The sequence below is a fragment of the Nuphar pumila genome, chromosome 8, assembly GCF_984573655.1.
Source record: "Nuphar pumila chromosome 8, dmNupPumi1.hap1.1, whole genome shotgun sequence".
Lineage (NCBI taxonomy): Eukaryota > Viridiplantae > Streptophyta > Magnoliopsida > Nymphaeales > Nymphaeaceae > Nuphar > Nuphar pumila.
In genome coordinates, this window is record NC_143256.1 from 27,916,144 (window position 1) to 27,988,232 (window position 72,089).

General features: G+C 35.5%; 1 protein-coding gene across 1 annotated transcript; it reads left to right on the forward strand.

Moving 5' to 3' along the window:
• Positions 1-39,542: 39,542 nt before the first annotated feature.
• On the forward strand, positions 39,543-42,076 carry LOC149829853 (polygalacturonase-like). The gene is made up of 4 exons (XM_090015313.1): positions 39,543-39,971; positions 40,577-40,866; positions 41,273-41,501; positions 41,810-42,076. Exons 1-4 carry the CDS (start codon positions 39,543-39,545, stop codon positions 42,029-42,031), a joined length of 1,170 nt encoding a protein of 389 aa, XP_089871439.1. The 3' UTR covers positions 42,032-42,076.
• The last annotated feature ends 30,013 nt before the right edge of the window (positions 42,077-72,089 follow it).

Below are 72,089 nucleotides of genomic sequence, written 5' to 3' on the forward strand. Positions count from 1 at the left end.
TTTTTGAAAATTCAAGTGGGGCCCACTCTGGGTGGCACCACATTTGACAGAGTCAATGTTAGTTTAGGATTAGTCAGTGTCCTAGCTAGGTTAGAAGACTCAAAAGTGATTTTAAAACTTCATTTTTGCTTTTTAATAGTTTTTAAAGCTTTTAAATTCGAGTTTTAAAAACCAAATGTGGGCCCGCCTAGTTGGTGCCACATTTGGAATTTCTTTTTATTAATTAAGTTAATTAAGTCAATTAGGATTAGATAGAGTCCCACCTAGGCTAGAATTCTCCAAAAAGTCATCCCCCCTCATGTGGTTTATCAAAAACAATTGAAAAGAGCCCCCAAAAAATCAAAACTCTTCCTAAACAAATCCAAAAAAAATCTATAAATAAGGGACCTAAAGGGAGTCATCCCATGCTTTTCTTTCTCATTTTTGCTCCCAATTTTCATGGCCTCTCTCTCCTCCCAACATCCTCTCCTTACTCCATTGTTGCAACAACCTCCAAGGTAGGTCTCATATATTTTATTTTATTATTTTCATTAAAATTTTATGCTTTTTCCTTAATTTTCACCATTGCCGCCCTTCCTTCATTGGATTCGACCATGGTTTTCATTCAAGAACCTCAAATTTGTTCAAGAAGATGATCTAACTTCGTTTTATTGTGATTTTGAGGATTCTAATCCATTAGAATCGTTTGGAACTCTATTTTTTATGTTTTTAACCAACGAAAGATGAGATTTGCCCATTAAATGGGCTAAACCCATCTTTTCAAAGGGTAAATCAAATCTAACCATGGATTCCCTAGATTTTTTCTATTTTCTTATCATATTAGTGTTTATTTAACATGTTCCAGCATCAATTCAAATTTCGTCATGCTGTTTACATTTTTTTTATGTTTAAATCATAATTTTTAGTGTTTTAATGAATATTCATGGGTTTCGATCGTGGAGCCGTAAATATCATGTTATTTCATGATAAAAAATTATTTGGAAAATTCTGATTTTTTTATGGTAGGTTTATGGACTTGTCAGAAACTCTTTGTAAAAAAATAAAATGGTTTTGTGTTCGAGAACCCTGTCAAAAAAAAAAAGCCGAATTGTGATTCCTGACCCTTGAAATCAGTATTGAGATTCATATGTAATTTGCAAATGCGATATTTCTATCATCCAAGATCCAATTTACAATCTGTAAATTGAAGTAGCTTCGTGTTAATGCCTATTATTTTTTGTAATTTTATTATATTTTTCTGCCACTGTCTGATATTTTTCCTCTGTCAGAAAGTAGGATCAACTTCTCAGAACTTGTTATATTTTATTTAATCCTTAAGTTGAATTGTGTTGATTGTATCTCCTTAACCAAAGATTTGATCAATGATCTGTAAAAAAAGAAACTCTTTATCTATATATTTTATTATCACTGTTAAAATGTTAGAATTTACTGATGTGATTTATTATTTTTCCCTGTATTTGAAATCTGAATTATCTATTTTGATAGATTTTATATTCGTTAAATTCAAGTACAGATTGCAGAAATGATATCTCCCTAACCAAAGATTATTTTTTAGATCTGTAAAAAGGAGAATCTTTGTTTTTTTGTCTAGTATTCCTCTGTAAAAGATTATGAATTTCCATGGTGATTTGACTCTTGATTCGGGTCTAACACTGAAATAGGTATGTGCCCATGGGTAAAAATAGCATATTTTAGGGTTTTATGCAATTTTCGTTTTAAAATTATGTCAAAATTTGATCTTTATATTTTCAATTTAATTTTAGGGTTATAAGAAGTTTAGGTATTGATTTTTATTGATTTAGATCTCATTTTATGCTTAAATTGAATATATTGCAAAATAGGGTGCTTCGAGGATCCCGAAACACTGACAAAATCATGATTTTTGTGATATTTCAAAAATTTTTCATAAAAGTTCATATTTTTAGGGTTTGTGCATGATTATAATAATATAAGAGTGCTTCACACTCGATTTTGTGGTTATTTGACTTTATTTGATTTCAAAATCCAAAGTTTTACCAAAATATTTTCTGAAAACCCTAATTTCAAGGCCATAGTCTTGTTTTCATGGCTATTTTTGTCAATTTTCCCTAAATTCCGAATTTCAAAGTTATTTATATATATTATTTCTTCAACTTTATTTCATATTTCATTATATTTATATTAGGAAAATCATGGAAAAGACTTATATCTAGATAAATCCAGTAGTTTTCAAATATTACTGGACAAATTTAGAAAAGCCAACATATCTTCACTAATAAGTTTTCTAGTTTTGCCGAGATATTTCAAGGCTGTATTTTCTTTTATTTAAATTTAATTAGTGATGTAAATTAAATTTGGAATAATAATGTGAATTTCTGCTTAGATTAGGATTTTGCATTGCATATAGTTTATTCTTTTAATAAATGTATATGTGTGATGAATGATGATTTATGCATCTTTAAACTCACCATGGTCTACACGAATGGCACGTGCACTAGCTTCTAGGGAGTTGGTAAACTCGATCGAGTTTGTATTCTTGGCCATAGTCAGAATACGAACGAAATCCAGATTTACATATTCTTTTAAGCCACAATCAACCTACACTCTTAGGCTATCTTTAAAATCATTGCATATTTCAAAGTTTTATAAATCTTTTCTCCTTTTAGAATCAAATGAGATATATTTAATCCATATCTGTGGTCATAGTCAGGGATATGAGGCAAATTTATTTCATCTAAGTTCTATAAGGCACATGAACCTTCTTTTTCAAGCAATTTTCTCAAAATTTCTTCAGAGAATATCTTTGATAAATTGCATCTATGCATCATCTAAGTTTAGATGGCATCATAAGCATATTTCATAGGGCCACACACCCATCTTTTGATGTATTTTCCAAATTCCATTTCCGAGAATCGATTTCTTTCAAATCTGCCCTAATTTTCCTCAAAATCGATTTTCTCAAAACTTTTGACTTTTCAAGGATGTTTCAAGTATTTCCCAATTCCAATTCATGAATTTTAAAGTTATATTTTCAATTTTCAAGTCCCGATATTCTCAATTTCAAAGTTCTAATTCAGAGAAATCAAGTTTTTCCAAAGTTATTTGAAATTCCTCAGAAATTGATTTTCTTAAAACACTTGGATTTCTTCATAAATCGATCTTCTTTTCTTCATAAATACTATCTCAACAAGGCTTACGATTTTCAAAGCATTACCTTTTACAGGAATTTTCTAAGTATTTCAAATCTCTGAAGCATGCATCATGTTTTCAATCTGCATTTTCTGAAATTCATAGCACATGCCTGATTCTTTGTGCATTTAGAAAATAGAACATCAATTTAGATAAGTTGAGTAAGGCAAAGCATTTGATTGATCCTTGGTTCAATTACCCCTGGTAAAGGTGCCAGGAATGGTTGAACCTTGTACCGATAGGCGAGTCCCATTCTTCGGAATTATCCCGCATTTTAAAATGGAGGCAAGTTATTTTCAAAAACTTTTTCAAATGTCAGTTTGACTTGCAAAAGTAAAATTTTGCAATGATAATAGGTATATCATTTAAATAATTGTATACTTGATTAGTTTAAATGTGCATTGTGTGAATTTCTAACTCATTGTTTTGTAGGTGATGTTTCGCCTACACATGACCCACCTACACCAGCTATGCATACACATCATGAGACAACGCCGGATGTAGGATCTTCTCAGTGTGACACACAACAACTAATTTAAATAGTGTATATCGATAGTCGACCGTAAGTATTTTATTGTCACTTGTCCAATACTTATCTTATAAATAGTGTATATCGACAGTCAATTTTAATGTGTATCAATTCATGTGCAGTGCGAGGTTTGAGTAGCAAGAAGTAATACGAGAAATTAGGAAGTCACTACTGCAGCATCTTATAGGACCGATAACTCAATGAAAAGAGTACCCGACGGAGGTGTTGGACAGATTAATGTCCTCATTCATGGTATGCAATTGTTTATCATAGCTAATGTATTTCATATTTATGTGTGTTAACTTTCTGAAAGTATTTGTAGGCTTCCCATCGCTTCGCGACTGCGAACGAGGAGAAAGACGCGAGGGTAGTGTGGCAGAAGTTGGCTACCAATCGATTTGCCGACATGCTGCATAATATGAAGACTGCAGCAAAAAACGCAGCTGGTGAGATAGATGATCCACTGCAGTGGAAAGGCCATGGGCCTTCTACTGTCAAGAGAGATTATTGGGAGGGCATATGCGACAAGTGGGCGAGCAATGAATTTTAAAACCGCTCAGCAAAGGCTGCACAAAATTGAGCGAAGATGCCCGATGCCCATCTACACACTGGTGGATCTAGGACTTTTGGGAGCTACCAGAAGAAAATGATAACTCATCAATATATATATATATATATATATGTATATATATATATATATATATATATATATATATATATATATATATATATATATTGTGAAATTTGTAAGTATTTATGCATACTTATTAATCGATTTTTTTACCATTTAACATTGCAGGAAGCAGAAAAAGAAGACATTGTGCCTTACAAGAATGTGTTTATTGAAACACATAAATGTAAGAGCATGGGAGATTTTGTATCAGACGGAGAGGAATAAATGATGAAGAAAAAACAAGAAGTATAATGCAGAGAGTGACAATGTTGAAATAATCTTACACAGACTACAGGAAATAAAAAAAAAATACCATAAACAACAATAAACCGAAAGAAATTTAAACAAATGAAATATAGAAATAGGAGAACAAAATGTTGGAATACGGTGATTCCCTTGATATTGCAAGTTTGTAAATCGATTTGCTATGTGAAAATCAAGGTTACAGAGAGTGCATCAATGGAGCTAAAAGTAAAGAAACCAAGAGACGAATCAAAAGAGCAAAGGGGAAGAGCGCTTACCAGATTGATTTATCTCAATTGAAGTAGGAGAGGCGCCTCCTGTATTATTGCTTGCAGGAACTCTGATCGATTCTTTCAGAAGAGGGAAGAGGTTGAGAAGGATCAGATAGGAGCCTGAGATTTCTTCAGTCATCGAGAGGGGAAGCACCAAAAGAGGAAGGGAACATGGGAAGAGGAAGGAAGACAGAGAAAGCATTGAAGTGGAGGGGTGAAAGTGGTCCGTGAAGAAGAGGGGTGCTGGGGTGAAGCGCAGTCAAGATCGGAGACCCCTATGCCTCCTGTTTTATAACAGGAGGCCGTTAGGCTTCTTTCAAAGGAGGTTCCTTTCGATTTTGAGATTTTCAAAAAGAGGGCTCCCCATGTTTTCGAAATTTTTCAGAAAAGGGGGTTTCTTTTATAATTTCTTTTCAAAAAAGGTGGTTAAAGGCTATTTTTTCGATTTTCTTTTTCTATTTTTTTGTATTTTCTACATTTTTTTGTATTTTTGAAATAAAAACTCTAAAAACTAAAGGATTGTAAACTAATTTTGCAAAATTTTAAGAATATTTACAAAAGAAGGGTTTTCTAAGAATTCGGGTTTGAATTTTAGAAATTTCTTTAGAAAATGGGTTTGGATCCGGGTTTTGAGGAAACATTTAAGTTTTGAACCTCGAATCGAGAAATACAGAGCAGTAGATCCAACTAGATATATCTGTCATGCTATAACAGAATTGTTATAGAATGAACACCATTTTATTCAACTCGAAATAAGGAAATATTCAAGTTTTGAACCTCGAATCGAGAAATACAGAGCAGTAGATCCAACTAGCAGGAAAAATCAACATTGAATGAGGCAAGGCACTATTTTATTCTGTCATGCTACTAAAAGAAGAAAGACAACAAAATATCGCTAAATCTGCTATAACAAAATTGTTATAGAATGAACACCAACCATGAGATAACACAAACGAGCAACCCTGCATATTAGCACATCTATTGATTAAAGAACTAATGAAGTGAAGCCTAGAACATGGTGATAGAAAAGAAAAAGTACTTCACCTATGAACTGATCTAATAATAGAAAGATTCTTAGTAAGCTATTATAAACATTGGATTAATAACAGGTTACATGAATTTAGATTACAAGAGAAACGAGAAAATAACATTTCCTCTTCTCAATCAGAATCACCAACTTCTGACTCTGAACTGGCCTCCTCTAGAGTTATCGCTTCTTCATACATTTCATTAGCACCAGGGGTATATATCAGCAGATTGATAACCAAATTTTCAGTGAATCGATGTGCCCATCCATGATGAATGAGGAGATGAACACGCATATTCAGATGAACATGTTGCTGAATATTGGTCTAATGCAAATGACACTGAAATCACAGTGAAAGATCCAAATCTTGGGAAAATGTTGAATCCATATGAGATATATAGGTTCAAAAATACAATGCATAATAATAAAAAAATAATAATAAAAGCAGATGAAATGGAATGAAAATTGGTGAAACAAAAACCCAAATACAAATTGAACCCGAAATATTGATCGAAGATCACATGCAACATTAGATTCAAGCATTGAACTACTAAAATGAAAACCAGAGAAGAAAATATGTTGTACAGGAAACACAGATGCAGAAACGGATTACAATATGCAAAAATATATAAAAAAAAAGAAAGAAATCAAATGAGATTAAAAAAGGAATTGTAAGGAAGATAAAACAGATGTCGGAATGTTAATATTCCATTGATGTTGCACAACATATGTAGATCGGTATTTGCTATAGGCAAACCGATGCTACAGTGGGTGCGTCAATGGGAAAAGAAAACATAAAAAGGGAAAACAACAATAAAAGGGAGAAAAGAGGGGGATCCTTACCGTGGTTATGCTGAAACTCTGGAGGTTGAAGGTGATAATGCTCCTTTGGTCGATCAATAGGGAAAACTAGGAAAAGAAAGGGAGAAATAGGGGAAAGAGGAAGAAGGAGATCAAGGGGGAGAAGAAGGATCAGAAGAGGCGAACATGGGGAGGTGAATGGCGGATGGGTTTCGGGGACCCTTGCACCTCCTGTTTTATAACAGGAGGCCGTTAGGCTTTTTACAAGGGAGGTCCCTCTTTTTCTTGAGTTTTTCCAGAAAGGTGGCTCCCTATATTTTCGAAATTTTCAAAAAGGGGGATCTTTTGCAAATTCTCTTCAAATAGGCTGATTAAAAGCCATTTTTTTCGATTTTCTTTTTCTATTTTTTATTTTTTTTGTTATTTTTCTTCATATTTTCTGTATTTGTTTGTGTTTTTGAAATAAAACTCTTAAATATATGAAAAAATAAAGGATTTCAAACTATTTTTGCAAATTTTAAAAAAATATTTACAAAAGAAGGGTTTTCTGAGAATTCAGGTTTAAACTTTGGAAATTTCTTCAGAAAACGGGTTTGGATACAGAATTTTGAGAAAGTATTAGAGTCTTGGATCTCAAGATGAGAAATATAGAGCAGTGGATCCAAATGGATACCAGATGGACTGTCTGAGTCATTTAGAAAATTATTTTAGTATTTTTATAATTTTGATTTAAAAATTGAATAACAGGGCTCATAATTGAATTTTGATACTAGATCCGGATCCGAAATTGAGTCAGATATAGCGAATAGACTTGATTCCAGTAAAATCCAAGAAATAACTGGAATTTAGATCGAGATTGACTCAATTATTCAGAAAATGAGGACCAGAGGCAAAAAGGGATTTTTTATAAAATTTTGGGGTGTTCACAAATTAGCGATGGAATTTATTGTCTCGATATCCGTCGCAACTTAGTACTGGATCAATGCCAGAACTATTCCATCTTTACCCCATCACCAAATAGCGATGACCTAGCAAGGGAATTTGTCTGTCGCTAATCCGTTGCTAATTTCTCCGTAAATCCCCAATTTGCACCCCTTTCTTTCTCTTTTTTGTTTTGTCTCTACCGCCCATCGCCCGCCGCATTTCTTCTCCCCTCCCGTCACTCTGCGGCCCGTCACCCCCCGGTCCGCCGCCTCTGGCTCGCCGCCTACTACCTCTCGGCCATCGCTCATCGCCCGACCCCCTTCGGCTCAGGTAACCCCATGACTCCCCTGTCTATTTCCTTTTTTCGTCGACAATTTCATTTTTCGGCAGGGAGGGGCTGAGACTTCGTGTCTCTCTCTCTTACGGGATGTGAGGGAGGGGCTCGGTTCCCTCCCTATGTTTTTTTTGCCAGGGAGGGGCCGAGCCCCCTCCCTGTCTTATGGGATGCACGGGAGGGGCTCGACCCCCTCCCTTTTTTTTTCCAGGGAGGGGCCGAGCCCTTTCCCTGTTTTGTTTTTTGCCAGGGAGGGGCTCGGCCCCCTCCCTATCTTACGGGATGGCCGGGAGGGGCTCGACCCCCTTCCCTTTTTTTTTCTGCCAAGGAGGGGCTGAGCCCTCTCCCTATTTTTTTTTTATTTGCCAGGGAGGGGTTGAGCCCCCTCCCTGTCTCCCTGTCTTACGGGATGCAAGGTAGGGGCTCGGCCCCCTCCCCTATTTTTTTTTCGCCATGGAGAGGTCGAGCCCCCTCCCTATTTTTTTTTTCGGCCCCTGTCTTATAGGACGAGAGGGAGGGGCCGAGCCCCCTCCCTTTTTTTTTGCCAGGTAAGGGGCGAGCCCCCTGCCTGTCTCCCTGTCTTACGGGATGAGAGGGATGGGTCGATCCCCCTCCCTTTCTTACGGGATGCGAGGGAGGGACTCCGACCCCTCCTTGTTTCCTTCTTCGCCAGGAAGGATCGAGCATCTTCCCTATATTGTTTTGTATATTTGTGCTTCGTAGGTACGTTGTTGAGCTAATTGCATGATGCTTAGTGCTAAGCATCATATGTGGCTAAAAATGCAATGCAAAAAGAAATAAGAAAAAAATGCAAAGGCAAAAGCAATTCAAATCGGGTAAATACTCGTGGTGAGTAAGTGATGCAAGCGCATCACATGTTATTTAATTTATTGGAGGCAACATTTTTCTGTTCACACACTCACTTAGTTGTGGATATCTAGGACTGCTTTGATGGAGTTTGGAGATCATGCTGAGCATGATTTTAATGTATGAGAATAGAAGTATTCTTATTTTTGGAGTATGGATTTCATGCTCGGCATGGTAGTAGTTAGCGGGATATTGGAGTGTGTTTGCTGCAGGTACATGTTTGACATATGTTTTGATATGAATGATTCATATGTATTGCAATGTTTGATGTTTCTGTATCCATGCTTGCATGAAGTTATTTTGCATTAGATTATGCCTTCCATATGAAATTGTATCATGAAAACATGCTTCAAATGAATGTATCATTTTATAAAATGTGATTTCATATTTCTAAATATCTTCATGATGTGTATAAATTTGATGTGATGGTGTTACACAAAAATTTATGCATTAATTAAAACAAAAAATTGCTCACAAACAATCACCAAACAAGAATTAACAGATAAATTAGATATTTTTTTCATCATAGCTTTATTAAGATTCTCTTTTAACTGGTGATGATAATATCTGTAACATTATAGAACAAAATGGCTACAAACCGTGAATGGATGTACCGTAGGATAGTTGATAATGAGGTGTCGCATGAATATATGGATGGTGTTGACAGTTTTATTGAATTTACAATGACAAGTGTCAATACAATAGATCCCACCGCTCGGATTAGATGCCCCTGCACGATGTGTAAGAACAATCGATTTGTAGAACCTCCTGGCATTAGACATCACCTATACAGAAAGAGTTTTGTTAGTGGTTATCAAAATTGGATGCTTCATGGTGAAGGATTTTGGAATAATTTTGCTGCACGGGTGGATGTGGTGCACGATAATCCATATGTGGATTTGATATTTGATGTCGCATGACCAGAAATAGGTTCTGCTATGGGACATAGTGATGCACTAACTGGGGTAGAGGAAGAAGCAACAAATGATGCAGCTAGTAGATTTTATGACTTACTTAGAGATGCTGATGAGCCACTATGGAATGGTTGCGAGAGTTACACTATCTTGTTTGCAGTTCTTCAACTACTAAATTTGAAGTCATAGCATAATTTGAGTTAATCATGTTTTGACCGTTTATGCTCTATTGTGAATAGTATGTTGCCCAAAGATGAGAAATTGCCACAAAATCTTTACCGTGCGAAGGTTATAGTCAATGCACTAGGTATGGGGTATCAAAAGATAGATGCTTATCCAAATCACTTAATGTTGTATTTCAAAGATCAAGAAAATAGCAGATCATGTCCATCATGTGGACATCCTCGATTCAAGCCAAAGACAAGGGAAAATGGTAGTATAAGATCAAAAGAAGTGTCATATATCACTCCGCTACTTCCCTCTCAACCCTAGATTGCAACGACTGTATATGTCTTTGGAAACAACTAAACAAATGATATGGCATGCAAATAAAGTTCGACATGATGAAGACAAGATCACACATCTTGTTGACGCAAAAGCTTGGAGGCACTTTGATCGTATTCATCAGAACTTCACAATGAAAGTAAAAAATGTTAGGCTAGGTTTATGTACAGATGGATTTATTCCATTTGGGGGTAGATCAACCCCATACTCGTGTTGGCCAATATTTGTCACCCCATACAACCTTCCTCCAAGCTTGTGTATGAAGCATCAAAATCTTTTCTTGTCTCTATTGATCCCTGACCTGACTTCTCCGGGCCAAAATCTTGATGTATATTTAAGGCCATTGATTGATGAACTGAAAATACTATGGGATGACGGTGTTCTCACATACAATGCCTATAAAAAAAACTTTAATATGAAGGTTGTTGTTCTACGAACAATCAGTGACTTTCCTGCATATGGTATGTTATCTGGTTAAAGCACACATAGAAGGTTGGCATGTCCGTACTGCATGGATGATACAAAATCTTTTAGATTGACGCATGGAAAGAAGCTGTGCTGGTTTGATTATCACCGTCATTTTCTACCCAGTGATCATCCGTTCCGACGACAAAGGAATGTGTTTCGAGCAGGTATAATTGAAATGAAAGGTTCACCCACAAGGTTGTCTGGCATAGAGATTTTAAGAAGGTTGCGATACTTTCTATGTGGACTGACTGATGCCATAATGTGTTCAATACGGTAACGAATGTGAAAGGAAAAATGAAGGATAATTCGAAGGCCTGTATGGATTTAAAAGTAATATGTTAAAGATCAAAATTGGAACTCAAAGAGTACAATGGCAAAGTGCTGAAATCAAAAGCACGGTATGTGACCAAATCAAGTAAAGCTGGTATGTCAATGGTTGAGACAGTTGAGATTTTCAGATGGATACGTTTCTAACATTGCTCGGGCTGTGAAGATAAACGAGAAACAGTTATATGGGTTGAAGAGCCATGATTGTCATGTCATTATGCAACGGTTGATACCCCTAGCTTTTCATGATATGTTAGACAAACCTATATGGGGGTATTGTCCGAGTTGAGTAGATTTTTTAGAACATTGTGCGTATCAGAAGTCGTAGTATCTTAGGTAAAGAATCTCGAGAATTCTGTCGTCACTACTATTTGTCAGCTAGAGAAGCTTTTTCCACCAGTATTTTTCGATGTTATGGAACATGTGATCATACATTTGCCATATGAACTTAGGGTTGGTGGACCTGTGCAATATCGGTGGATGTACCCATTTGAAAGATATATGTTTTTTTATATTTTTCTTTTAAATGTTATTGAGAAATTTATTGTAATCCGAGATGTATATTGTTGACAGATGCATGTTTGACCTCAAAAAAAGGTTCGGAATAAAGCAAGAGTAGAGGGCTCTATTTGTGAGGCATACACTTTAGAAGAAATTTCAAATTTCTCATCTATGTACTTTGAACCTCACATTCTAACACGTTACACATGACCACCTTGTAATGATGATAGAGAGCAATTTACTGTAACTGACAAATTATCTATATTTCAATCACTTGGGCATGCATTTGGCAGTTGTCGGTCAAGACTCTTGGAAGATCGAGAGCAAGACACAACACAAATCTATATCCTTTTTAATTGCTCAGCAATTGACCCATACATCGAGTAAGTATACTTAATATGTAACACTAAGTTCTATACGTGCATATATGGTTCGATAATATAAGTATTTGTTAAGTGCAGACGATTTGATCTGGAGTTGCGAAGAAAACTTCTACATCTCATTGATGCAGAAGTACAGAAAGAATGTGAAAATAAGTTTATGGCATGGTTCAAAGAGTTAGAAAGAACGATGGTATATATTCTTTCTATGTAAACAACAATAAGATACTTAATTGGTCACATTTATTGTTTATGCTTGTAGGTCCGCCATGGTGATGTTAAAGATCAACGAATATGTGATTTACAAAATGGTCTGACAAAAGTTGTGCAATGTTACAATGGGTATATCGTAAATGGTTATCGATTCCATACAAAAGACTACGGTGTCAACAAGTCAATGATGAATAGTGGCGTATGTGTCAAGGGTAGCAGCTATAGTGAAAATGAACATGACTACTATGGTGTTATAGAAGAAATAATAGAGTTGACTTACTTAGGCACAAATAATAGTTTAACTTTATTCAAGTGTCTTTGGTTTAATCCCATAACAACAAGAGTCGACAAAGCCTCAGGCATTGTGGAGGTGAATCATAAATCAAGGTTTGGAATATATGAACCATTCATATTAGTCTTGCAAGCTCAACAAGTTTACTATACTTCATATCCGAGTACAAGGAAGTCAGATAGAAATGAATGGTGGGCAGTTTGTAAGGCGAAGTCTAAACCATACCCCGAGTATGATCAGTTACAGGAAGACAAGATTGCTGAATAGGGTGATTATTATCAATCAGATGATATGTATGACTTCTCTTATGGTCACGATGTCGCACATGGTATGCATGTTATATCTCTATTGTCCGATGGCACATGCATGAAAGAATGTAATCCAAATGATATACCAAGTGGATGGGCGCTCAATGAAGAAGAAGAAGAAGACAAAGAGGAGAAGTAGGGAGAAAAAAAATATGAAAGTCAAACAAGTGGTGAGGAAGCATTCTCGAGTTAGCAAAATACATCTTGTAACACATATCTGTATTTGATCTGAATGATTAGAATGATTTAAATGTATTGAAATGTATTGCAATGATTTGAAGGTATTGTAATGTTTGAATGTATTGCATAAACTTATTTTTGATTTGATTATGTATCATTGATAGGTATAGAGTTATGATTTGAATGTATTGTAACGTGTTAGAATTATTTGAATGTATTGCAATATTTGAATGTCTTGCATGAAGTTTTTTTCGATTTGATTATGTATTCATGAAGATATAGAGTTGTGTAATTGATCCAATTGTATTGCAAGTTAAGGATAAGTTATTCATGATTAGTAAGTGATTTCATATCTTATGTTTTAATGTATTGCAATATTTAATGTGAATGATTTGAATGTATTGAAATGTATTGCAATGATTTGAAGGTATTGCAATGTTTGAATGTATTGCATGACATTTTTTATTTGTTAGAATATGGTTCGTGGAGGTCACAGTTGTCGAATACTCAGTGGTAGCCAATCTCAGCCTTCATCTTCATGGGCTGCTTCGATAGGTATTGTAAACACCCCAAATTTTTACCCTTATTCAGTGTTTGCATTTTATGTGTCATTGCATATCACTGCATGTATTTGGCATATCATTGCATTGCATTGCATAACATTGCATCTCATCATCGAGATCCAACACTCTTGTTTTCAAAATATTGAATCCAGATTCGAGTTTTAAAACTTTTCTTTCAAAATCAATTTTAAATACCTAGGTTTTAAATCAACATTTTGTCATTTACCAACCCCCAGGATCTTATATTTCAAAATATTTTTCTCAGAAAACAATTTTGATTTGTTTTGAACTCAATCTCAATTGATTTCAATTCTCAAATGAGACCCATCTAGGTGGTGCCGCTTCTGGATTCCTTTATTTATCAAAATTTCTCAAAAATCTCAGAGTCCTAGTTGGATCAGGACTCTGTCTTTTCATCTTTATAAATCTTTTCAAAAATCCATTTTGATTTTAAGCCAGATGTAGTCATACCCCTTGCCCATTTTTGTCATTTTGGCCAAAATCTCAGAATCTCAGTCCCATCAGGACTCTTTTTCTGAGTCCCAGTCGGATCTGAACTCTACCTTTTCCACCTGTTTTTGAGAAAACCTTTCAAAATCCTTCATTTTGGCCAAAATTCTAGAGTCCCAGTCGAATTAGGACTCTTTCTCAGAGTCCTAAGCAAATTAAGACTATCCCGATTTTATTCTTTACTTCTGTGCTTCACTTGTTTTCAAAACTTTCTTATCTGATTTTCAAAATCTCCCGTTTTAGCCAAAATTCTAGAGTTCTAACTGGATCAGGACTCTTTTTCTAGAGTTTCAGTCTGATTATGACTCTATCTTTTATCGCTATTCTTCCTGTTTTTAACCAAATCTTTCAAATTCTTTCAAAGAGAAGTCAAAAACTCAGAGTTTTAGTTGAATCAGGACTCTATTCGAAGAGTCCCAGTTGGATCAGGACTCTGACCCTAATTTCAATTTTGAGAGAATCCTTCCAAAATCTCTTCATTTATCTTTCCAAATTTCAAAATTGTTGCAAAGTTTCAAAATTCTAGGATTTTATACTAGAGTAGTGACCAAATTAGGACTCTATCGTGAGTTCATTTTCTCACTTTATTTTCACTGGTTTTCAAAAGTTCCTTTTAAAGTCTCATCATTTGTTTTCTAGAAAACCAAAATTTCTTAGAATCCTAGTGGAATTAGGACTCTTCTTCAGAGTCCTAGTCGGATCAGGACTTTGAACCAGACTTCAATTTTATCTTATTTTTACCTGTTTTTCAAGATCCTTTCATTTGTTTTCTGAGAAAATCCAAAATTTTAAGAGTCCTAGTCAAATTAGGACTCTGTCCTCAGAGTTCCAGTTGGATTAGAACTCTGTTCTGATTTCACTGCTTATTGCCATTTTCATTGGTTTTCACAAATTCTTTCATATGCTTTTTAGAAAAGACCCAAAAACTAGAGTTTCAGTCCGATCAGGACTCTGTCTCAGAGCCTCAATCTGATCAGGACTCTATTCTGAATCTTGTTTTACCTCTATTTTTATCTTCTTAACTTGTTTTCAAAAGAATTAGGTCATTTTCCAGAGTACCGGTTGATTCAAGACTCTATTTCAGAGTTTCAGTTGAGTTAGGACTCTAACCCTGACTGCATTTTCCAACTTATTTTTACCAGTTCTGATAAAATCTTTCAAAAACTTCTTCATTTGGCTTTCAAAAACCTAAAATCTCAGAGTCCTAATTGGTTCAAGACTCCGGTTCAGAGTTTTAGTTCACTTTGAACTCTATTTTCAAAACCTTTGAATTCCATCTGTTGATTTTAACTCCTTTTCAAAGCAATTTTTAGTCTTTATTTAGACTTTTTCAAAACTTTGATGCAGAGCCCACTCAATTGGCGCCATACCTAGAGGAGTTTTGTCTCAGTCAGAACTCTGTGTTATATGAAAACTTTCAATTCCAAGTTTTACTTTTGAATTTCTTTTGAAAAACCTCTCATTTTCAAGTTTTAAAATTGTTTTTGAAAATTCAAATGGGGCCCACTCTGGGTGGCGCCACATTTGATAGAGTCGGGGTTAGTTTAGGATTAGTCAGTGTCCTAGCTAGGTTAGAAGAGTCAAAAGTGATTTTAAAACTTCATCTTTGCTTTTTAACAGTTTTTAAAGCTTTTAAATTCAAGTTTTAAAAACCAAATGTGGGCTCGCCTAGGTGGCGCCACATTTGGAATTTCTTTTTATTAATTAAGTTAATTAAGTCAATTAGGGTTAGATAGAGTACCACCTAGGCTAGAATTCTTCAAAAAATCATCCCCCTCATGTGGTTTATCAAAAACAATTAAAAAGAGCCCAAAAAAATCAAAACTCTTCCTAAACAAATCCAAAAAAAAATCTATAAATAGGAGACCTAAAGGGGGTCATCCCATGCTTTTCTCTCTCTTTTTCGCTCCCAATTTTTGTGGCCTCTCTCTCCTCCTAACATCCTCTCCTTCCTCCATTGTTGCAACAACCGCCAAGATAGGTCTTCTATATTTTATTTTATTATTTTCATTAAAATTTTATGTTTTTTCCTTAGTTTTCACCATTGCCGCCCTTCCTTCGTTGGATTCAACCATGGTTTTCATTCAAGAACCTTAAAATTGGTTCAAGAAGATGATCTAACTCTGTTTTATTATGATTTACAAGATTCTAATCCATTAGAATCATTTGGAACTCTATTTTTTATGTTTTTAACCAACGAAAGATGAGATTTGCCCGTTAAATGGGCTAAATCCATCTTTTTAAAGGGTAAATCAAATCTAACCATGGATTCTTTGAATTTTTTCTATTTTCTTATCATATTAGTGTTTATTTAACATGTTCCAACATCAATTCAAATTTCGTTATGCTGTTTACATATTTTTTTTTATTTTTTTATGTTTAAATCATAGTTTTTAGTGTTTTAATGGATATTCATGTGTTTCGATCATGGAGCCGTAAATATCATGTTATTTCATGATAAAATATTGTTTGGAAAATTTTGATTTTTTTATGGTAGGTTCATGGATTTGTCAGTAACTCTCTGTAAAAGAATCAGATGGTTTTGGATTAGGGAACTTTGTCAAAAAAATAAAAAGCCGAATCGTGATTCCTCACCCTTGAAATCAGTATTGAGATTCATGTGTAACTTGTAGATGCGATATTTCTGTCATCCGAGATCTGATTCACAATCCATAAATGAAGTAGCTTTGTGTTAATGCCTAGTATTTTCTATAATTATATTATATTTTTCTGCCATTGTCTGATATTTTTCCTGTGTCAGAAAGTAGGATCAACTTCTCAAAACTCGTTATGTTTCATTTAACCCTTAAGTTGAATTGTGTTGATCGTATCTCCCTAACCAGAGATTTGATCAATGATCCGTAAAAAAAGAAACTCTTTATCCGTCTATCTTCTATTCACTGCTAAAGTTTTAGAATTTTATGATGTGGTTTGTTATTTTTTTGAAACGGGAAGTATCTATTTTGATAGATTTTATATTCGTTAAATTTGAGTACAGATTGCCGGAATGATATCTTCCTAACTGAAGATGATTTTTCCAATATGTAAAAAGGAGAATCTCTGTTTTTCTGTCTAGTATTCCTTTGTAAAATTTAATGAATTTTCATGGTGATTTGCCCTTGATTCAGGTCTAACACTGAACAGGTATGTGCCCGCGGGTAAAAATAACATATTTTATGGTTTTATGTAATTTTTATATTAAAATTATGTCAAAATTTGATTTTTATATTTTCAATTTAATTTTAGGGTTATAATAAGTGCATGTATCAATTTTATTTGATTTTGGATCTCATTTGATGTTTAAATTGAATATATTGCAAAACAGTGCCCGCAAGATCTCGAAACACTCACAAAATCATGATTTTTGTGATATTTCCAATTTTTTTCATAAAAGTTCATATTTTGAGGGTTTGTGCATGTTTCTAATAATATAAGAGTGCTTCACACTCGATTTTGTGGTTATTTAACTTTATTTGATTTCAAAATCCAAAGTTTTACCAAAATATTTTATGAAAACCCTGATTTCAATGACATAGTCTTGTTTTCAGGGCTATTTTTGTCAATTTTCCCTAAATTCCGAATTTCAAAGTTATTTATCTTTATTATTTATTTAATTTTATTTTATATTTCATTATGTTTATATCAGAAAAATCATGGAAAAGACTTATATCTAGATAAATACAATAATTTCCAGATATGATTGGATAAATCTAGAAAAGCCAACATATCTTCACTAACAAGTTTTCTAATTTTGTAAGAATATTTCAAGGCTGTATTTTCCTTTATTTAAATTCAATTAGTGATGTAAATTAAATTTGGAATAAGAATTTCAATTTCTGCTTAGATTAGGGTTCTGCATTACATATAGTTTATTCTTTTAATAAATGTATATGTGTGATGAATGATGATTCATGCATCTTTAAACTCACCTTGGTCTACACAAATGGCACATGCACTAGCTTCTAGGGAGTTGGTAAACTTGATTGAGTTTGTATTCATGGCCATAGTCAGAATACAAACGAAATCCAAATTTACCATCTTCTTTTAAGCTACAATCAGCCTACACTCTTAGGCTATCTTTAAAATCATTGCATAATTCAAAGTTTTATAAACCTTTTCTCCTTTTAGAATCAAATGAGATATATTTAATCCATATCTGTGGCCATAGTCAGTGATATAAGGCAAATTTATTTCATCTAAGTTCTATAAGGCACATGAACCTTCTTTTTCAAGCAATTTCCTCAAAATTTCTTCAGAGAATATCTTTGATAAATTGCATTTATGCACCATCTAAGTTTAGATGGCATCATACACATACTTCATAGGGCCACATTCTCATCTTTTGATGTATTTTCCAAATTCCATTTCAGAGAATCGATTTCTCTCAAATCTGCCCTAATTTTTCTCAAAATCGATTTTCTCAAAACCTTTGACTTTTGAAGGATGTTTCAAGTATTTCCCAATTCCAATTCATGAATTTTCAAGTCATATTTTCAATTTCTAAGTTTCGATATTCTCAATTTCAAAGTTCTAATTTAGAGAAATCAAGTTTTTCCAAAGTTTTTTGAAATTCCTCAGAAATTGATTTTCTTAAAACACTTGGATTTCTTCAGAAATTGATCTTCTTTTCTTCAGAAATACTATCTAAACAAGGCTCACAATTTTCAAAGCATTACCTTTTACAAGAATTTTCCAAGTATTTCAAATCTCTAAAGCATGCATCATGTTTTCAATATGCATTTTCTGAAATTCATAGCACATGCCTGATTTTTTGTGTATTTAGAAAATAGAACATCGATTTAGATAAGTTGAGTAAAGCAAAGCATTTGATTGATCCTTGGTTCAATTACCCCTGGTAAAGGTGCCAGGAACAGTTGAACCTCGTAGCGACAGGCGAGTCCCATTATTCAAAATTATTCCGCATTTTAAAATAAAGGCGAGTTATTTTCAAAAGTCAATTTGACTTGCAAAAGTAAAATTTTGCAATGATAACAGGTTTGGCGACCGTGATGGGACCTGTCTTCGCCTGATCAATCTAATGCTCTGCTTTACTCAAATTATCAAAATTGTGTTCTACAAATGTCAGCTTTTATTTTCTGATACCTTGTGAACCTAGGAGCCTATAATCAAACCGAGCTGACATGAATTTTATATAGACTTAGGCATGGTTTGGTAGGACTGATTGAGGAGGCATTATCCATGCTCACTTAGACTTAGGTCAAATACAATCCTCCTCAATCTAGGATCTGATTGAAAACATTGTTTGCTTCTTTAATTTTTTTAAAAAACTCTATTTCTTTAGGTCTTAGAGCTCTCTATTTTCTTGCATGTGCTCATATTTCTAAAACAACCCCACCTATCTTTACCCGGTATTCACGTTGCTGGGCTTTCTTTCAAAATCATAGTTCGAGACAAAGCCTCACAACTGGGCCACCTATTTGTGTCGATCCCCCCTACCACGTACCAAGGGCCATAGTCCAAAGTATATCGGCAGGCGCTCAAGGATGTTGGAAAACACAATCCTAGAACCAGAGAAATTAAATTTTTATGCCACGTACATCGAACCTCGGCTCGAGTATATCGGCATAGCATGGTTGGACACAGATGATCTGAGCCTAGAGTCAGGATTAGGGTCCGAATGCTATTTCAAAATTGATGCATTTAGAGTTAGCTTCTTAGGGAGTGTTGTATGTGCATAATTATTTGCGCAAGATGTGATTGAATGCATTCTCCTTTATTTCTCATTTCCCTTTTATTTGTCTTTTACATCATTTTTTCAAATCTCATTTATTTTTTCAACAGTTTTATCAAAACCTTAAATGATTTTCAAAAAAAAAATCTAATGTTTTTCCTCAAAAAGTCCAGGCAATTTCCCTTTTCTTACCTTTCCTCTGGATCTCGAATTTCCAGCCTTATTTTGATCCTGCCTGCAATTTTTCAAAAAAAAAAATCATATATTTTTCTCCTATTTTCCCTGGATTTCCAATCCTTTTGTCTACCTACAAAATTCTTCACCTTATTTTCCTCATACATTCCTTGATTACTGCAGTGGAAAATGTTTATCCACCTTTCCCTTTTCCCTCTTTCCAAGCCTTTTTTGGGATTGTTTTTGCCAAGAGGTATTTTTTTCCGTCAAAAATGGCATTTTCCTTCATGGTTGATGGCCTCCCCTAGGTAACAAGGCATGCCCTAGTTGTTTGTTCCCTCTCATAGAATAACAGCGCAATCATTGCAATTCGAATCCCTAGTGATGGGATATTTTATTTAAATTGTCAACCTAATTTCAAATTCTTCATCCATTGTTTTCCATCTATTCTCAAAGTCATTGCCTTCAAGAATTTTTCCATCACTATGATAATCCTTTTGTCCTACAGAGAATTTTGGCGTTGTGGAATGGTTCAGACCAAATCAGGGAAGAAGACAACGTCACCTCAATACCCTAGCGGTGGCAGCGAGCAAGAAATGGATTTGCCAGAAAACAAAATCAACAAGCCAGTGATGATGTGGATCCATAAATGTACTCATTATTTCAGAAAATGATGTGTAAGATGATGACAGAGCAAGCAGAGGCCAATTCCGGCAAGATTCCCACCAAGAAGAAGATTAAGGGCCGTGTTATGAAAAAGCACCCAAAAATTTCAAAGAAAAGAATTCAGTAGGAGGATATTTCAGAAGAAACCGAGTCAAAGGGCGATGAAGAGTGTGAAGCTCAGCAAACTTTTCAGAAGATGACTCAGGGGCAGAGGTCAACCAATCAGTACAAGGATCAATCTGTTAATGACCTTGACCAGTCACAACTCAGAGACGTGCTCAAAATGGTCAAAGATCTGCAAGCCCGCGATAAAAGCAAGAAGGTCTTCACAAGTGAAGATTTATATGATGGTTTACACAGGGATGACAACCTAGAGGATCTCCCCCATAAATTTGTCAAATTTGATGGGATTGGCAATCCCAAGGCCCACCTGACTATGTTTTTTGTGGAATGCAATAGATTAAAGAAACGCAATCATGCTTTGTTTAGATGTTTTTCTCGCAGTTTGGAGGGCACCGCCGCCGAATGGTATTCAGAGCACATCAATCCCATCGAGTTGAGGGAAATTGACAAGGTGGTTAATATATTTATTGAGCGATTTTTGTTCAACACAGAGGTGCTACCAACCCTGAATCACCTCTATAATATGAAGCAGAAGGACACTGAAAAGGCTAGAGTCTTTATCCACAGATGGAGATCCACTTGCAATCAAATGAAGGATCCGACATCGGAAGGGCATGCATTGTCGGTCATCCTGAATAATTTCTCCCAACCTTTGAGAGGCCTGATCTCTACTTCCCCGGCACGATCTTTCATCGAATTGATAGAACGAGCTGAATGACTCGAAACAAGGATAGAGAATGGAGTATATGAGAGCCTCATACTCTCAAAGAGCAACTCTGATACCAAGAAGACGTCATGTGTTACCTTCTCTGTAAATACCAGCGGCAACAACAATGGCAAAAGCAAAAGGGGTGGCAGAAAGAACCACATCGGCGGATCAGGGAACCTAAATCCCAGCAGAGACGACCACACAGGTCAAAAGGACATAATCAGTAAGTAGAATGACAATTCTCCCTCGAATGTCCAACTAGAATTAAAGTCCCAAGGGAGACCAAAGCATGACGGTTGGGGATATGATCGCGAGTTTACTCCTTTAGAACAACCACTTGAGCAAGTTCTTGAGTATATGATAACCAAGGGGATAGTTAAGCTTCCTAAGATGGCAGATCCCCCTGTGACCATGGGAAGGTTTAAAGATCAGTTCTGCAAGTTTCATCGGATGATGGGGCACAACACTGAGCATTATTTAATCTTCAAGAACATCGTTCAAGATTACATTGAGAAGAATCTCCTTGTTCAGGATGAAGAAGATACTAGTCAGTCGTCCTGACCTAGCTTTTCCTCAATCATTCAAGAAGCTTACAACACCAGTGCTTTCCCATTTCTCATCTTGCTTTTGTTATTTTAAAAGGATGATGTAATCCCGTTTATCTTTTCTTGATTTGTCATTTTTCCTTCAATGCAATCAATAAAATTATCAATTTTCTTCATAAGCTTGATGTCACCTTTTGTTTTCATTCTCTGCAAAATGTCCTTTCATGAGGAGTGACCCTCTTCAGAGTCCCTCCTGAATCAATCGAAAGTCAGTTATTTTGTCACCTTTAAAGAACATTCTCCAAACATCAATTATCTTTCTTTTATCCAAAACTTGTTTCCCTTATTACACTGGGGCATTATTTTGAAAATTGTCTTCAAAACGTCCTGTATGCAGGCAGGATTACACAAATCTCTCATTTTGCACACATGTGCACCCATTTACATCATTTTGCATTCATTTGTATTTGCATGCATTCATTTGCATTCATATGCATCAAATTCACTTTCCCTTCAAGTTAAGGGATAAACCTGAACCTCCCATTTAGGATAAGGGATAATCCTGAGACCATTCATAGAAGTAACACAGTTCTCTATAATGGTTTAATCTCATGCTTAATGCCAAATTTCTACAAATAGACCTTCGGGTCGGCCAATCTTGTCAAACCCTTCGGGTTACAATCCTACTAATATCAATCATTTTCCAGCCTTCGGGTCACAGCTTCATCAATATCAATCATTTTCAACCATCAAATTCAATCTTTCAACCAAAATTCTGCTTTCGAGCTGGTCGGTCAACCAAAATCTTGCTTCTGAGCTGGTCGGTCAACCAAAATCCTGCTTTCGAGCTGGTCGGTCAAACAAAATCCTACTTTTGAGCTGGTCGGTCAACAATTCCTACTTTCGAACTGGTGTCAACAAATTCTGCTTTCGAGCTGGTTGGTCAACACAAATCCTTCTTTCGAGCTGGTAGGTCAAAACAAAAATCCTGCTTTCGAGCTGGTAAGTCAAGATAAAAATCCTGTTTTCGAGCTGGTCCATCAAAACAAAAACCAGTCTACCCACTGATCAAACTTCAAGGTCTAGACTCTAGCCATGGATTTATCAATCCGTCGTCAAGTAATTTCTATCACCACAGGATTTCAAGAACATTTTGCCAATTTATCATCAAAATGCTTGTTGATTTCAAAACCTTCATTGGATAAAATCTTTACCTCATAATACCTTCAGCATTACTTCTGAAAGAGCGAAGCTTTTGCGAAGAAGGATTCAAAATTCAAAATCTTTCTCTTGGCCAACCAAAAGGATGAAGAATAAATCCTCGATATGGCCAGCAAAGAAAATTCAATGTTGTCACAAAGCCATAAGTGATTGATATTGATCGCAGTCAATGACACATTTTTAAAGGCCATTCTTGTAAAGACGAAGCGGTCAAAATATCCTGGGTAAGAAAGAAAAATCCGCTCAATTTCAGATCTCCTCAGTCATTTAAGCTGCAATCAAATATTTGCAAAAGGGATCTCTCAATCATCGTCAAGTTGAAGATTGGTGGATGAGTTAGACCCCCGAGGCTAAAGAAGATTTGGATCATCTCCAAGATAAAGGAGTTTGTGACGGATTCTTCCATGAAAGTTCAGATCACCTCCAAGTTGAAGGCGGATGCGACGAACCTCCTAACAAACCCTAAAAGATATTTGATTTCTGCTATCATCAAAAGACTTTCAACCAATGAGACAATATCGTCCATATAATTCTTGAAACAAATAAGGATCGAAACATCTCCAAGTTGAAGGAGTTTGTGACGTACCCTTCTAAAAAAGAAGAAAAGTCAGGACATCTCCAAAATGAAGGATGATGCAATAAACCTCTCCCCAAAAACCCAAGAGAGCTCCAATTCTGTCTCAAAAATAGTGCAAAAAGATCATCATGAGAAAAGAATCCCAGGATATCAAATTGCCAAATCTGCCAAGAATCTTCTTTAATTTTGTGAAATTCTTTTATCAATATACTTTCACTAATTGCTTTCATAATATCAAGAATACTTTCTTTTTGTTCATATCAGGAAAATTGATAACTTCCTTGAAAGAAAGACAATTGCAAGCAATTTTAATTCGAATCTTGATTCTACGGAGTTAAGCCCGATTGAAGGTAATACTTCAGGTAGAAAAGAAGGAATATTTTCACACCAATGTGCATCATTTTCAATTATTTTGAATCAACAACAATTTTCAACATTTTGATAATATTTTTTAGCTATCCTGACATGAAGTGAGAGCTTGATGTCTGCTTTGATACATCCTAACACCATTTGCCATCCCTCTTTAGGACTTAATAACGGGAGTTTTCAATTTTCCTTCCCTTCTTTTGTATAATTTGAGTGCTTGGGCTCTTAGATTCACACACTTCCCTGTGTTTCCACTGTCCCATCATAGACAATTCCTGTTCGGGGTAAGGGTTAAACCTGAATCATTTATGCAAAATGTCATCTGTCTTAAAAGCCATTCAGTCTCAACAATGAGACGCCCAAGATCAATCCCTTTTCAAGCTTTAGGGAACCCCCTTTCTTCCTTTTGCAAACCCCTCTTGGATTTATTATACAAAATTCGAAGGTCCCATCATGGTTTCTTCATTTGAGGATTCTGTTTGTTGTCCCTTTCAGGTTAAGGGTTAAGCCTAAACCACTTTTTTCTATGAGGTATCATTCTCTTTCTAGTTAAAGGTCAAGTCTTAACCTCGTTCTTCCATGAGGTATCATCCCTTTCAGGTTAAGGGTTAAGCCTGAACCTCATTTTTCCATGAGGTAACGTCCCCTATCAGGTTAAGGGTCAAGCCTGAACCTCGTTCTTCCATGAGGTATCATCCCTTTCAGGTTAACGGTCAAGCCTGAACCTCGTTCTTCCATGAGATATCATCCCTTTCAGGTTAAGGGTTAAGCCTAAACCTCGTTCTTCTATGAGGTATCGTCCCTTTCAGGTTAAGGGTTAAGCCTGAACCTCATTTTTCTATGAGGTATTGTCCTCTTTCAGGTTAAGGGTTAAGCCATAACCTCATTTTTTTATGAGGTATTGTCCCCTTTCAGATTAAAGGTTAAGCCTGAACCTTGTTTTTTCATGAGGTATCGTCCCTTTCAGGTTAAGGGTCAAGCCTGAGCCTCATTTTTCCATAAGGTATCGTCCCTTTCAAATTAAGGGTTAAGTATGAACCTCGCTTATCGAGGTATCATCCCTTTCAGGTTAAGGGTTAAGCCTGAACCTCATTTTTCCATGAGGTATTGTCTCCTTTCAGGTTAAGGGTTAAGCCTGAACCTCATTTTTCCATGAGGTATCATCCCTTTCAGGTTAAAGGTTAAGCCTGAGACTCATTTTTATATGAGGTATCATCCCTTTCAGGTTAAGGGTTGATCCTGAATCTCGATCTTCGATGAGGTATTTTTCGTCCCATCCAGGTTAAGAGCAAAACCTGAGCCTCGTCTAGATAAGGTGAATCTTCTTCTTTACTCTTCTTTCCATATCTACCACTATCATTCGAGCCTATTCTTTCATACCCGGTCAAATTTTTCTAATTGAGGCATTTTTATAGTCCAAATTTGGTGTATTTTTCTTTGCCACTAAGCTCGACTTTCAATCGACTTAGTAGCAAAGAGGGGCATCTGTAAACACCCTAAATTTTTACCCTTATTCAGTGTTTGCATTTTATGTATCATTGCATATCACTGCATGCATTTGGCATATCATTGCATTGCATTGCATAGCATTGCATGTCATTGCATCTCATCATCGAGATCCAACACTCTTGTTTTCAAAATATTGAATCCAGATTCGAGTTTTAAAACTTTTCTTTCAAAATCAATTTTAAATACCTGGGTTTTAAATCAACATTTTGTCATTTACCAACCCCCAGGATCTTATATTTCAAAATATTTTTCTCAGAAAACAATCTGGATTCGTTTTGAACTCAATCTCAATTGATTTCAATTCTCAGATGAGACCCATCTAGGTGGTGCCGCTTCTAGATTCCTTCATTTATCAAAATTTCTCAAAAATCTCAAAGTCCTAGTTGGATCAGGACTCTGTCTTTTTATCTTTTTAAATCTTTTCAAAACTCCATTTTGATTTTAAGTCATATGTAGTCATACCCCTTTTTTGTCATTTTTGGCCAAAATCTCAGAATCTCAGTCCAATCAGGACTCTTTTTCTAGAATCCTAGTTAGATCAGGACTCTTTTTCAGAGTCCCAGTCGGATCTGAACTCTACCTTTTCCACCTGTTTTTGAGAAAACCTTTCAAAATCCTTCATTTTGGCCAAAATTCTAGAGTCCCAGTTGAATTAGGACTCTTTCTCAGAGTCCTAAGCAAATCAGGATTCTATCTCGATTTCATTCTTTACTCCTATGCTTCACTTGTTTTCAAAACCTTCTCATCTGATTTTCAAAATCTACCATTTTAGCCAAAATTCTAGAGTTCTAACTGAATCAGGACTCTTTTTCTAGAGTTTCAGTCGGATTAGGACTCTATCTTTTATTGCTATTATGCCTGTTTTTAACCAAATCTTTCAAAGAGAAGTAAAAAACTCAGAGTTTTAGTTGAATCAGGACTCTATTAGAAGAGTCCCAGTTGGATCAGAACTCTGACCCTAATTTCAATTTTGAGAGAATCCTTTCAAAATCTCTTTATTTATCTTTTTTATTTTCAAAATTGTTGCAGAGTTTCAAAATTCTGGGATTTTATCCTAGAGTACTGATCGAATCAGGGCTCTATCTTGAGTTCATTTTCTCACTTTATTTTCACTGGTTTTCAAAAGTTCCTTTTAATGTCTCATCATTTGTTTTCTAGAAAACTAAAATTTCTCAGAATCCTAGTCGAATTAGGACTCTTCCTCAGAGTCCTAGTCGGATTAGGATTATGAACCAGACTTCAATTTTATCTTATTTTCACCTGTTTTTCAAGATCCTCTCATTTGGTTTCTCAGAAAATCCAAAATTTTAAGACTCCTAGTCGAATTAAGACTCTGTCCCCAGAGTTCCAGTTGGATCAGAACTCTGTTCTGATTCCACTGCTTATTGCCATTTTCATTGGTTTTCACAAATTCTTTCATCTGTTTTTTAGAAAAGACCCAAAAACTGGAGCTTCAGTCCGATCAGGACTCTGTCTCAGAGTCCCAATCTGATCAGGACTCTATTCTGAATGTTGTTTTACCTCCATTTTTATGTTCTTAGCTTGTTTTCAAAAGAATTAGGTCATTTTGCAGAGTCCCGGTTGATTCAGGACTCTATTTCAGAGTTTCAGTTGAGTTAGGACTCTAGCCCTGACTGCATTTTCCAACTTATTTTTACTAGTTCTGATAAAATCTTTCAAAAACTTCTTCATTTAACTTTCAATAATCTAAAATCTCAGAGTCCTAATTGGTTAAGGACTCTGGTCCAGAGTTTCAGTTCGCTTAGAACTCTATCTTCAAAACCTTTGAATTTTATCTGTTGATTTTAACTCCTTTTCAAAGCCATTTTCAGACTTTATTTCGACTTTTTCAAAACTTTGATACGGGGTCCACTCAGTTGGCACCATACCTAGAGGAGTTCTGACTCAGTCAGAACTCTGTGTTATTTCAAAACTTTCAATTCCAAGTTTTACTTTTAAATCTCTTTTGAAAAACCTCTCATTTTCAAGTTTTAAAATCGTTTTTGAAAATTCAAGTGGGGCCCACTCTGGGTGGCGCCACATTTGACAGAGTCAATGTTAGTTTAGGATTAGTCAGTGTCCTATCTAGGTTAGAAGAGTCAAAAGTGATTTTAAAACTTCATTTTTGCTTTTTAATAGTTTTTAAAGCTTTTAAATTCGAGTTTTAAAAACCCAATGTGGGCCCGCCTAGGTGGTGCCATATTTGGAATTTCTTTTTATTAATTAAGTTAATTAAGTCAATTAGGATTAGATAGAGTCCCACCTAGGCTAGAATTCTCCAAAAAATCATCCCCCCCCATGTGGTTTATCAAAAACAATTAAAAAGAGCCCCCAAAAAATCAAAACTCTTCCTAAACAAATCCAAAAAAAAATCTATAAATAAGGGACCTAAAGGGAGTCATCCCATGCTTTTCTTTCTTATTTTTGCTCCCAATTTTCATGTCCTGTCTCTCCTCCCAACATCCTCTCCTTCCTCCATTGTTGCAACAACCTCCAAGGTAGGTCTCCTATATTTTATTTTATTATTTTCATTAAAATTTTATGCTTTTTCCTTAATTTTGACCATTGCCGCCCTTCCTTCGTTGGATTCGACCATGGTTTTCATTCAAGAACCTCAAAATTGTTTCAAGAAGATGATCTAACTCCGTTTTATTGTGATTTCGAGGATTCTAATCCATTAGAATAGTTTGGAACTCTATTTTTTATGTTTTTAACCAACGAAAGATGAGATTTGCCCATTAAATGGGCTAAACCCATCTTTTCAAAGGGTAAATCAAATCTAACCATGGATTCCCTAGATTTTTTCTATTTTCTTATCATATTAGTGTTTATTTAACATGTTCCAGCATCAATTCAAATTTTGTCATGCTGTTTACATTTTTTTTATGTTTAAATCACAATTTTTAGTGTTTTAATGAATATTCATGGGTTTCGATCGTGGAGCCGTAAATATCATGTTATTTCATGATAAAATATTATTTGGAAAATTCTTATTTTTTTATGGTAGGTTTATGGACTTGTCAAAAACTCTTGTAAAAAAATAAAATGGTTTTGGGGTCGAGAACCCTGTCAAAAAAAAAAAAGCCGAATTGTGATTCCTGACCCTTGAAATCGTTATTGAGATTCATATGTAACTTGCAAATGCGATATTTCTGTCATCCAAGATCCGATTTACAATCCGTAAATTGAAGTAGCTTTGTGTTAATGCCTATTATTTTTTGTAATTTTATTATATTTTTCTGCAACTATCTGATATTTTTCCTCTGTCAGAAAGTAAGATCAACTTCTCAGAACTTGTTATATTTTATTTAAGCCTTAAGTTGAATTGTGTTGATTGTATCTCCTTAACCAAAGATTTGATCAATGATCTGTAAAATGGGAAACTTTTTATCTATATATTTTATTATCACTGTTAAAATGTTAGAATTTTCTGATGTGATTTATTATTTTTCCCTGTATTTGAAATCCGAATTATCTATTTTGATAGATTTTATATTCGTTAAATTCAAGTACAGATTGCAGAAATGATATCTCCCTAACCAAAGATTATTTTTTAGATCTGTAAAAAGGAGAATCTTTGTTTTTTTGTCTAGTATTCCTCTGTAAAAGTTTATGAATTTCCATGGTGATTTGACTCTTGATTCAGGTCTAACACTGAAATAGGTATGTGCCCATGGGTAAAAATAGCATATTTTAGGGTTTTATGCAATTTTCGTATTAAAATTATGTCAAAATTTGATATTTCTATTTTCAATTTAATTTTAGGGTTATAAAAAGTGTAGGTATCAATTTTTATTGATTTTAGATCTCATTTTATGCTTAAATTGAATATATTGCAAAATAGGGTGCCCCGAGGATCCCGAAGCACTGACAAAAATCATGATTTTTGTGATATTTCCAATTTTTTTCGTAAAAGTTCATATTTTTAAGGTTTGTGCATGTTTATAATAATATAAGAGCGCTTCACACTCGATTTTGTGGTTATTTGACTTTATTTGATTTCAAAATCCAAAGTTTTACCAAAATATTTTCTAAAAACCCTAATTTCAAGGCCATAGTCTTGTTTTCAGGGCTATTTTTGTCAATTTTCCCTAAATTCTGAATTTCAAAGTTATTTATATTTATTATTTCTTCAACTTTATTTCATATTTCATGATATTTATATTAGAAAAATCATGGAAAAGGCTTATATCTAGATAAATCCAGTAGTTTTCAAATATTACTGGAAAAATTTAGAAAAGCCAACATATCTTCACTAATAAGTTTTCTAGTTTTGCAGAAATATTTCAAGGCTGTATTTTCTTTTATTTAAATTTAATTAGTGATGTAAATTAAATTTGGAATAATAATTTGAATTTATGCTTAGATTAGGATTTTGCATTGCATATAGTTTATTCTTTTAATAAATGTATATGTGTGATGAATGATGATTTATGCATCTTTAAACTCACCATGGTCTACACGAATGACACGTGCACTAGCTTCTAGGGAGTTGGTAAACTCGATCGAGTTTGTATTCATAGCCATAGTCAGAATACGAACAAAATCCAGATTTACCATCTTCTTTTAAGCCACAATCAACCTACACTCTTAGGCTATCTTTAAAATCATTGCATATTTCAAAGTTTTATAAATCTTTTCTCCTTTTAGAATCAAATGAGATATATTTAATCCATATATGTGGTCATAGTCAGGGATATGAGGAAAATTTATTTTATCTAAGTTCTATAAGGCACATGAACCTTCTTTTTCAAGCAATTTTCTCAAAATTTCTTCAGAGAATATCTTTGATAAATTGCATTTATGCATCATCTAAGTTTAGATGGCATCATAAGCATATTTCATAGGGCCACACACCCATCTTTTGATGTATTTTCCAAATTCCATTTCCGAGAATCGATTTCTCTCAAATCTGCCCTAATTTTTTTCAAAATCGATTTTCTCAAAACTTTTGACTTTTCAAGGATGTTTCAAGTATTTCCCAATTCCAATTCATGAATTTTAAAGTTATATTTTCAATTTCCAAGTCCCGATATTCTCAATTTCAAAGTTCTAATTCAGAGAAATCAAGTTTTTCCAAAGTTATTTGAAATTCCTTAGAAATTGATTTTCTTAAAACACTTGGATTTCTTCATAAATCGATCTTCTTTTCTTCAGAAATACTATCTCAACAAGGCTTACGATTTTCAAAACATTACCTTTTACAGGAATTTTCTAAGTATTTCAAATCTCTGAAGCATGCATCATGTTTTCAATCTGCATTTTCTGAAATTCATAGCACATGCCTGATTCTTTGTGCATTTAGAAAATAGAACATCGATTTAGATAAGTTGAGTAAAGCAAAGCATTTGATTGATCCTTGGTTCAATTACCCCTGGTAAAGGTGTCAGGAATGGTTGAACCTTGTATCGATAGGCGAGTCCCATTCTTCGGAATTATCCCGCATTTTAAAATGGAGGCAAGTTATTTTCAAAAACTTTTTCAAAGGTCAGTTTGACTTGCAAAAGTAAAATTTTTCAATGATAACAGGTATATCATTTAAATAATTGTATACTTGATTAGTTTAAATGTGCATTGTGTGAATTTCTAACTCATTGTTCTGTAGGTGATGTTTCGCCTACACATGACCCACCTACACCAGCTATGCATACACATCACGAGACAACGCCAGATGTAGGGTCTTCTCAGTGTGACACACGACGACTAATTTAAATAGTGTATATCGATAGTCGACCGTAAGTATTTTATTGTCACTTGTCCAATACTTATCTTATAAATAGTATATATCGACAGTCGGTTTTAATGTGTATCAATTCATGTGCAGTGCGAGGTTTGAGTAGCAAGAAGTAATACAAGAAATTAAGAAGTCACTACTGCAGCATCTTTTAGGACCGGTAGCTCAATGAAAAGAGTACCCGACGGAGGTGTTAGACAGATTAATGTCCTCATTCATGGTATGCAATTGTTTATCATAACTAATGTATTTCATATTTATGTGTGTTAACTTTCTGAAAGTATTTGTAGGCTTCCCATCGCTTCGCGACTGCGAACGAGGAGAAAGATGCAAGGGTAGTGTGACAAAAGTTGGCTACCAATCGATTTGCCGACATGCTGCATAATATGAAGACTGCAGCAAAAAAAGCAGCTGGTGGGATAGATGATCCACTGCAGTGGAAGGGCCATGGGCCTTCTACTGTCAGGAGAGATTATTGGGAGGGCATATGCGACAAGTGGGCGAGCAATGAATTTTGAAACCGCTTAGCAAAGGCTGCACAAAACTGAGCGAAGATGCCTGATTCCCATCTACACACTGGTGGATCTAGGACTTTTGGGAGCCACCAGAAGAAAATGATAACTCATCAATATATATATATATATATATATATATATATATCTATATATATATTGTCAAATTTGTAAGTATTTATGCATACTTATTAATCAAATTTTTTACCATTTAACATTGCAGGAAGCAGAAAAAGAAGACATTGTGCCTTACAAGAATGTGTTTGTTGAAACACATAAACGTAAGAGCATGGGAGATTTTGTATCAGACGGAGAGGAATAAATGATGAAAAAACAAGAAGTATAATGCAGAGAGTGACAATGTTGAAATAATCTTACACAGACTACAAGAAATAAAAAAAAATACCATAAACAACAATAAACCGAAAGAAATTTAAACAAATGAAATATAGAAATAGGAGAACAAAATGTTGGAATACGGTGATTCCCTTGATATTGCAAGTTTGTAAATCGATTTGCTATATGAAAATTGAGGTTATAGAGAATGCATCAATGGGGCTAAAAGTAAAGAAACCAAGAGACGAATCAGAAGAGCAAAGGGGAAGAACGCTTACCGGATTGATTTATCTCAATTGAAGTAGGAGAGTCGCCTCCTGTATTATTGCTTGCAGGAACTCTGATCGATTCTTTCAGAAGAGGGAAGAGATTGAGAAGGATCGGATAGGAGCCTGAGATTTCTTCAGTCATCCAGAGGGGAAGCACCAGAAGAGGAAGGGAACATGGGAAGAGGAAGGAAGACAGAGAAAGTGTTGAAGTGGAGGGGTGAAAGTGGTCCGTGAAGAAGAGGGGTGCTGGAGTGAAGCGCGGTCAAGATCGGGGACCCCTACGCCTCCTGTTTTATAACAGGAGGCCGTTAGGCTTCTTTCAAAGGAGGTTCTCCTCGATTTTGAGATTTTCAAAAAGAGGGCTCCCCATGTTTTCAAAATTTTTCAGAAAAGGGGGTTTCTTTTATAATTTCTTTTCAAAAAAGGTGGTTAAAGGCTATTTTTTCGATTTTCTTTTTCTATTTTTTTGTATTTTCTATATTTTTTTTTGTATTTTTGAAATAAAAACTCTAAAAACTAAAGGATTGTAAACTAATTTTGCAAAATTTTAAGAATATTTACAAAAGAAGGGTTTTCTAAGAATTCGGGTTTGAATTTTAGAAATTTCTTTAGAAAATGGGTTTGGATCTGGGTTTTGAGGAAATATTCAAGTTTTGAACCTCGAATTGAGAAATACAGAGCAGTAGATCCAACTAGATACCGGATGGACTGTCTGAGCCTTTCAGAATTTATTTTTTTAATTTGAAAATTGGATAACGAGGCTCAGATTTGAATTTTGACACTGGATCCAGATCCGAAATCGAGTCAGATATAAAAAACGGATTCTGATTCTAGTGAATCTGAGAAATAATTAGAATTTTGCTTAAAATTGACTCAATTTATTTAGAAAATGAGGGCCAGGGGCAAAAAGAGAATATTTATAAAATTTTAAAAAATTTGGGGTGTTCATAACGTACCTCAAAAAGGGTACATTTTGGTCTCGTGTTTGAGGCATTGATGGGTGCACGAAGTGCACATTATACATATAATGTAAAGAATGACACAAAAACTTGAACACCATAGGGTATGATTAGCACACTGTTGTGGTTTTGCACTCTGTTGGAGTCTTTGGGCGATGCCCCTTTGTTCGTGAGTGAGCTCACGTATGCATATACCCTAGTAATGAAAAAGATAAAATGATGTTATGATCGCTTTCACGAGTGATGTGCTCTTGTTAGTCGCGTGAGACTGAGCACGTGAGTGGGCAGACTAAGACCTCGTTTGCGTACCTCGCGGGGACCACGAGGCATAAACACCTCGAAAGTGAGGTATGACATGATAAATAAGCCTAAGAAAGATAAACTTGTCGCGCCCCATTCATAAATGATTCACCTTAGAGATGGTGGATGGTACAACCCTGAGTGACTAGTCGTTACTATGACACGTGTTTTGACAGAAGTTGTAGCGTCCTTTGACCTACAGTCACTCAGAGTTAGGGAGGCTAAGGTGATCTTTTAAGATACCTCACTACTACGGTAGTATGAATTGCAATCCTTATCTATGTGAGGGTTTCTCTCAGTTGCGTGCTGCTCGCATGATGTTTACTCAGTCTGTAGCATCTTGGGTTAGCACATTAGAAATTGAATAATAGACACTGGGTGCATGGCTCATAGAATGCGAGGTTCCTTCGCGTACCCGAAGGAGTAATTAGAAGAACTTAAAGACTAACCAATCACAACTAACGTACTGTAGTGGTTTACTTTACTTGCTTACTTGTTTCAGTACTGGTCACGTTTCTTTACTGGTCCTTAGCTACTTGTGTTATAATTGCTTAGTTTCTTGTACACTGCTTAGGCTTGTTAGCACTTGTTACACATGCACTTACCCGGCACAGACACATGTATCTGCTGCTTCACATGTTACATGTTTCTTACTATCTGCTTTTTCTCGAGAAATGAGATATAATATAGTTGATTCTTCACCACCTCGTAAGAGTGCTGACCCCGTTTCATGGGGATGCAGGTGATGAATAGGTACAACGGCGATGCGATGACACACAGTGGAGGCTTGGGGACCCACACTTATCTGTTGATCCTACTCCTGTTTGGTTTTGGGTTTTTGAGGGGATGATCCCCTTATTTTGAGAGACTGACAGACTTGTTGTACTTTTGTCTCATTTTGTAACTTTAAACTTATGGGTTATACAACCCTTCAAACTTAAATTTTGTACTCTAGTGGATTTCAAAATATGATGGATATGCTTTACTTACCAATGGTCCGCTCAGACTTGCGGCCTTGTTACTAGTTACCCCTTTTTCCTTGCTTCCCGTTGTTTATTGTAAAGACCCTTTTAAAAAACAAAAATCCCTTAAAAATTCAAAGGGTTTTCCAAGTTTGGGGTTTGGGGTGCCACACTGCTAGTCTTGCACAAACAGGGGAAAGGAAGGAAAAAGAGGGAGATGGTGTCACGGTGATGACAAAGGATCGATCATCGATCAGTGCACCGATGGGTAAGAGAAGAAGATGAGGGGAGGAAAAAGAAGGGGGGAAATCAGGCTGCGTGAGAGGGAGGGTGAACAAGAATGGGAAAAGGAAGATGAGAAATGGAGGGGAAGATAGCATCAGAGGGAAGAGGTCAGCGACGTCCCACAATGGTGGTGCCCTTTGGCCGACAGGAGTGTCGACAACGATGCAGCTTCGGCGAGGCCGCGAACAGGAAAGAGAAGAGGAAGGAGAAGACATGGGGAGGGCGGCTGCGTATAGTGAAAGAAGGAAAAGTGTGAGGTCTCCAGAGCAAGCTGTCGGATGGTGGGTCATCGAAGAGCGGGGGCAGAGAAGGCGAGCAGTGTGGGGACGGTCGGTGAAAGAGGGGAGAGAGAGAGAGAGAGAGAGAGAGAGAGAGAGAGAGAGAGAGAGAGAGAGAGAGAGAGAGAGAGAGAGAGAGAGCAGGGGGAGGAGATAATTTTGTGCCCTAGATGGACTGTTTTACATTGAAAAGTAGTGATGGATTAGCAGCAGAAAAATTTTGTCTCAAAATCCGTCGGTAATTAGCAGGAGAAAAATTTTGTCGCTCATCTATTACAAAGTTGCGATGGAGTTTGAGATGAAATATTTCTATCGCTAATTAGCGACGGATTTTGAGTCAAAATTTTTTCATCGCTAATTTCGCAACTAATTCCAATTTTAAGGACGACTAGTTTTCTTTAGCTAATCCATTGCAAATTTGCGACGGATTATTTCCATCGCAAATTTACGACGGATTATTTTTGTCGCAAATTTTCGTCGATAATTAACATTTTTCTTGTAGTGAAAGGGAATGAAAAGTTGATAATTTCTGTTCCTCCCTCAGTTTTGAGATAGATCCCAATTCTCTAGCTGTATGCAAAATGAGCATATATCATCTTGAGCTACTATTTGACTTGGGACCTCATATCAAGGGTCCATTGAAACTACCTATATATTTCCCCTAGCTCCTCTGTCTTGCTTCAAGTCACTGTTGGGTTGCAATTCATCAAGTTCTCTGTTTGGATGTTCTTAAGCTACATTTTGGTGGTTTGGGACAATCAGATCATGGGAGCCAGGCAGGAGCGGAGTAGAATACCTGAGTCCATAAGGATCTATTTGGATTCATTTTGATATTTTTTAATATTTTTATCATTTGAATCATTTTTTGTATTTATATATTGGATCATTGTGTTCAATTTATATCTTAATTAAGATAATTTTTATTTTTTTAAGAATTTATCAAATTAGATAAATTACTTGGATTGGGATTTGGGAGACCTCATCTGTAAAAAAGATGAGAGCTCCGTGTAGAATTCAGAGTTAATTTGAGATTGAAATTAGTATTTTCAGTTAAATTTTCTGTGATTTTCTGGCTTTCTAGTTATTTTCTCATATTTTTCAATTTTCTCGGTTTTCATGCATAGGAATAGCGTAACATATTTTTTTATTCGCGAATCAAAGGGTTCGATTTGCATCAGAGCCCCACTCCACTGGAGATATTCCCAAATCTAGAGAGGATTTAATAAGGTGTTCCCAAAAGGGGAATTAACTGGATCCCAAATTCCTTATTTCCCTTGTAAAGTCAAAGCTACATTAATAAAATCCTTTAAATGGTTGCTAACTTGCGGCAGAGACTAATTCAGACAGCTAAAAGGAGCTGCTGAACCGTATTAGGATGAGGATAATGTGCGTTGGGTGTAGGACCATAACGTGGGTGATGTAGCTGACAGTTTAGGGTAATTAAGATAGTGTCCTGCATGTTGTCAGCATGCATACCCCTCGCTGATTATATATAGTTGCTCCCATGATGTGAGGTTCACACTAACGTGGCTACGTCATTAAGTAAACTAGAATTAATGATTAACATGATAAAAGGAATCATTAGGGTGTAGGTTAATACATGGGAAACAGAAAAGAATGATTTTATAAGGAGACTTAACTGGCTATTCACTTGAGGAATGAAAAAAGACAAGAGGAAACTGACGGGACCTTAGCACATCATGTGCCAAGTTCATGGGCTTCAACAATTTAAACGTACGGTCAAACGTTAGCCTTAATACGTACTAAATGAAGTTGCTCACATGGAAAGCACACTATTTTTTCTCTAAACTTTACTGTAATGACAAATGCAACACACATTCCTATTGAACAAGTAGAAGCGTCTCATTTATTGAAACAGGCAAGTTGGCAAAAATACAAAATGTTGATATCCACTTAACACATTCATTTGATATAAGCAGCTACAGTTCATTTATTTATTTTGACCTAAGGATCGTCTTATCACGCTAAAAAAACACCTATATATATATATATATATATATATATATATATATATATATATATATATATGTGTGTGTGTGTGTGAAAATGCATAGGTACTTGATGAATAGGTGCTTAACTCATCCTTAATCACGCTGACCACGTTCTTGATGAAAGGTCAGCACGAAAAACAGTAAAAACACTAAAAAAAATGAAATTTTGCATGAAATAAGGTTTCAGCCGTGAATAAAAATGCAGCTAAACGGCCCACTGGGATACGTGTGACATTTTGAAAATGGTTTTTAGCAGCATTTTTATGTGTCACTAAAGGTTCCAGCAGAATTTGGACCTTTAGTGGTGTTGTACAAGTGCGGCTAATCCCCTTTTTGTGTTTTTACAAAAAAAAGTTTGCGCATCCATCGTGCATGGAATGAACGCTCATCAACATCAAGTAGGTGTTCAAGCACCTATTGGTTAAGCACCTGCAAAACACCTTATATAGATATATAGAGAGAGTGATAGGTAGCTGCACAATCCATAGGAACGCAACTCCGTGTGGAGTGTTGTTGAGCGTCCATCGCGTGAGTGATGAATGCCCAACATTTTTTTTCGCAAAAAAATGATCAAAGCATGAAAAAATCATAAATTGAGAATGATTTTTTTTTTGCCTAAACTCATCGTCAACTCAGCCTGAATCGGCCAACTCATCCTAAATAGTCAAACTCGGCCTAAACCATTCTAGTTGAGACATTTAATGAATATAAATTTTAAAAGAATTTTTATAACGAAACCAACAAGAAGTAAAGACGGTAAAACTACCTATTTAGTTCTTCTTTCTTATCATTAATGCTGAGGTTTTTCCTATACCATGCAAATTTGAGAAGTGAGCAGACATGGCTTAGTGTCCTACTATTTGCCAACATTGAGTGTTAATTGCATGGGATATTAATTTAAAGTTAAACCGTTTAGGTTGGGTTTCACGCTTTTGACCTTCAATTGTAGTTCTCTCTCTCTCTCTCTCTCTTGGGGGTATGGACTCTAATTACCTAATACAATGATATCGCTTGACAGTTTAAACTCTAATTACCTGATGTGATGATCTCTTTTATTTTTTGTATATTCTCTTAATTTATTAGATATTTAGAATTTAGATAAATTTTATCCACTGTTCTTTTGCAATTAAGTTTTGCTGGCCAAAGTTGAGTTTAACTAAAACTTATAGGCAAAACTTATTTTGCTGGTGGTCGAGTTTCACTGAAATGTTGAGATTTGCTAAAACTATATATATATATATATATATATATATATATATATATATATATAGGTGAATCTTAGTTTCAATAGCGATGAGTTTCACTAAAATAGTATAGGCAAATCTCAATTTGGCTGAAATGGTGAGTTCCATTGTTTCATGTTTTAGCTAAAAGGGTAAAATCATAAAAAAACATTTTCAAATTCAACAAAAATGGAGCGGGTGGGTATTGAGAAATATTGAGATATTTTAAAGCTATTTTGTGAAATAGCATTATTCTTAAGGATTATTTTTCAAAAAATTAAATTGCCAGACTGTTCAAAGTCATTTTTTATTTGTTTGTAAAGAATAATAACCCTCGAGGGGTGATATGACTCGCAACACACAAGCCAACCGCCTCTGTATTCTCAACTCTCAACTGCCATACAACGAACCTTAAAAAAAATAACCCATACGAAGCTGTACTTTTAAGATTAGCTTATAAGCAATCGCTGCCTCATCTTTGCTTCAAGTACATCTGAGAGTGACAGCCACTAACCGATCGGTTAATTAGGTCAATGTCTTGGGGTTTGCATAAAGGGTGCACACTCGGCCTGCAATCCATACGTGTAACCTCTGCTTATGTATAGGTACTGAATTGAAAATCTCCAGATCAGGAAGGGGAATTCATGAACTTGATTATTGTTACCGAGAAATGGCCAAACATGCCCTTAGTTGGAAAGGAAGACCTGTAATATACAAAGGATGCAAGATACAATACAATATCCACAGGTAGAATATGTAAATTCTTTTTAAGTTATTGGCTTATGGATTGGATTTAGTTAGGACGTGACATCATTTGCTTGCTAATGGAACTTTAGAGAAAACTTTTGGTGACTTCAGAATTCATGTTCAAAGCAGAGCCAATGAATTCTTACTGATAACCTTTGTCATGTGATACTTACGCGAGCAGCCTTTAAATTATATAACTTGGGCGGTATTATAAATTAACAATGATTACTTAAGGCACAAAAAAAGAAGAAGAAAATGTTATTCGGTGGCTCTATATAAGCAGCACCACTCCCTCGTTTCTTCCAATCATTGGCAACTCTCTCTCTCTCTCTCTCTCTCTCTCATATGGAAAAGCCCATTAGCATCTTTACCCTTCTCATTTCCTTGGTTACTCTACCGTTGGTAAATGGAGACTACAACGTGCTGAGTTTTGGTGCCAAGGGCGATGGAGTCAGTGATAACAGCAGGGCCTTCCTTAATGCGTGGGCAGCGGCATGCGCATCACGGGTGCCGACGAAAATGTATGTGCCTAAAGGGACATTTATGCTGTTCGCAGTATCGTTCACTGGTCCATGCAAGGCCCGCTCTATCACCGTTCAGATCGACGGAAACCTCGTGGCATCAACCAATTATGGTGTGTACAGTACCACTGGATATTGGCTCAGGTTTGCCAAAGTAAGTGGATTGAGAATACAGGGAGGCAATTTGGACGGGAAGGGAACTGCATTGTGGAAATGCAAGGCCAGCAAGCGCCCCTGCCCTACTGGTGGGCGGGTAAGTCAGCAAAAAAAAACACAGACACGAAGAGAGAGAGAGAGAGGGGGGGGGGGGATTTGAATGGGGAATGAGCAGGACAAGTTTCATTTCTTGTCCAACCAGCAATTGCGCTTGGGAGTGCTGGCCATATATGTCCATGAGTGGGGCCCACCATAAGTGCCACGTGACGTAAGTGTTGGTGGGGGCCCATCAACTTGTGGGCTGCACCTCATATGTTGCCTGTCTCTCTCTCTCGTGTCCTATTTCTCTTAGACGTAGATTAGATGGATCATAATCTCTTTTTTTTTTTTTGAAGAAAGGAAATCAAAAGTAGTATATTGATATATGTATCGATAGAAACCGTTTACAAAAGTGATGAGGCATCACCTTAGCAGAAGACAATACTAACACAGATTACAAAAGGTTTGAAAACTGACCAATTGCTTCAGAAAATTCCAATTCGGTTTAACCATGCAGAATCTGATTCGAGACACTTAATTATCCACACCCTAGATCTCCTTAACCTCCCAACTGATCGTAGTCAGAATGCTATCGATTGGACGATTCAACGACCTTCTACGACAACATCATGACTGATTATGTACCAAATGGCCTTTTTGCAGTCACTGCTTCTGAGCAATGTGAAGGATGCCAAGGTGAGCGGCCTAACCTCAGTCAACAGCCAACTCTTCCACATGGTCATCAACGACTGCGTGAATGTAGCAGTTGAAGGTGTGAAGTTGATCGCCCCTGATGCAAGCACCAACACGGATGGCATCCACGTGCAGCAGTCCATCGGTGTCTCAATCACAGACACCGGCATCAAGACGGGCGACGATTGCGTATCTATCGGTCCAGGCACTCAAAACCTTTGGATTGAGAGATTATCATGCGGCCCTGGCCATGGCATAAGGTAATTCAATTCAACAACCTCACCTTGCTGCATTTACGCATTTCCAGAAAATCACAAGAATGTGCGTACCGTATGCCTATATTGCAATTGTGTATGCTTAAACAAGAAATATTGACATGCTTGATGGCAAAACCATTTATGTTTAAGACTGACAAAAGTAAAATGTCTTATTTTCAATCAAACTCTTGAAGCTGGTCATAGTGCTTGGTGATCATATATAGAGTCTTGGTCATACAATTTTCAAGTTGATGTTGTAGGTCATTAATTAATGAAGAATCAAATGGCACACACATATTATACGTACATATGGTGATGCCTGTTGAAGAGTTTAGGCCAATGGTCAATAAAATTTTGAACGCAAAATTTCACGCTAACCATGGTTAATAAACGCGTGTGTTGGTTGCAGCATTGGAAGCTTAGCGAAGGATGCCATTGAGCAGGGAGTTCAAAATGTCACAGTGAAAAACGCAGTGTTTACAGGGAGTGACAATGGGTTGAGGATAAAATCATGGGAGAGAGCGAGTACGGGGTTTGTCAAAGACGTGGTGTTTCAGAAGGTGATCATGAAGAATGTGAAGAACCCCATCGTAATCGATCAACACTATTGCCCTAGCAACCAAAATTGCCCTAAACAGGTACATATAATCCCCTGCATTGTCTTCATCATCATCATCATCACTACTCGTGAAAACTCTACCACTAGCTACCATCACCCCTACTGCTACTATTAACCAGCAAGTTAGCACCATGGGACCAAAACATGACCCATGACCAAATTCATGATTAAAGTAGTTTCTAGTAGTGGTAGAAAGGTTGAGCTCTTGACTTTGAGGGTTAAATTTTTGGGTCCCTAGCTACAAAAGCAATTAGTTGCCCGGGCGAACACACACACATTATATATGTATATTCCTTGAAGATGAAATTTTTGTAACAAAATGTGCAGAATTGGAGCATAACAATATCCCAGGTGACCTACAATGACGTGAAGGGGACATCTGCAACGCCGTTAGCGGTGAGCTTCGACTGTGCAGCAGGCACACCATGTCATGGGCTTAGCCTGATTAACATTCAGTTGACATACAACAATTTGCCTGCTAAATCCTACTGTGCCAATGCGGCTGGAAGGGCTGGTGGTATAATGATGCCAGCAAGCTGTTTATTGTAGCCCTATACGTACTGTTTATTGTTGCGCTACTAGACTGGGGTCTTCCTGTAGATCAATCCCTTGGGTTCGAGGCTATATGGGGTTAGCCTTCGTCGACCCTAGCTCACCCAACTAAACAATGTACACAACATGACTGTTCTAGCGTGAAATGAAAATATATTAGATAAAGCTAGCTGTATCATCCATTGTTTTGCAGGGCTTGAGCCCTAGTAGTTTGGAGGCTCCCTTGAGGAACTGCAAATTCACTACAAGAAAAATGTTAATTAGCGACAGAAATTGGCGACAAGTTATTTTCATCGCAAAGTTGTGACGGTTTAGCGAGAGAAAAATAGTCATCGCTAAAATTGAAATTTGTTGCGGAATTAGCGATGAAAACATTTCGTCTCATACTCCGTCGCTAATTAGCAAAAAAAAAGTTCTGTGTCAAACTCCGTTGCAACGTAACGACGGATTAACGAAATAAGTTTCCATCGCTAAAGAAGTCACTACTTAGCAACGAATTTTGAGACAGAATATTTTCGTCGCAAATCCATCGCTATTTTTCGATATAAGCCCATCTAAGCCGCGACATTCTCTCTCCTCTCTCTCTGATTTCCCCCAAATCGAACCCTAACCCTCCCGTCTCCGTCGATCCTCCTGTCCGACCACCGCCGCCCCTTTTTCGACAACTCCACTGGTGCCTCCTCACCGGGCGACCAACCCTGTCCGGTCACCTCATCCCCCCCCCCCCTCCCCCCCCGCCCCCTCCTCTCTCTTGGTTTCTCTCCCTCTCGAGCCTCCTCAGTCGCCAGAGCCCCCCGTTCACGCTCCCTCTCGTCGCTGGAGCCCCCCGTTTGCGTTCCCTCTCCTCGCTGGAGCCTCCCATCCACGCTCCCTCTCATCGCCATCTGCGCTCCCTCTCCCTCAGGTGATTCCTCTCTCCTCCTACGTTGTCTTCTTCTTATTCTTTTTTTTTTGTCTTGGTCTGATAGGGGCCATTGGCCCCTGCCTCCTCCTTTTCAAGAGCCGCAGGGGCCTTTGGCCCCTGCACCCTCCACCCCTTTTTTTTCATCTTGGTCTAATAGGGGCCATCGCCCCCCCCTTTTCATCTTGGTTCGGCAGGGGCCATCGGCCCCTGCCTCTTCCTTTTCAAGAGCCATAGGGGCCTTTGCACCCCCCAACCCTTTTTTTTTCATTTTGGTCCGGCGGGGGCCATCAGCCCCTGCCCCCCCCCCCCCCCCTTTTTTTCATCATGGTCCAGTAGGGGCCATCGGCCCCTACTGCCTCCTTCTTTTCAAGAACCGCGCAGGCCTTTTGGCCCCTGCACGTCCCCCACCCCCCTCCCTTTTTTTTTCTTGGTCGTATATAACTGTGCTTTGCAGGTGTGTAGCTGAACTAATTGTGTGATATTTAGTGCTAAGCATTGTATGCGGCTAAAAATGAAATGCAAAAAAAAAAAATGCAAAGGCAATAGCATGCAAATCGGGTAAATACTCGGGGTGAGTAAGTGATGCAAGTGCATCACAGGTTATTTAATTTCTTGGATGCAACAATTTTCTGTTCACACACTCACTTAGTTATGAATATCTAGGACTGCTTTTATGGAGTTTGGAGATCATGCTGAGCATGATTTTAATGTATGAAAATAGAAGTGCTCTTATTTTTGGAGTTCGGATTTCATGCTAGTCATGGTAGTAGTTAGCGGGATATTAGAGTGTGTTTGCTGCATATACATGTTTGACATTGTTTTGATATGATTGATTTGAATGTATTACAATATTTGATGTAACTGTATCCATGCTTGCATGCAGTTATTTTCAATTTGATTATGCCTTCTATGTGAAATTATATCATAAAAATATACTTCAAATGAATGTATCATGTTATGAATGAGTTTGCACATGAAAATGAATAATAAGTTATCAATGCTTCAAACATTCTTTAAATGAATGGTTTTGCACATGAAAATATTAAGTTTCAATGCATGCATCATTGTTCTTGTAATTGAATGACATTATATATATTTGTGTGTGTGATATATATATATATATATATATATATATATATATATATCAAATCATTACATTTACCATGAATTCATGATAAATTTGATATTTTCTTCATCATAGCATTCTTAGGATTCTCTTTTAACTGGTTAGGATAATATTTGTAACTTCATAGGACAAAATGACTGCAAATCGTGATTGGATGTACCGTAAGATAGTTGACAATGAAATATCGCTTGAATATATTGATGGTGTTGACACTTTTATTGAATTTGTAATGGCAAGTATCAGTACAGTGGATCCCACAGGTCGGATCAGTTGCCCCTGCACGATGTGTAAGAACAATCAATTTGCAGAACCTCATGGCGTTAGACATCACCTATACAGGAAGGGTTTTGTGAGTGATTATCAAAATTGGATGCTTCATGGTGAAGAATTTTGGAATAATTTTGACGCACGAGTGAATGTGGTGCACGATAATCCATATGTGGATTTGATATTTGATGCCGTAAGACAAGAACTGGGTTCTGCTATGGGTCCTAGTGATGTACCAACTAGGGTAGAGGAAGAAGCAGCAAATGATGCAGCTAGTAGATTTTATGATTTACTTAGAGATATTGATGAGTCACTTTGGAATGGTTGTGAGAGTCACACTATCTTGTTTGCAGTTCTTCAACTAATGAATTTGAAGTCCGAGTATAATTTGAGTCAATCATGTTTTGACTATCTATGCTCTACTATGAAGAGTATGTTGCCTAAAGATGAGAAATTGCCACAAAATTTCTATCGTGCAAAGGTTATGGTCAACGCTTTAGGTTTGGGGTATCAAAAGATAGATGCTTATCCAAATCGCAACATGTAATTCAAAGATCAAGAAAATAGCAAATCATGTCCGTTATGTGGACATCCTCGGTTCAATCCAAAGACAAGGGGCAATGGTAGCACGAGGTCAAAAGAAGTGCTATACAAGTTGCTTCGCTACTTCTCTCTCACCCCTAGATTGCAATGATTGTATATGTCTTTGAGGACAGCTACACACATGATATGGCATGCAAATAAAGTTCGACATGATGAAGACAAGATCACACATCCTGTCGATACGAAAGCTTGGAAGCACTTTGATTGTACTCATCAGACCTTCGCAATGAAAGCGAGAAATGTTAGGTTCGGTTTATGTATAGATGAATTTAATCTATTTGGGGGTAAATCAACCCCATACTCGTGTTGGCCAGTATTTGTCATCCCATACAACCTTCCTCTTAGCTTGTGTATGAAGCGTTAAATCTTTTCTTGTCTCTATTGATCCCTGGTTCGACGTCTCCGAGCCAAAATCTTGATGTATATTTAAGGTCATTGATTGATGAACTGAAAATACTGTGGGACGACGGTGTTCTCACGTACGATACCCACAAAAAACAAAACTTCAATATAAAGGTTGTAATTCTATAGACAATTAGTGACTTCCCTGCATATGTTATGTTATCTGGTTGGAGCACACATGGGAGGTTGGCATGTCCATACTGCATGGAGAATACAAAATCTTTTAGATTGACGCATGGAAGGAAGCCGTGTTGGTTTGATTGTCACCGTCGATTTTTACCCAGCGACCATCCGTTCTGACGATAAAGGAATGCATTCAAAGCAGGCATAACTAAAATAGAAAGTCCACCTACACGGTTGTCTGGCATAGAGATTTTAAGACAATTGTAATATTTACCATATGGACTGACAGATGCCTGTAGTGCGAGGACCTTCCTTGGATTTGAGAAGGATCATAATTGGACAAAGAAATCTATATTTTGAGAACTATCATATTGGCCGACTTTATTAATACGACATAATTTGGATGTGATGCATGTGGAGAAAAATGTGTTTGATAATGTATTCAATACGATAATGAATGTCAAAGGTAAAACGAAGGATAATTCGAAGGCCCGTATGAATTTAAAAGTAATATGTAAAAGACGAGAATTGGAACTCAAAGAGTATAATGGCAAAGTACTGAAACCAAAGGCAAGGTACGTGCTTGGACTAGATCAAGTAAAGCAGGTATGCTAGTGGTTGAGACCATTGAGATTTCCAGATGGATACGTTTAACATTGCTTGGGCTGTGAAGATAAACGAGGGACAATTATATGGGTTGAAGAGCCATGATTATCATGTTATCATGCAAGGGTTGATTCTCCTAGCATTCTATGATATGTTAGACAAATCTATATGGGGGGTATTATCCAAGTTGAGTCGATTTTTTAGAACATTGTGTGCATCGAAAGTTGTAGTAACTGAGGTAAAGAATCTAGAGGATTCTTTGAATGATTTGAATGTATTGCAATGTTTGATGTGAATGATTTGCAATGTGTTGCAATGATTTGATGTGAATGTTTTGAATGTATTGCAATGTATTCAATGATTTGAATGTATTACATGAAGTTATTTTCGATTTGATTATGTATCCATGAAGATATAGAGTTGTGTAACTGATCCAAATAAAATTTTTATTTGTTAGAATATGGTTCGTGGAGGTCGTAGTGGTCGAGCACCCAGTGGTAGCCAGTCTCAGCCTTCATCTTCACGGGCTGCTTCGATAGGTATATCATTTAACTAATTGCATATTTGATTAGTTTAAATATGCATTGTGTGAATTTTTAACTCAATTTTCTATAAGTGATGTTTTGCCTGCACATGACCCACCTACACCATCTATTCATGCACGTCACAAGACAACGCTGGATGCAGGGTCTTCTCAGTCTGACACACGATGACTCATTCAAATAGTATATATCGATAGTCGATTGTAAGTATTTTATTGTCACTTGTCCAATACTTATCTTATAAATAGTATATTTCAATAATCGATTGTTAATATGTATCAATTCATGTGCAGTGCGAGGTTTGAGCCACAAGAAGTAGTACAAGAAATTAGGAAGTTACTACTGCAGCATCTTTCAGAACTAGTCGCTCAATGAAAAGAGTACCCAAAGGAGGTGTTGGATAGATTATTGTCCTCATTCATGGTATGTAATCGTTTATTATAACTAATGTGTTTCATATTTAATTTTTTGTTATAGTCATGTATGTTAACTTTCTGAAAGTATTTGTAGGCTTCGCATCGCTTCGCGACTGCGAACGAGAAGAAGGATGCAAGGGTAATGTGGCAAAAGGTGGCTGCCAATCGATTTGCCGACATGTTGTATAATATGAAGACTGCAGCAATAAAAGCAGCTGGTGGGATAGATGATCCACTATAATAGAAGGGTCATGACCCTTCTACTATCAGGAGAGATTATTGGGAGGGGATGTGCAACAAGTGGGTGAGCAATGAATTTCGAAATCACTCAGCAAAGGCTGCACAAAATCAAGCAAAGATGCCCGATGCTCTTCTAGACACAGGTAGATCTAGGACTTTTGGAATCCACCTGAAGAAAATGGTAACTCATCAATATATATGTTGTCAAATTTATAAGTATTTCTGCATACTTTTTAATTGATTTTTTTATCATTTAACTTTGCAGGAAGCAGAAAAAGGAGGCATTGTGCCTTACAAGGATGTGTTTGTTGAAACACATAAACGTAAGAGCGCGGAAGAGTTTATATCAGAGAAGGCGAGAGCGACATCGGTATGTATTTTTTGTATTAATAAACATTGTAATATACAAGTTACTATGAATTACGTTATCATAAACATTGTATTTCTTAATTATTAATTCATATTGTAATCATTACTTTGTAGGAGGCATACGAGTAGCAGATGATAAAACGATATGAGGATGACTCCACTCAACATCCGCCTTTTGATCCTGCAGCATGGGTGACTGCAACCGATGAACCCAAAAAGGGTCGTGTGTTTGGGTTTGGGAGTAACAAGAATACCACACCAGTCATTGCCTCCTGCAGCCAGGACTCTCATAGTTCTCTCGCTAGCATCAACTTCCACCGTCCGATTGACCTTGCTATGTCTTGGGATGGTGTCTGTCAATGTCTTGAGGACAAAATGCATGACTTTTTACATGAAGTCATTCCCAACCTTGTCCATAATGAGTTGTGTAACTTTTTTCGACACAGGGGAACTTCGTCTAAATTCAACATGAGCTCTGGTGCCCGTCAGGTATAAAGATTCATATAATTTGTTTCATGTCGTTAGATTTCAAGCTAGTATATGCATGATTGAACACATATAAGCATGATTTCATCACTATAAAAATTTGTGACTGCCTTATAACACATATATGCATGATTGAATCATTATGAAAGCTTTTTGACAACCTTAGAACAGATACAAGCATTCTTTCATCACTATGACAACTTTAGAAGACATATGAGCATGATATTAGCATATATGAAAGTTTTTTGACTGCCTTATAACACATATATGCATGATTGAATCAATATAAAAGTTTTTTGACAACCTTAAAACACATATATGCATGATTGAATAACTATGAAAGTTTTTTTACTGCCTTAGAACACATATGAGCATGATTGAATCACTATGAAAGTTTTTTGACAACCTTAGAACACATATGAGCATGATATTAGCATATATGAAAGTTTTTTGACTACCTTATAATACATATATGCATGATTGAATCAATTTGAAAGTTTTTTGACAACCTTAGAACACATATATGCATGATTGAATCACTATGAAAGTTTTTTGACAACCTTAGAACACATATAAGCATGATTTCGTCACTATGAAATTGTTTTACTGCCTTAGAACACATATATGCATGATTGAATCACTATAATTTTTTTTTACTGCCTTAGAACACATATATGCATGATTGAATCACTATAAAAGTTTTTCGACAACCTTAGAACACATATAAGCATGATTTCATCACTATGAAAGTTTTTTGACTGCCTTATAACACATATATGCATGATTGTAATATATAACACATTTATTTGACAGCCTTATAAACATTATATGCATGTGCGAATCTCGGTGACATTTTTTTGATAACCTTATAACACATATCTGCATGATTGAATCACTATGAGTTTTTTTTGTCAGTCGTAGAACACATATCTGAATTCTGTTATTGACCTTCACTTTATTGCTAGTCTATGTGTCATTCAGCCATTTACTTTGATTGCATTAGACTAGGTGCATTGCATATAATTTATTTCATTATATTTTGTTTATCAATACTAACATTTTGGTTCTCTTGTAGGATGCTGGAGATGATCAGCGTAGAGGAGCTGATGGAGGCATGGATGGAAGGGCAGATCGAGACAATGAAGAGGATGATGCTCCAAATCTTAGCGAGGATTAGATTCATCTATTTAATTTGTTTCACGTACTTGTAACTAATTAAAACTTGGCAAGGAATGTACTGTAACTTATAACTTGTGTTAAATTTGTTTCACTTGCTTTATATATGTATTTTTTATGTGTACTTTATTTTTTATACATAGGTTATATAAATTGTATAACGAGAAATTTTTCTCGATATTCATATTTCAATTTTTTTTTTTTTTTTTTAAAATTTGTGATGAATTAGCGACATATATTACCCGTCGCTAATATCTGTTGCCAATTTAAATCAGTCGATGTTTTGCGACAGAATTTAATCCCTCGCTAATCCCTTGCTCAATTGGTGACAGATATGTATTTGTCATTAAATTTTAGCGACGAAATACATTCCTTCGCAAGACCACAACAGTCCTTATTTAGCGACGGATTAGTGACAGACATTATCCGATGCTAATCTATCGCTAATTAGCGATAGATTGACGATAGATAAATTCTATCGCATTTTAGCGACCAAGATTATGCGACGGTCGATTTTCGTCGTTAATCCATCGCTAAACACATTAGCGACGGAAATCAGCCATCGCTAATCTGCATTTTTCTTGTAGTGATTGTTCTTTTCCTTAATGCAATACACGCCCGTGATAAATGTCCCTGCCTAAAGGTGAGTGGTCCAAATCATTTAGGTTAATCTTGTGCTCTTGTGTTACCACTTATTCTTGTTTACAAAACAATAAGTGCATGATCTTGACAAGATGAACTCAAGCTAAGTGTTACATAAAAAAAAGTCATTACTTTTAAAAAAAATCCTGAAAATAGGAACTACCTTAAAAGGGCAAAAGGGAAAGATGACAACTTTTCTATTCATTCCAACAATAGAAATTTTTTTGAAAGAAAAGGTTTTTCTATTTTAAGCTGATATGGTTAGGAAAATTTTCTCTCATAGAGATGGAGAAAATTTTCCTACAAAAGATTTTCAGTTTTGATGGCAGCCCTCACCCTAATCATAATGTTGTAGCATTTTTCCAACTTGATTTGCTCATGTCACACAAAGAAGTGAAATTTCTTCATAAAGAAAGTTTCTCCTATAAAAAATTCTCATAGGCAAATTTTCCCTTTCATAAAGGATTTTTTCCAAATTTCAAACGTGAATGAGCAATTTTCGAATCCATGGAATTTGGGAAAATTGTAAACCAGTTCCCCTCAGCTCCCTTTTCTTTTATTCGTTTACAAAATGCCAAAGATCAAAGTTGACAAATTTTAGGATGATTATAAGGGATTTTACATTTGGAAAATGATTGTACTGTTCGCCAAACATGGAACATTTTTGCAAATTCCTAAAAACATTGTGAAATTCTTCACATACCCAAAATCATTGATTCTTGGCCTATTTTGGACTATTTTACCCCTCACATGTAATTTACGCAGACCAATAGACATTCGACAAATAACTTGCTGACTTCCAAAAGATTAAAACTAAACTAAGGAGATTCACATGGTATTTGCGTGGACCTACAAACATTCACACAAATATCTTATTAAGCTTCAAAAAATTAAAATCAAATTAAGGAGATTCTTATGATATTTGTGCAGATGTGCTGACATTCACATAAATATCCTAAGAACCTCCAAAAGATTAAAATCAAACAAAGGAGATTCACATAATATTCACACAAATATTTTACAAACATCTCAAAGATTAAAATCAAATTAAGAAGATTCATCTGATAGGTGTGCAAACCTGTAGATCACCTCCAAAAGATTAAAATCACAAACTAAGGATATTTACATAATATTTGTGTAAACTTGCTAACATTAGTAAAAATATCTTGCGAACCTCAAAAAAGATAAATTCAAACTGAGATTAGTATGATAGTTGTGTAGACATGTGGACATTTGTACCTGTATCATATGAACCTCTCAAAGATTAAAATCAAAATAAGTGTGCAGATATGCTGACATTTGCACAAATATCTCACAAATAAGGGGTGGTCATCGGGTATGGTTGGGTCGGCCCGATTGGAGGTCCGTAAGGCCCTAACAGGCTCCAACATAGTCAGAGCCACCAAGAGCCTGACTCGACCATTGTTGGACTCAGCCCAAGTTCTTTTGGGCTTGTGTAATTAAGTTTAGCACAATACCCGCTAAGTAGGCCTATATCAAGCTACTCGTGGTGGAGCCTGAGGTCAATGACAAGAGAGGGGCTTGCCAAACAGAGGGTGTGGAGCCATTTTCAATCCATCAAGTGATGGCAAAAAGAAATCCCAATCCCAACAAATTCACCAATTATTATGAAATTCACCAAAATCCCAACACTAAGAAAGATATGGCAACAAGAAATTTTTGATAAAGGAAGAAAAGACAGTGAATCTCTTGATTCCTTCACAGAGACTAGAACAAAGGAACCAAAACTATATCCAACAAGGATTAAACAATGCTTGAACTAGACCATTTGTTTACCAAGAAATAAGAGAGAGAGAGAGAGAGGAGCCAGCCATTTCCAGCCAACATTCGAGAGAGGTACTGGGCATTGCCAACACTTTAGTAGTGTGCATGTTGCACCACAAAACACCCGCTGATGGTGCTTCCAAGTTTTCTTCAGTGGAGAGAGAGAGAGAGAGAGAGAGAGGTTGGGGCATGCCTCCCCACCTCACATCACAGAGACAACTGTCTCATGACACTACTACCCATCAATCTTTAAAGACTACAATATCTTCAAAAAAAATTTATTTCTAAAAATGGTTTTAATGCAATGGGAAAGTGTTATCACCCTAAACTCATGAGACTGAGAGGGTGTTGTGTGTTCTCCCCGAAACACAAATTGCCTGTTCTGGTGTGTATGGAGGAATATTTTGGGACCCGCAATAATTTATATGCCAATGTTGCCCATGATGACTTTATAATAAAATAACATATAAAAAAGGTAGATATGCTTTTGACAGAAATGTCCTCCCGTAAGATAGATATGCATTGGACGAAAATGTCCTCCCGCTCCCTATAAATAGATTTGCACATTCCGCCTTTGTTTTTAGCTTGTGTTACAACACATGGCCGCCTTCTCGTTCCTGCTTCGTGTTAGATAGAAAACTTTTTCGGGTTCGTTCCTACCTCATGGAGATAACTATAAATCGAACGACTAGTTCGATCATTGTTGGGCATCATAGGGGGATTTGTCGGCCATCTCTTTTTGCAGTCTTCTCTTCTTCTTCGTTTTTGTTAGGTAGTATGGGAAAAAGCAGTGACACACAAACATTCCAACAAGTGCTATTAAGGTCACATCGTGAGTATCTTTCCATGTCATCATGCTATTGTTGAAGAACGTATGTCATCGTGAGTGTCATTAAGGCATTGTTTTGTTATTGTAGGTAGATTTTATCGTTTCAATGGTTGGAAACTTGAAGACATTTGTAAGACGCTGAGATCTGTTGACAAGAATGCTTGGTTACAGATGAGAGCAAGGGCTTCTACCCCATCCAGTATCGTCCATTCACTTAGTATATTCAATGTAATGCAAATCACGGTTGTAGTAACATGTATATCGATTTATGAGATATTGTTTTGTTTATTAATATCAATTTGTAATATATTATGTTGAAATATTATATATCGATTTGTAATATATTATGTGTTTTCTAGTATCAATTTGTGAGATATTGTTTTGCTTGATAATATCGATTTGTAATATATTATGCTGAATTGTCGTATATGGATTTGTAAGATATTATGTATTTTCTAGATTTGTTTATGAGATATTGTTTCGGTTGAAAATCTCAATTTGTAATATATTTTATTGAATTTCTGTATATCGATTTGTAAGATGTTAGTTGTTTTCCAGTGTCGATTTGTGAGATATTGTTTTGTTTATTAATATTGATTTGTAATATATTATGTTTAATTATTGTATATCGATCTGTAAGATATTATGTGTTTTCTAGTGTCGATTTGTGAGATATTGTTTTGTTTGTTAATCTCGATTTGTAATATATTATGTTTAATTTCCGTAAATCGATTTGTAAGATGTTATTTGTTTTTCAGTGTCAATTTTTGAGAAATTGTTTTGATTGTTATTATCGATTTGTAATATATTTTGCTGAATTGTTGTAAACGTATGCGCTGGCTAACGCAAATTGATGTTTTACTCATGACAGTGTGGAGCATATCAACTGGTTGCAATGAAGATGATGTGTCTCAATCACTGAAAAGTCATGGAGCAACGGGCATCCGTACTATCGACGCACCTGAACAGGTGAATATGTGCACTATTGATGCACATGATAAGAAGGGTTCATGCATTGGATTCACTCTAGACTTGAATATTGCAGCAGACGAAATGTAATTCGATAATGATATTCCATCACACAAAATGCAATTTGATAATGAGGTAGACGATCATGACAGTGCACTTGACAAAGGTGCATGCACCACAAGTCTGCATGATATTACACTTGACTCTGTTCTCGTAGAGGAAATGTAGTTTAATAATGAAGAAGCTGCATACAAATTTTACAATGATTATGCCTTAAAACTTGGATTCAGTGTTAGAAGATATTCTTGGGCAAAAAATGCACAAGGTGTCATGGTGAGAAAGGCATATGTTTGTTCTAAGCAAGGTTGAAAGAAGTCAAGTGAAAATCCAACAAGGAGTAAGCCAAATTCAACATGTGGTTGTCCAACGAGAATGGAGTTAAGAAGACTTTCGAATGAACAATATCTAGTTTGTACTTTAATCAATTATCATAACCACGAATTAGCCCCTTCTTTTATGACTCCTATGTTAAGGTCACATCGTAAAGTAACTAAAGTGCATGCTGTAGTTGTTGAAATAGCTGATAGCGTCGACATTGCACCAAGAAAGACATACAATTTGTGTGCGTGCATAGATGGTGGTCGCGAGAATGTACCATTCACACTTATGGATCTAAGAAACCATTTGAGAAGGAAGATGTCAGACAATATGAAGAATGAAGGAATATGTTCTTTGGTTGATTACCTATAGAATAATTCAAGCAATGACCCTGGTTTTTTTAGTGCAATGTAACTAGATGAAGATGAGTATGCTGTGAATATGTTTTGGGCAGATTCAAAGTCAAGAGTAAATTATGAATGCTTCAATGATGTGTTTGGTTTTTATACGACAATGAAGATTAATACAAAAACAGTGACCATTTGCATAGTTTGTTGGAGTGAACCATCACTCACGGAGTTGCATATTAGGCGGCGCTTTTTTGTATGACCAAACCAAGGAAACCTTTGAGTGATTGTTCAGAGTATTTACATAGGCAATGAATGGGAAGCATCCTAGAGTTGTACTTACAGATGGTGATCATGCAATTGCAGTTGCAGTGTCTCGTGTATGGCCATATGCACATCATTGCCTATGTTTGTGGCATATATTTCAAAATACAGCAAAGAACATAGGACACATTTTTAATCAGAAGAAAGGGTTTGATAAAATGTTTAGAAAGTATGTACTTGAGAGCATGAACGAGGTCACTTGTCTGTCTGATTGGGAGCAAATGATTCAGATGCACGACCTTGAAGACTATGTGTGGTTACAAAATTTATATGCAGACAAAGAGAAGTAGGCATTGGCATATGGAAGACAATACTTTTGTGCAGGTATGATAAGCACACAAAGAGCTGAATCTATGCAGGCCCCACTGAAAAAAACCTTGTATTCATGTTTAACAATGTTTCGCTTTATAAAAAAAATATAAATTATTTGTAGACGGTCTTAGACAGAATGAGCTTGAACAAGATGTGAAATGCTTCAACACCCGTCCTGTAACTTTGGGCATGAAAATATTGATGCTACCTACAGATCTGTATACACTAACTGTATTTGAATGGACTAAGAAGGAGGTTATATAGGTCATGAATTGTAACATAGAAGGACGTTTGCAATATGAAAATATGCATAAATACCATGTTGTATGGGAGGGCGAAGAGCAACCAAAAATCACATATTACATACATTGTTGACAACAAAACAGTTGAATGTACGTGCAAAATGTTTGAATTAAAAGGTATTTTATGTTGTCATGAATTAAAGGCACTTAATCAAGAGAAGATACAATAAATACTTGAGTTATATATAATGCAAAGATGGACAAGACAAACAAAGATTGAACTGCTGGATAGAAATAATGTCAGTTCATTTGGTGTTGATGAGAAGTGCCACATAGTCTCCCGTTACCAACAACTGTGTAAGTCACTTATGCATGTTGCAGATTTGGCATCGAAAAGCAAAGAAGCCTATAAATGTATGAAAAAGTGTCAAGGGAATTACTTGAAAAAGTGCAGTTAATTCACCATGAGTCTGTTACAGCTCATGAAGACCAATCTAAGAAAAGGAGATCGAACAACGTAGGTGAAATTCATATTTCCCCTGACTCTTATGACAAGTTGTGCCGAAGCGTCAACATCATATTTGACAAGTTAGGAGTAAACCTTGTAGGTTATGATGAAAATATTCACCTAGCAAAGGGTATTAAAAGGAAACTTGCCTCTGATCGCAGTCGTCGGAGGATAAAGGGTGCACTGGAATTGGTTTGCAAGAAAATGTGTAAGAAACAACCAACCCTTAAGCAACCAAGCCCTTCACATGAATATGCATGTAATACAGTATATTGCTTCCCATGTAAATTGTATTACGTGCAACTTATCAATATCCAATTTGTGTAATTTTCAACATGCAACAATACCCTACAGACGTGCATTACAACATTAGGACCTGTAATCCCCCCGACCTATTTCGGTAGAACGATGGCATGAGTTTGACAAGTCTTTCGGTATGTAACAATTTTGGGATGATGTTTGCATTTCTTGTTGAACTTAATGTAGTAACTGATATTGTTCTATTTAATGACATGCTCAGTTCAATTCAAAAGTGAGCATCATAACACAGGAATCACGTGTGGAGTCTTCAACTACAAAATACTTGTAGCATTTAACTTTCATTAGTGTAAATCATTGTAATGTTTAGCATTTTGTAATTCTTTGTTGTAATTCTATAATTCTTTGTTGTAAATCGATAATTCTTTCTTCTAATTCTATAATTCTTTGCTGTAAATTTATAATTCTTTGTTGTAATGTTATAATTCTTTGTTGTAATTCTATAATATAAATCATACTATAAATATCATAAAACTCATTCCTAGCAAATACATAATATCTCACAAATCGATATACAACAATTGTGCATAATATCTAACAAATCGATATACGGCAATTCAGCATAATAGCTTACTAATCGATATTAACAAATAAAACAACATCTCAACAATCAACACTAGAAAACACATAACATCTTATAAATCGATATACAACAATTCAACATAATATTACAAATCGATATTAATAAACAGAAAAATATCAACAAATCGACATTATATCGGAAAGCTTCATTCTAAAAAAGGCGGGTTGCGGATAAGGTTTTGCCTCAATAATTTCTTCGAGAGAAGAGAGGGTGTGCTGACAAAAATAGTAATCAGACTGACATTAAGAAGCCAACGATTGAACCCGCTGATGAACCTTTCCCTATTTCATCAATTAATGACCTAGAAGTGACCATTTCTAAGAAAGCTCATAAGAATTTTCACTTCTCTTTGGCTTGATATCTTACAAATCGATTTACAACAATTCTATATAATATCTTACAAATCGATATACAGTAAATTTGCATAATATATTACAAATCCATATTAACAAACAAAACAATATCACCAAATCGTCATTCGAAAACACATAATATCTTCCAAATCGATATACGACAAATCAACATAATATATTACAAATCGATATTAACAAACAAAACAATATTTCACCAAATCGACACTAGAAAACACATAACATCTTACAAATCGATATATGGCAATTCACCAATAATAGCTGACAAATCGACATTAACAAACAAAATAATATCTCACAAATCAACACTATATCGGGAAGCTTCATTCTAAAAAAGGTAGGTTGCGGATAAGGTTTTGCCTCATTAATTTCCTAGATAAAAGAGAGGGTGTGCTGACAAAAACAGTAAACAGACTGACATTAAGAAGCCAAAGATTGAACCCGCTGATAAATCTTTCCATATTTCATCAATTAATGACCTCAAAGTGACCATTTCTAAGAAAGCTCGTAAGAATTTTCACTTCTCTTTGGCTTGATATCTTACAAATCGATTTACAGCAATTCAGCATAATATCTTCCAAATCAATATACGACAAATCAACATAATATATTACAAATCGATATTAACAAACAAAACAATATCTCACCAAATCGACACTAGAAAACACATAACATCTTACAAATCGATATACGACAATCACCAATAATAGCTTACAAATCGATATTAACAAACAAAATAATCTCACAAATCGACACTATATCGGGAAGCTTCATTCTAAAAAAGGCAGGTTGCAGATAAGGTTTCGCCTCTTTAATTTCCTAGAGAAAAGAGAGGGTGTGCTGACAAAAATAGTAAACAGACTGACATTAAGAAGCCAAAGATTGAACCCGCTGATGAATCTTTCCCTATTTCATCAATTAATGACCTAAAAGTGACCATTTCTAAGAAAGATTGTAACAATTTTCACTTCTCTTTGGTTTGATATCTTACAAATTGATTTACAACAATTCAACATAATATCTTCTAAATCGATATACGGCAAATCAACATAATATATTACAAATTGATATTAACAAACAAAACAATATCACCAAATTGACATTGAAAAACACATAATATCTTATAAACCGATATATCGCAATTCAGCGTAATAGCTTACAAATTGATATTAACAAACAGAACAATATCCCACAAATCGACACTAGAAAACACATAACATCTTACAAATCGATATACGACAATCCACCAATCATAGCTTACAAATCGATATTAACAAACAAAATATCTCACAAATCAACACTATATCGGCATAATAGCTTACTAATTGATATTAACAAGTGCCAGTTGCATAATTTTATAAGATGTTTCGATTTTTAAGATATTTTTATTATAATTTTGAAACGTGTGCCTGCACAATTGACATTGTTGCGATTTGCATGCTTGAAGTGGCGATTTGCGTATTCAACACACATGTGCCAATGCGTAATATTGGTTTATGGATCAATGTGAATTTTGAACAGTCTTATAAAATTTGTATACACAGTCTACAAAATTTGTTATAAATGTCTGTACACAAAAAGTTTCTCTTGTTCGGAAAATTGAATGTTGAACCAAAAATTGCTATTTCTCTATGTCAGCAGTAGAACGTAACCCTCTTCACGTTATCCTTGAGAACAAGTAGACGTTTAAAATAGTTTCCTCTTACTTCTGGGGGCCTCGCGTCCTTCGTTGCTTTCTAGGTATTTCTACAGTCTGGGATTTTATATCCATCGCAATTAGAAAATCCATCAGTTTTTCGTATAGTACCATGCGGAATCAAGAAATTTCATCCTAAAAAAATAAAAACCGATAGACAGACCAATATAGAAATGTAGTCAGCAATAATATAGAATAATAAAATATATTTAAGTGTACAACATACAATGGTGAATTCTGGTACTCATCCATAGTATATTGCTTCAATATACTTTATTACAAAGACACCACAATCGATGCCATTATTTTGTAAAGGCGCATCCTCAACGACGTGAATCCTCCATGGGCCAATGTTGACACCCAACATGTCTCTGAAAAATCCAACATGTGGTTTCTGCAAAAGCAAGTAAATTTTGGGTCATGGTAGAATATACAGTAATCTTATAGATAGAAAATTACCAAATGCACAATGTCACGGTCTACACCAAATATTATAGTCCAAGGAGTTGTATAACCATATTTTGTGTTTTCGTACATCCAACACGTATAAGACCCAATGCTTTTTTGATTGCCATAATGTAGGAATCAATATCTAAAAATTGATGTTAAGAACCAACATAGAAATCAATTTTAAGAATCAAAACAATATCTTAAATTGATATTAGGATTCAACATATAAATCAATATTAAGAATCAGAAAATATCTTAAATCAATATGTAAATTCCTATTAATAGCTTAAAATAGATATTAAGAATCAATATATAAATCGATATTAATAATCAAAACAATATCTTAAATCGATATTAGGATCCAACATATAAATCAATATTAAGAATCAGAACAATATCTTAAATGGATATGTAAATTCCTATTGATAGCTTAAAATAGATATTAAGAATCAACATAGAAATCAATATTATGAATCAAAACAATATCTTAAATCGATTTAACATCTTGCAAATCGATATGGTCATAAACCTTTTCACTTGACGAGAAGTCTGTCATTTGGTCATTGTCACCCCAGTATTGTAGTCCATCTAGAAATTCAGTCGTGTATGACATTCGACGAACGATACTCTGTTGAACGAAATAGTAATAATACTAAGTTTAAAACACGCAGGTACATTAGTAAATAAAAAAAATGAACATATAAGATAACCAATATATCATAAAATAAGGGCTGATGACGCGTATCGGCATGGATAATCCCTTGCTTTGAATATACATGACGAAATCGTGTATAGTCTGTTTACAACAAATATGCACTTGTTAATATACATGACCATAGCATACATAAATGTATAACGGATAGTGCTTTCATACGTACAAAATTATTGATAGTGTATCCTTTTGCAAATTCATCTCGTATCTGATCAATGTTCTCTTCGAGCATTTTATTGAGTTTTCGGGCAACTTGTTTTGTGGATGTTATACTAAAATTAGCTTAATGTTCAGTAAAGGAACTATTGCATTGTATTCAGTAAGCGAAATGTAAACTACATAAAAAAGACGAAGCATGTTAAAATAATTGAAGGTACCCTTTTTTATGGACGGTCGACTAAATCACAACTTCCTTCTTCGACATCGATACAGTTTTTGTGATGACGGTGGTTAATTGAAACGTCGGGTTTTCTGTTCGTTGTTCACAAAGCAGAAAAATGAAACGTCGGTTATTCCTTGCTCTTAAAGGAAACATCGTGTGTTTCTTGCAGAACACACTACCAAAGTTAATCATTTCACGTCTTGCCCATTTTCAAAAATACCGCCTCCAAAGATTATAATAAATAAATTAATTAAATTACACATTAAATCAAAGACATCATTTTATTTACTAGTATCATCGTAACAACGTTAGTACGTGTAAATGAATGACATGTCGCTTAACATCAATAGTGTGTCAGATAACGTTTACCTAAACTCTAGACCTTAAACCCAAAACTAATCTTATGTGACGTTCTTTGCACTTAAAGGAAATGCTACAAGTAATAAACCCTAAACCAAAAATCGCTTAACGGTTGAGCAAACCTACGTACAAATCATGGTAACTTCATAATCACTCTACCTAGTAATCGCTAATATAGGAATCACTATACATAATAAACTCAAAACTAGTAATCGCTATATGATTTATCAAATGTAAGTACAATTCGTGGTAACTCTATAATCTCTATACTTATTAATCGCTATACTAAGTAATCGCTATACTAAGTAATCGCTATAAATAATAGACTGTAAACTAGTAATCGCAAAGCGATTTAGCAAACGTAAGTACAAATCATGCTAACTTCAGAATCACTATACTGACTTATCGCTATTATAAGAATCGCTATAAATAATAAATCCTAAACCAGTAATCGTTATATAAATTAGCTACTTGTAAGTAGTAATCGCTAACTTCATAATCGCTATACTGAGTAGTCGCTATTACAAGATAACTGGGATCTGTCTAGTAGACTGAAATAGTCAAAAAGTCTATATTCTTAGATGTGTTTTTCTCCAACTGCCCTTTAGATTAGCGTGATCTTAATGTTGTTAGAAAGCTAACATCTCGATCTTCATTTTTTATGTTTACTATTTTCTCATATTTTTGGCGCAGGAGGCCAGCAAAGAGCATATATCTCGTTATCATCCTGATTGCATTTGTTGTTGGGATAAGCTACTATTTATGGCAGTTACCCACATTTTGGTAACTTTCCTTTTTGGTGTTTGTTCCGATAAACATATAGGGATGGAACAGTTACGCTAACCGTTCCCTTGCTGCAGCTATAAAGAGGGTATCCATGAGCAACCTTGTATATGCGAGCATAAAGAGAAAAACGCAGAAAAAAGGGTTAAGGCAGAAACATACATTTTTTGAGTTTTTTTAACTGAGGGGAAGAGGGATCTGTGATCAAGCAAATTTTTTTTCCCTCTCGTTCTTTTTTTCCTTTCTCTTCGCCTTTCTAGCCTCTATTCCCTTTTGAAGGGGAAATAAAGTATAGAAAAAGAAGAGAGAATGAGAAAAGGGAAGAAGAGAGAGGAGCTCTTTTGCAAGGTCTCATCTGACCAAAATTTTGAAAATGTTTTAAAATTACTCGCCTCCGTTTCGAAAATTTGCGGGAAAAATGGAGAGACGGGATTCGCTCGTCGGTACGAGATTCAACCATTCCTGGCACCTTTACCAAAGGTAATCGAACCAAGGATCGAATTTATGCCTTTTTGCTTTGCTAAAATATTATCTAAGAATTTATTCTAAGCCAAAAAAATGCACAAAGGATCATGCTTGTGTGAATACAAGGATGTATGCTCTTTTGAAAAAAATGATTTGGAAATTTCCAAGTGTTTCTGAGATGAACTTGATAATGGAGTGAAGAAATGTTTTTTTTGAAAGTTGAATCTAATTTAGAACTTGAGATAGATCTGAAAAGATATTTGAAGTTCTAAGTCTTGAAATAATCAGAGTTGGGAAAATAAATCTTGATTTGAAAAGAATGAAAAGGAAGGGGAATTTTGAAGTTGAGATGGAAAAGAAAATGAAGTTTCAAAGTCAAGATGGACTTTGAATTTGAATTTGGAATCCGGATTTTGAAGTAGAGATGGAATTTGAAATGGAATTGAATTCCAGATTTAAAGTTTGAAGTCAGGATAGAATTCAGATTTGAGAAATCCAAATAGAATTTTGAAAAAAATAGAATTGAATTTAAGAAGGCCAGATGTGATTTGAAAATGGAATTGGTTTTGAAATCTGGAATCCTAAATGGAATTGGATCCGAAATCTGAATCCTAAATGAAATTTGGGTCCGAAGTCTGAGATCCAAGATGGAGTTGGATCCAAAATCTGGAATCCTAAACGGAATTTGGATCCGAAGTTTAGGATCCTAAATGGAATTGGATCCGAAGTCTGGGATCCAAAATGGGGATTTGATTTGGAAATCTGGATCCAAAGTGGAATTGGGTTCTAATTTTAGAAGTGGATTTTGAAAGTCCAAATGGGACTTTTGAAGATAGATCTGGGTTTAAAAAACCCATATTTCATTCTGATGGTGTCTGAATCTCTCGATGCTATCTTTCCCAGGGATCATGTCTTCTATCAAATAAGGGATAGAACACCGGATCATCGGGTCATCCAGTCTCGTTCCTTCTTCCCTCGGTGGTATTATTCCTGGTTCGCCACCTTCTCACGTATGTTCCCAGACCACTTGGACGATTGTGGATTGGAGATGGCATCGGCAGTTGGCAAGCGAACCATCAACGACAGTCTGATTCAAGCTATGGCAGAACGGTGGAATCCACGTACCTGCATATTTTGGTTTCCGTGGGGGAGAGATGACTCTGCTAATTGACGAGTTCAGTGACATCATGGGATTGCCAGAACCAGCTGGTCAGCCAGATGATCCGGTCAAGCAGCAATTCCTGATCAATGTCAAGGGGATAGATGTTCGAGAAGCATTAGCCAGAGCTACAAAGAGCAGATCTTGGCCTCTCATCGATATCAACGGAAGTCAGTTCATCTATCTGTTCAGACTCTATCGCAAGTATGGAGCCTACGAGGAAGTTGACACCTTGTCCCGAGCAGCGAAGGAAAGAATCCAGCACGCCATGGTTCTATACACAGTAGGATTAGCATTCTTTCAAGACTGTCAGAATTTCATCGATGTCAGAGTCGCCCAACTCTTTCAAAGATGGGGAAGCAAGCAGACCCGTCAGCTTTCAGTGTCCATGGCAGCTCTAGCCTTTCTCTACAGGAGCTTAGCTCGTTTTGCCCTCGGAGAGACCATTTTGGTAGAAGGATGCACGTATGCTTTGCAGTCTTGGTTCCTGCGATATGTGCTGTCAAAAGCCAGTTCCTTCAGATTCAGCAGCAAGAAGCCGAAATCTGTTGTTCAGTATCGAGCTTTGATTGAAAGTCTGCATCAGGAAGAGATCCTTTGGGATTACTTTGACAGACGAGAATCAGTTCCTTGCTACACTTATGCTCGTAGCAAGTGAAAGGGTACTAGGATCGAGGCAACGAGCACTAGAGGGGGGGGGGGTGAATAGTGCTTTTAAAAATTATGTGCGGAATATTGAAGGATTTTGCAATTTGAAAAGCAAACACACAAAGAACACAAGCTTTTATCCTGGTTCGGTCTATCCCTACCTACATCCAGTCCCCAAGCAAAACCCGCTTGAGATTTCCACTATCAACCTTGTTAACTACAAGATCACACAGACCAAAACCGGTCCCACTTTCAGTAACAACCCTACTGAAAGCAAACAACTCCTTTAAACCAAGGAGTCCTTCTTTTTACAGAAAATAAGTAACAACTTACAATACAACCTATGAGCCTTTCTTTTGAATGCAAATGAGATGCAATTGGCTTTTGAGGTTGTTGAAATACTCTACTCACGAATTTACTATCTCTCAAAGGGATTTGAGTGAAAAACTGAAGTGAAAATATCAAGTGAGTGAGAAAACAAATACTTGAATGAATAGGAGTGAAAAGCAATAAGTAAATGATTCAAATCGATTGAATTTCTGTTAATTTGAGTGTAAAATGCACTCATATTTATAGTTAAAGTTTTCCATACGTTGAGGGTATAAAAGGGTGTCAAAACCGTCCATTTTGAACGATCAAAACGTTTGAAAAATGAAAAGACACGCCCTTTTTGAAGTTTCAGGAAAATGGCAAAATTAGTCGACTGAAACATCAGTTAGTCGACTAATAGTTAGTTATTAGTAGGCTGACAGTTATCGTCGGTCGACTGATCTGTTAATCGAGTCGTTTGAAAATCTAAACTTTTGAAACTTAGTCGACTAGAGATAAAATTAGTCGACTAATAATATCATCAGTAGACTGAAAAACCTTTCAGTCGACTGCTGCTAAAATCTTCTGAAAAACAAACATTCTGTTCGGTTGACTGATAAAAGCATTAGTCGACTGCTGCTAAATTTTCAGAAAATACATGTTCTGTTCAGTCGACTGATAAAACCATTAGTCGACTGCTGCTAATTTTCCAGAAAATAGACATTCTGTCCATTCGACTGATAAAACCTTCGGTCGACTAATTTGACAAAAATGACTTTTTAGAAAATATGGCGCTAAAGGATTAGTCGACTGGTAAGTCTATTGGTCGACTAATAAACATGAAAATTTAAGAAAAGAGTTTTCTAAAAAGATTTTCAAGAGGGTTCTTTTTAGAAAAGTTTTTTTCTAAAGACTTTTAAGGTGAAATGCAACCTAAATATGCACTCTAAGTAAGGCTCTTACAAGAATCTAAGACTTTTAATGAATTAAACATTTGCACACTAGTCTTCAAAGATTCTTCATCGAATTCTTCAATTTCTTCGTAGCCTTAGCTGAAATGCAGTTGATTCCACTTGCTCATCATCAAAACATTGTACTTGAAGTATCATGTATGGCTTCATTGTCGTAACAATCTCTCCCTTTTTTATGATGACAAACTTAATCAAAGATGAAGCATTTAGATGCATAGATGGAGATTTTACTCCCCCTATCAATATGTTGCAAAACATTAAAAGTTAGCACATTTAAAGCACATATATCACATATTGATTGGTTTGCATTTCCATTCATCATTACTTCATGCATTTATAAATGCATTCATTCAAAGCTTATTTTTTTTCTTAATTTTGTATTTCTCTTGCAAGATCTTTTGCAATTTCAATGTAATGCTATCTTTTATCTAATGCTATCTTTTATCTTTTTCTCCCCCTTTGTCAGAATAAAAAAGAGTAAGGGTAGAAATAGCATAAGCAAAATAGAGATACAAGTTTAAAATATTACAACCCATAAAGTATGAAAGTTTAGACAACAAAGATCAGAAAAGTTTGTTTAGCAAATCCTTAATTGCAGTTACATCCTTATGAATCGAAGAAAGTTGTTGAGTCACATCTTCACGAAAAGTGTGTTGATGCAGCTCTAAAGCTTCCAGTCTCTGCATAACTTCATCACTGTCTTGACTTGTAGAAAATTTCTTTCTTTTTGCATGAGATGAAGGTGTCGCGGAAGGTGAAGGTTCAGAAATTGATGGTTTAGTAGGATCAGATGGTTCAGTTTGATCAACATTTAAAGGAGGCAGATATTTAATTTTCATTCTTTTAAAATTTGTTTGATCAAAGAACTCTTTTTGCTCAATATATTTTTCATTTGTTAAGGAAACTTTGAAATGTCTAAAAATACGAGTTAGAAGACATCCATAAGGAAGAAATGGTTTTTGTTTCCACAAATTTCTAAAATACACATTGGCCCAATTTACAGAAATATTTCCAAATAAAACATAAAGAGTCATAGATAGATCTGTGGAATAGTAATCAAAAGAACCAGTTTTAGGTAGAACATTGTGGGCAAGGATTCGTCCAGCAATGCGTGCACGAGTTTGAAGATTAGTATTTTTGAAAGGAGGGCAGTGAGGTGCACCTGGAAGAAGAATTTGTTAAAAAATTCTTTCATCATTTAATTCAATAGTGTTGAAAAGAGTGTCTGAAGGTGGAATTTCAAGAATTTCTCCAAGTAGTTTTGAATCAAACTCGATTTCAACATCATGAACAAGAGAGGACAAAACTCCAGTTTCATGATTCATTTGTAAATTCGTGTAAAACAAGTGAATAAGAAAAGGATAGTGAAGGGTATCTGCACAAGCATCAAAAAGATGTGAAATTCCAGGAAATAATTCTCTTATGTTGTAACGAGAAAATAGGTAAAATAGTATATTTCGGCCTGGTAAAATAGGTAGTGCAGAAATTGATCCAAAAGTATCATATAAAAGAGGATTTCGGAGTAATCTGAGTGAAAAACCATGTCTTGAAGAAGGTGTAGGAGGAGGAGAACCTAAACCTTTTGCAGATGCAGACTTCGTACGAGGCATGGTTAAAAAAAAAAACAGAGCTACCAAACAAAATGTCGGCTTCCAAATGACGTCCGGCAAGAGGAAAATGTTGTCTGGCGTTCAGAAATGAAGCAAAATATGATGGCTGACGGCGAGTGTGAAGGCTGCCACAAGGGGATTCCGACAATGGCTGAAGATACACCGTCACGGCAAGAGTGTTCCAGTGCGTTTTGAAGATGCGCCAGTTACTGCAAGAGGATTCCGGCGTCTCCCTGTCACGGCAAGAAAATCTCGGCGAAGATAGGATCGAACAACACTCCGAGGGTTTTTCGGAAGAGAGAGAGGAAAGAGACCAAAAAGGGTTTTCGTTTTAAGGGTTTCGTTCCTTTAAAATAAAAACAAAAAGGCGTGAAAATGAAACGATGCCTATTTTAAAAATGGGTGTTTAAAAAATATCCAAGGGGTATTGGGTCCCTTCATTTAATTTTTTTTTAAAAAAAAAAATTTAGTCGAGTAAAACTTTATCGATTGACTAAGAATGTGCGACTCATTTTAAAAACATCTCGGTTGACTAATATGGTGCGATTCATTCTAAAATATTAAAACATCAGTCGACTAAAATTTTATCGGTCGACTAATATAGTGCGATTTTGAGATTTTGTTCAAAAATCAGCATTTTTATAAATTCAAAAACGAGCAAATACCTAGTTCTCTCCTAATTCTCATAAAATCTTCATTTTTAAGAGGTTTATTGAGGATATCGGCATATTGTTCTTTAGTGGAAATAAAATTTAACAAAATATCTCCTTTTAACATATGATCTCTTAAAAAATAATGTCTAACTTCAATATGCTTAGTTCTTGAGTGCTGAACAGGATTTTTAGAAAGATTTATAGCACTAGTGTTATCACAATAAATAGTTGTTGTGGAGTAATTCAAACCAAAATCTTTTAAGGCCTGTTTCATCCATAGTACTTGTGAACATGATAAACTAGCCGCTATATATTCTGCTTCAGTTGTTGAGAGTGATACTGAATTTTGCCTTTTACTAAACCAAGAGACTAAGGAATTTTCTAAGAAATGACAAGTTCCACTAGTACTCTTGCGATCAGATTTACTTCCTGCAAAATCTGCATCACTATATGAAACTAAATCAAAGGAAGATGATTTTGGGTAAAACAAACCGAAATCTGAAGTATCTTTCAAATAACGAAGAATTTGTTTTACTGCAGTTAAATGAGATTCCTTTGGATTAGCTTGAAATCTTGCACACATACAAACACTAAACATAATATCAGGTCGACTAGCAGTTAAGTATAATAGAGATCTGATCATACCTCTGTAGAGCTTAGTATCTACACTTTTACCATTTTCATCTTTATCAAGAAAAGTAGTTGTACTCATAGGATTCCTTCTTGATTTCGATGAGTCCATCCTAAATCTCTTAAGAAGTTCTTTTGTATACTTAGCCTGATTGATGAAGATTTTTTCTTCAGTTTGCTTTATTTGAAGTCCAAGGAAGTAGTTTAATTCGCCCATCAAGCTCATTTCAAACTCTTCCTGCATAGCTTTAGCAAATTCTTTACAAAGAGAATCATTAGTAGAACCAAATATTATGTCATCAACATAAATTTGCACAATAAGAATATCCGAATTAAGATATTTAATAAATAAAGTGGAGTCTACCCGACCAATGGAAAAACCAGATTGTTCTAGAAAAATTTCGTAGTCTTTCATACCACGCTCTTGGTGCTTGTTTGAGTCCATACAAAGCTCTTTTCAATTTGTAGACTTTTCTGGATATTTCTCATTTTCAAAGCCTGGAAGTTGCTCTACATAAACTTCTTCATTGATGTGTCCATTTAAGAATGCACTCTTAACATCAATTTGATATAACTTGAAGTTCATGTAACTAGCAAAAGCAAGCATCATTCGAATTGACTCTAATCGAGCCACTGGTGCATAGGTTTCATCAAAATCTATGTCTTCTTCTTGATTATAGCCTTGTGCTACTAGTCTTGCTTTGTTACGAATGACTTTACCATTTTCGTCCAGCTTATTTCGGAAGACCCATCTTGTTCCAATTACTGGATGATCCTTTGGTCTATCAACTAGATCCCAAACATCATTCCTAGTAAATTGGTTAAGTTCTTCAGACATGGCCAAAAGCCAAAATTCATCATCACAAGCCTCATTGATATTCTTTGGTTCTAATTTAGATATGAAAGCAACATTTGCAATATATTTTTCTAATTGCCTTCTAGTTTGGACACCACTCTTTATTTCACCAATAACTTGTTCATGTGGATGATTAGGAACTTCTTTCCAAACCGGTTGAAGAGGAATATTTTCTTGAGAAGTACTCTCTATCAAGGGTTCTTCTTGAAGTATTACTTCTTCTCCTTCGCTTAGATGTATAATCTGCTCAAAATTCTCATCAAATGCAACATGTAAAAATTCTTCAATACAAGATGTTCTTTTATTGAAAATACGATAAGCTTTACTTCTAGAAGAATATCCAAGAAATATTGATTCATCTGATTTTGAATCAAACTTATCAAGATTATCTTTGGTATTTAACAAGAAACATTTACTACCAAAATTTTGAAATATGAGATCTTTGGTATACGATCAAAATACAATTCAAAACATGTTTTATGTAAAATTGGTCGAATAAGAACACGGTTTAAAACATAACATGCTGTATTTATTGCTTCAGCCCAAAAGTATTTTGGTAAATTTTTATCTTGAAGCATGGTTCTAGCACATTCTTGCAAAGTTCTATTCTTTTTTTCAACAACTCCATTTTGTGGAGCCGCTCTAGGAAAAGCAAAGTTGTGAGATATACCATGTAAATCACAAAACTTTAGAAAAGATTCATTTTCAAATTCACCACCATGATCACTACAAATTTTAATTATAGATGTAGATTTTTCATTTGTAATTCTTCTACAAAGTTTAGAAAATTCCGAAAAAGCATCATTTTTGCTTTTTAGAAAAATCAACCATGTAAACCGAGAATAATCATCTACTATAACAAAAGCATACTTGCTACCATTCAAACTTTGAATTCTAGATGGTCCAAATAGATCTAAATGTAAAAGTTCAAGAGGACGTTTTGTTGAAACTATATCTTTTGCTTTAAAAGAACTCTTGATTTGTTTACCCCTTTGGCAAGCATCACATAAGTGATCTTTCTTATATGGTATTCTAGGTAGGCCTCTTACAAGATCATTCTTGGATAACTTTGAAATAATTTTAAAGTTAACATGTCCAAGTCTCTTGTGCCATAACCATTGAATTTCATTTGAAACAATAAGACATTTTTCATTAAAAGTAGGTAATTCATCTAGATATAGTTCATACACATTGTTCCTTCTTTTACCTTTAAAAATGATCTTTTTAGATTGAAAATCAGAAATTAAGCATAAATCATTTTCAAAAGAAACATTGTAAACACCCCAAATTTTTCACCCTCATCCAGTGTTTGTCCATTTCATAGGTCATCACAGATTATTGCATATCATTGCATGTATTCTGCATTTCATTTCATCACATCTCATTGCATTACATAGCATTGCATGTCATCCCATCTCATTTTCGAGATCCAACACTCCTGTTTTCAAAACATTCAATCCAGATTTGAATTTTAAAGCTTTATTTCAAAATCAATTTCAAAACCTGGGTTTTTATTCAATACTCTGTCATTTTCCAACCCCAGGACTTTATATTTCGAAATATTTTCTCAAGGAAACAATCTGGATTCATTTCAAATTCAAATTTTAATCGATTTCAATTCACAGATGAGACCCATTGAGGTGGTGTCGCTTCTGAATTCCTCTATTCATCAAATTTCTCAAATTTTTGAAAGTTTCAGTCCGATCAGGACTCTGTCTCAGAGTCCTAATCCAGTCAGGAGTCTGTTTTTAAGTCCGTTTTACTTCCATTTTTAGTCTTTTTCGATTATTTTCAAAATTTAGGTCATTTTACAGAGTCCAGTTAGTTCAGGACTCTATTTTAGAGTTCGGTCGAGTTAGGAGTCTAACCCTGACTGTGTTTTCTGACTTATTTCATCATTTCTTGATAAAATCTTTTGAAAATTCTTTCATTTGGCTTTTAAAATCTAAAATCTCAGAGTCCTAAGAGTTCAGGACTCTAACCCGGAGTTCCAGTTCGCTTGAGACCCTATTTTCAAAGATCTTGAATTTTAATTATTAATTTTAACCCCTTTTCAAAGGTATTTTCAGTGTTTATTTCAAAATTTGCAAAACTCGATGTGGGCCCACTCAGTTGGTACCATATCCAGAGGAGTCCTGACCCAGTTAGGACCCTATTCTATTTCAAAAATTTTAATTTCAAAGTTTACTTTTGAAAATCTTTTGAAAACTTTCTCAATTTCAAGTTTTAAAATCATTTAAAAAAAAAAAAAAACTCAAGTAGGGCCCACTCGGGGTGGCACCATATTCGAGTAAGTCAGGGCTAGACTGGGGTTAGTCATTGTCCTAGTTAGGTTAGAGGTTTATAGGAGTCAAAATCAATTTTAAAAATCCATTTTATTTAAGTTTTAAACCATTGGTTTTTAAAGGTTTTAAATTCAGGTTTTAAAAACCAAATGTGGGTCCATACTAGGTGGTACCACATTTGGACTTTTTAGGGTTTAATTAGGTGTTAATTAAGGTTTAATTAGAGTTCATTTAGGGTTAGAAAACCACAAAAAATCGTTGCCTTTAGTGGATTTATTAGAAAGAGTCCTAAAAAAATGAAAAACCTCTTAATTAACCCTAATTAAGTGACTTTTTGAAAAACTATAAAAAGGGACCTAAGGGGGGCCAAAAGGGGAGCTCTTTTCTCTCAAATTTTCGTAGCCTCTCTCTCCTCTCCAGCACCTCCACCTTCCTTCATTTCAGCTGCAAGCACCAAGGTAATATTTTTTAGTTTTATTTAATACTTTTTCATGTTTTAAATCAATTTTAGCCATTGGTGTCATCCCCTTCATGGATTAAACCATGGATTCAACCTCAATAACCTCAATAACGGTTCAAGAAAGTGATCTAACTCTTTTTTGTGGTGTTTACAGGGATTCTAATCCATTAGAATCAATTTTAGCATTGTCTTTTGTATTATTAACCAATGAAATACATGATTTACCCTTTTAATGGGTCAAATCCATGTGTTTAAGGGTGAAATCAAATTCCAGCCATTGATTCCTTGATTTTATTTTATTTATTTGTTTATTCATGTTTATTTTACGTTTTCCAGCATAGAAATAATTTTTATTTGCTGTTTTATGGTTTGTTTTATTGTTTTTCATTAATTAATGCATATTTTCTCAAGTTTCTTAGATTGCTGTGTATTTTTAGTTTAGAACAGAAAAGAGCATGCTGTTTTGGATTGAAATACTTGTTGTTTATTTCTGATTTTTTTATATGTGATGCATGCATATGTGATTGAACTACGGTAAAAAAATCAGAGGTTTTGGATCTCGAGAACCCTGTCAAAAAAATCAGACATCAAATCGGGTTTTTAAAGCTTTAAAATCGTGTTTAAAATCAAGAAGGTAACTTGCTGTGATGATATTTCTCTCATCTTATATCCGATTTTAGATCTGTAAAGTGCTATGGATTCACATTGAGTAGATCTGTCTGCTGTGAAATTTTCGAATTTTTTGATCACTGTTTAAT

Coding starts and splice junctions, on each gene's coding strand:
- LOC149829853 (XM_090015313.1), top strand. CDS start 39,543: ATGGAAAAGCCCATTAGCATCTTTACCCTTCTCATTTCCTTGGTTACT. Junction 39,972..40,576: donor CCTGCCCTACTGGTGGGCGG/GTAAGTCAGCAA, acceptor GCCTTTTTGCAG/TCACTGCTTCTGAGCAATGT. Junction 41,502..41,809: donor ACCAAAATTGCCCTAAACAG/GTACATATAATC, acceptor CAAAATGTGCAG/AATTGGAGCATAACAATATC.